Below are 72,089 nucleotides of genomic sequence, written 5' to 3'. Positions count from 1 at the left end.
ACTAGTTGGTTTTGCTAGAGTCGATTCTCCTTTAACCTTAGGTTTCTTCTCGAGACCCTGTAGGTTAACGACTGAAAGACTTCATTGGCATTGTGAAGCCTGACGAAACTACTTCTCTTGTGGTTGAGTGATCTGATCTTGCCATTTTCTATCGTACGAGTTCAATTGAATAATTGATTGGAGATTATATCTCCGATAGGGAAAGATTCAAAGAAATCACAAACATCTTCGTCTCATCGTTTGTGATTCCAAAATATCTAGTTTCACTACCATACGATTTAGATTATTGTGAGGTGATTGATAATACTAGGTTGTTCTTCGGGAATATAAGTCCAGGTTATCAATTAGTTCTTGTTCACCTTGATTTATCAAAAGACGGAACTAAACTCATAGGTTTATCTGTGAGAGGCAGATTTATCTATTATCATAGACTTTTCTGTGTGATACAGATTTGTTTATTAAAGTCTTCGACTTTGGGTCATAGCAACTCTTAGTTGTGGGTGAGATCAGCTAAGGGAATCAAGTGCGTAGTATCCTGCTGGGATCAGAGACGTAAGGAGCGCAACTTTACCTTGAATCAGTGTGAGATTGATTAGGGTTCAACTACAGTCCAGTCCGAAGTTAATTGGTAGTAGACTAGTGTCTGTAGCGGCTTAATACAGTGTGGTGTTCAATCTGGACTAGGTCCCGGGGTTTTCTGCATTTGTGGTTTCCTTGTTAACAAAACTTCTGGTGTCTGTGTTATTTATATTCCGCATTATGTTTTGTTATATAATTGAAATATCACAGGTTGTGCGTTAAGATCAGTCAATTAGAATATCCAACCTTTGGTTGTTGATTTAAATTGATTGGCACTTGGATATTGGTCTTTGGTACCATCCAAGTTTATCTCTCTAGTATTTGATAAAGACTCGCATATTTCAATTTGCTTGAGTATAGATCAAATAGAGATATTGAGATATTAACTCCTTGATATACTTTTTATTAAGATTGAGTCTGACTGTCTAGTTGATTCTCTTAAAAGTATATTAGAGTTAGTCCATACAGACTGCTAATCGAAATATTAGGTGAGGTTGTTGTACCCCCACATTTTCAAACTTAATTAAATTAACCACAAAAGATCCCAAAATTAATTTAATCGGAAATGCTCAACATAAGAAAACTTACGGAACCATACAATACTTCCACATAGAAGTGGATCAAGAAAAGATCAATACTGCGGAATATTCAAAGATTCTATTTTTCATCAATATTTGCAGAATGACACAATAGACTTAATCTTTGATATCAAAAGTTCATTCTATTTTTCATCAATATTTGCATAATGACATAATAGACTTTAACTTTTGACATATATGGGATAATCATAGTTCACGGAAGCAAACACACATATCCCACAACAATTTTTGCAATGTATAAAAATAATAAAGATTAATAATGCAAAATAATCTTCCAAATAAACTTTAGAATTTAAACAAATAAATCTAAAAACATTGCAAGATGAAAATCGTTGGCAATATGAATGTGTAATCACAATATAGGCTATTCCAAACCCTACTTATCCTTCTTAAAACACAAGAATAAATTCTCATAAGAAGTTTCCTAGACATTGTAGAGCTTTCTCAGGGCATCTACTAAGAATTCCTTCTCATTATTGAAGAACTCATTGGTTAAGGGATCATTTAATTTTTCCAGATCTTCAGAAATATCAGTTAACCCACTAAGTTCTCTTTTCAGTTCACACAAGGTGTTCTTTGTCAGAGATACATTTTTTCATAATGAGTTATCCTTTCCACAGTGAACATGATTTGAGATTTTAAATCATTTCTTTTTCTGATGAAATCCTTCACCATAGCCCTAAAGTTATTATCATCTAGACAAATAGACAAAAAACAGTTAGAGGAAGAACATTTTTCATCATTTGTAGATTTATCATTTTTCTTCCTTGAGGGTAGGATTCCTTCACAAAGATACACATTAACTGCTTTGACTGCATCCCTTTTTGTGGTTCCTCTATTTGCAGGAGCCATCAAACTGTATTTTTCAAAGAGAAAGGAGTGAAGGGAATTTTGATCACAAATGAATACAAATAGCAAGCCGGATAAGTAAACCCTAAACAAAAACTTCGAAAAAGTCTTCATGGTTCACGATCCATTATCTATTTTTGATAAGAAAATATTCAATTGCAAATATTAACTTTAATAATCTTAAACTTCCAGGGATAAGAAATTAACAACTATACAAGACTTGAACAACCTTGATGCAATCCTCATATTCTCAAGTTAATAATGAGGATGCAAACATCACTGTAGTTAAATAGTGATGGGAGCATAATGCTCACATCTTGTGTCACCTGGTGACTTATCAAGGTTTGTTGCATAAATAACTTTCTTACGTTGTCTGACTTTGGTTCTCTTAGACTTCTTCTTGTCTTCAGGAGTTCCCTGTTGATTACCCAAAGCCAGACTCATCCGTTGCATGTTATTCTGAAGTTTGGAAATTCGTTTGTTGTTCCTCTTGAATTTCCAACTCTTACTTTGAACATGCTTTGCATTTCCACAAAACATACACTTCAGAGATGAATTTTCGTTTTGCAGATTTGACTCATGTTTATCAAAACTTTTAATATCCATAGTTCCAGAACCGCCAGAACGAAGGAATTATTTGTGCTCACAGGCTTGCTTTTGAACCCTAAACCATTTTTGTTTCCAAAAGACTTCTGACCGAATAACATTGTTGAAATCTTGTCAGAACTTCCAGATAACCTTTTCTGGTCATACTTAAGAGTATTAATCTCTTTTTATTTTAAAGATAGGGTTCCGGTGAATTCATCATTAAGACAGTCAATCTCAAGATTTTTCACCTGAAGTGATGATTCAAGTTTCTTCAATCTCATTTTTAGTTGAAGATTTTATTGGTGAATTTCTTCATTTTTATCCAAGAGTTCAAAAATCTTAGTGTCAGACTCGCATTCTGAATCAGAATTTGAGTTAGAAGAAGTTTCTGCTGTGAAAGCTGAAATTTATGTGCAAACTTTGGAAGTATGCGGATTGACCGAGTGAATTGATTTTATTTGTATTGAATCATCTGAAGCATTAGAGAGAGAAAGGTGTTCCTAAGATCTTTTGCTTCTTCTCACAATATCCTTGATCTTTTTTAAAATCAATTACCTGTCAGGATCAATATGATTTGAACAACATTCATCAGCCCAAGACAAGCAAGAAGAACTTCCTGAGTTGGTCACAGCATTGAACGCGGATGTTCTGACTGTGTTCTGACCATGATCAAGAACTCTTAACTTTCCAATGAGTGAGTTCCTGGAAAGTGTTTCAAGGTTATTTCCTTCAACGATGGCATGCTTCTTAGAATCGTATTTGGCTGGTAACGATCTGAGAATTTTCATCACAATGTCCTTTTCAGGAATAGTTTTACCCAATGCAAAAGATGCATTAACAATTTCAGACACTTTGTGATTAAACTCATCAAGTGAATCTTCATCAGCCATATGAAGGTTTTCCCAATCATAATTTAGGTTTTGAAGCCTAGCTTCTTTCTAGAGGAATTTCCTTCGAATACAGTTTCTAAAATATCCCAGGCTTCTTTAGACGTAGTGCACGTAGACACATAGTGCTGAAGAACTGGGGTAATGGCATGGATGATATAATTTAATCCATCGGAATTTTTCTTTACAGCAAGAATCTCGGCAGGATCATAAGCACCAATATCCTTCGGAACAGTTATATCGCCTTCTGCAACAACCAGAGGATCATAGCCATTAACTACACGAACCCATGATTGAAAATCACGCGCTTGAAGAAAGGCACACATAGCAATTTTACACCATATATAATTCGAGCCATCGAAGACTGGTGGTATGTTTATAGAGATAGCGTTTTTGTCCATAGAGTCAGATTGCTACAAACACAGACTTATGAGGTCTCAAATGTGGTTGCATGCTCTGATACCAATTGAAAAAGCGGGGGTTTAACAACCACACCTAATATTTCGCTTAGGCAATCTGTATAGACTAACTCCAATATATTTCCAAGAGAATCAACTAGACAGTCAGACTCAATCAAAGAAAATACATCCAAGAGTTATATCTCTGTTTCTCAATGTAATCAGCAAATCAGACAAATAGAAATCCGCGAGCCTGATTATTATGAGAAACAACTTGAATGGTACCAAGACCAATGTTCAAGTGTCAATCAATTTATATCAACAACCAAAGGTTGGATTGTCTAATTGATTGAACTACGCACAACCTGTGATATTTCAATTATATAGAAAATATAATGCGGAAAAGAAATAACACAGACGCCGGAAATTCTGTTAACGAGGAAACCACAAATGCAGAAAAACCCCAGGACCTAGTCCAGATTTTAACACCACACTGTATTAAGACGCTATAGACTCTAGCCTATTACAGGTTAACTTTGGACTGGAATGTAGTTGAGCCCTAACCAATCTCACACCGATTAAGGTACAATCGTGTTCCTTACGCCTCTGAATCCCAGCAGGACTCTACGCACTTGATTCCCTTAGCTGATCTCACCCACAACTAAGAGTTGATATGACCCAAAGTCGAAGACTTGATAAACAAATATGTCTCACACAGAAAAGTCTATTGAATAGATAAATTTGTCTCCCACAGAAATACCTACGAGATTTTGTTCCGTCTTTTGATAAATCAAGGTGAACAGGAACCAATTGATACACCAGACTTATATTCCCGATGAGCAGCCTAGTAATATCAATCACCTCACAATGATCTTAACCGTATGGAAGCGAAACAAGATATTTTGGAATCACAAACGATGAGATTAAGATGTTTGTGACTACTTTTTATCTTACCTATCGGAGATTGAATCTCGAGCAAATCTTAGAGAAGATAGTACTCAATACGATAGAACAAAGAAAGATCAGAACACACAACTACAGAGAAAATAGTTGTCTATGGCTAAAGAATCCCAATAAAGTCTTTAAGTCGTTAACCTATAATGGTTTAGGAAAAACGTAGGTTAAAGGATAATCGACTCTAATCGCAACTAGTATCACACAAGAGGTGTGGGGATTAAGGTTCCCAGTTGCTAGTGTTCTCCTTATATAGTCTTCAAATCTGGGTTTGCAATCAATGTTACCTTAACAAAGCATTCAATATTCACCGTTAAATGAAAACCTGATTAGATTGAAGCTAATATCTTTCAACCGTTAGATTAAACTTAGCTTGTTAAACACAAATGAAATGTACCTATATTTATATATGGGTAACTGTACCTAAAAGTGTACACTTAGTTGGATCAACAATAGTTAACTGAAGTTAGCCATATGAACACTTTCATATCAACCTTGTTCATCTTAATCATAACTAGTTCAAATGACTCAAACGAAACTATTAATAGAGTTGTTCAATTGTTTATATTCTCATAGAAGTATACAAGACACAATTGAAGAAAAATCGATTTTGATCTCTCAAATCAATTCATGAACACTATAGCCACGGTTTGCAAAGATTGCATTCCTTATTATATAATTGTATTTGTTCACGAATAAACCGATTTTAGAACTTAACCTACTCAAGTATACAAACGGGTACGCATACTTAGAGTTCAGGACTTGGTCTGTCAGCCAGTATGCGAATGGGTACGCATATTGTCGTTCACGACCGAACTCAGTTGAATTAGTATGCAAACGGGTACGCATACTAAATTCCCGGACTTGAACTGTTAAGCCAGTACGCATACGAGTATGCATTCTAAGTTCCCGGACTTCAACTGTTAAACCAGCACGCATACGGGTATGCATACTATGGTTCCCGAACTTGGAGTAACTTGCATCAGTTAGCATACAAGTACGCATACTGTGCTATATCCAATCAATTGTTAATCGTTCTAAACCCCATTTTAATCATTGAAACATTCTTAGAAGACGGGAATAGCTATCTCACACAAACTATTAGCTTCAAAGCAATTTTCAAGTGATCAATAGATCAATACGAAACATTCCGAGTGTACATCAAATGACTGTCTCACACAAATCATGTAAGATGTTACCAGACGATTTTCACATGATCATCTTTTGACTTTCATCAAGAATAAAGATGAACTTGGTTAAAGCGAAAGCTTACCAGCACATATTTCGAGAAATATGTAAGCGAGTTAAACTCAGCTCGAAATATCAAATGTATATAAAATAAAATCTATATAACTATACGACTTTTGTCTCAATAGGAGATAGAATAAAAATATACTTCTGAGTGATAGATGAGTTCAAGTCTCCACATACCTTTTATCTCAACTACACATTCTATCCTAATCCGAGATATAGCTATAAGTAGACTAGAAATGAAGACTTGTAGTTTTGACAAATAAACTTGACAAACAAGCTTGAGATAGCAATGCTTGCGAGTTTGACTGAGCAGTGCTCTAACAAATATAACGGTAATAAGGATCGCTCCGACAGAGAGCTGTGTAATTAATATGTTATTTGAATCAGCAAAATAAAGTAAAAGATAAATGGGGATCGAATTATGGATTAAAGTAAATAAAAAGAAATAAAAAAGAAAAGAAAGAGATGATTAATGAGTCATTCGCCATTACTAAGCGTTAACTCTCAAGCATACTTGTCTATCTATCTTCAGAATAATTCATCATCAACCATAAAATAGAAGCTAGCTCAGTGCTATGCCCGAAACACCTTTTACTACGGATATGAAAGCTTTCCAATATCATATTCGGTTCAACTGAACCACCAGATAGTAGCTCACTCAAGGTGTAATCCAACCGAACATTTTAGGCTTTTTGAATTAGGTTGATCCCATTAGTTGAATTCTTAGATCAAGGTCCACTTGCTGGTGTTATCTTCACTCGCAATTTCTCCACGGAATCACTCTGCAAAGTCTCGCGACTTCTTCTTGTGTACGAATTATTCGACAATTACTTATCTCCTAACTCAATACTAGCAATAGAACAATCAATAGATCAATCTAGTCTGCATCCCCAAATAAATATAAGAATCATTCATAAATAATATATATGGTAAAGACAAACGATGGTGATTAAAACTTTCAACAAAATTGTATAACTAATAAAGATGACGTTTAAAACATTGAATTCATCCTTAATTAATTAAGGTTTAACTACTCATAATTATAAGAAAAATGGGTTCCCCCTAGAAGGTAAACCCTAGGTTTTGACGTAAGATATGTAATATGAGAGATAGAGATGTGTTTCCTCGGTGTTGTGTTGTCACTTAATATCTTGAAGTTGATTTTATATAATACTCATGATATCTAGGGTTTAGAATCCTTTGGGGACCAAGTTTTATACATTTTAGAAATCCAAATTCGCAACCTTTATGTTTGTTTACAGTTGGGTTTCCCCAATGTAAGTTCTACTGAGTTTACCTACGATTGGGTTTCCCAATCGTAAGTGTCCCTGAGTCTATTTTCCTTCCACCACTATTTTGGTCATAACTTCTTCATCGGACGTCCGGTTAAGCTCATTCTTTTTCCATTGACTTCGTATCGTCGTCCTCTATAAGATAATGTCAAATCCTTTATATTTCTTTATGTGAATTTACGGTTGGATTTAGAGGTGCTTTCCAAATCGTAAGTGACCTAGATTTGTATACGTTGTGGTTTATAATAGTTTTGAACTGTAATTATGACTCTGACACTTCTCGCGAACATCGCTCGTCTAAGGTTGGGTTGAGATGATTTCCCAACCGTATCTCTAATAGAATTAATTTTATCTTTCCAGTTATACGGTTGGGTTTGTTGCATTTCCCAACTGTAGGTACTTTTGGATCTCCAGTCCAAAAGTGTCCTCTTAAGCTCTAACTCTTCTTTCTCATGCTGGAATGAATTCTTTTCTCTTCTTAGCTCTTTTAACCACGATTCCATTGACTTTCAATGATTCACCTAAAGGAACAAATAAAATAGAAAACAAGAGTAATACAAGAATAATATGCAAGAAATCTAACTAAAACAAGTATAAAATTGACATTCAAAACATATGAATTATGCACTTATTAATAATCACTAGTTTGTTTATTCTGTGATCCTTATGATATAAGTATATCGACAAAGTTCGGATTTGTTTTTAGATCAGAAGATAGGCTTGTGATCATGCATTGTCAATAAACTTCATTTCGTGCATGATTGATCATAGAAGGATCAAGTTATTTATGAAGATACGTTGAAGGCTGAAGATTTAAAAACAAGAATATTTTTGATCTTTATGATATACTTTGTGCACACTTGATCGACAGGGATCGAAAAAGTTGGTTTATCTTTGATAGACTTCCATAACTTATTGTGTAGATTTTGTGGTTCTCTTCGGGATCCGAATTTGATATGTTGTGAAGTAAGTTTTGATTATCTCAATAATCCGAATATTGGTTGATCTGAATCGATATAAAGGAATTTATATAAGTTTAAACGAAAAATACTTTGTATAACTCAATGTATATCTCTGATTTAGTTCTTGAGACTGATAGAGCTGTTAGCGAATACAAATTATTCATTTACTATTTTGGAATACGATCCAAAAAAGTTGAGTGGTAGAAGTCTTCAATGCAGTTTAAGTTGTTAGAGCATAGCTCGGTCAACCTCGCATGCGTTGCTATCTCAAGCATGTTTGTCAATGCTAGTGATCAAAACTATAAGTCTTGATTTCTATCCTACATAGCTAAGTCTCGGACTAGGATAAAAAAGTGTAGTTGAGCTCCAGGACTTCATGGTGATTCATCATACAACGACGAAGATCTATACAAGGAACCGTGGAACTTCATCAACAAAAAGGTATGTGGAGACTTGAACTCATCTATCACTCAAAAGTATATCACTTCTATCTCCAACTTCTTATGAGACAAAATTCGTATGATATATAGACTAGATCATACACATTTGACATTTCGAGCCGAGCACTCATTGCTTATCTTTTATCTCGAAATCGTGTGTTGGAAAAGCGTTTCACTTTGATCAAGTTTATCTTCACCTAGTGACGAAAGTCATGAAAAGTTTCAATCACTTTGAGAATTGCTATGACGTGAATCGGTCCGTGAATAAAGGCTACATAGCGTCCTCTGAGAATGTCTCAATGATTGAAATGAGAGTTTATATTACATAACCATGCATTCATTGAACCGAAGTTTTCGAACTTTGTTGATCAAGAGAAATCGGGAGGATTGTGGAATTGGCTTGCCAAGTCCGCGAACTGTCGGAAGTTCTCGGCCGAGAATTTCTGCTGGATTTACCAAAACTCGTTTGTGTGCTAATTCCGCGAACTGGCGGAAGTTCTCTTTCCGAGAGTCTCTGCTGAGTTTGGAAAACTCAACCGATTAACTTAAGTCCGCGAACTTGTTTGTGAACTTAAGAGGTTATGACCTAAAGATGTGCTATGAACATGAAACATTAAATTACTAAGGAATTCTTTATTGAAACCGTGGATATAATGTTCATGAGCCGATTCAATCGAATCGAATCATCTTTGTTTCAATTGTGTCTTGTGTAGTTACATAAGATCTCATAGAAATTGAATAACTCTTTAGCTAGTTCATTTGAGTCAATTGAACTAGTTATGGTGAAGAAGAACAAGGTTAATATGAAATGCTCATATGGTTAACCTTTTGGGTTACTATGTTGAACCAACATACACGTACACGTTTGGCATGGTTTTCACGAAGCCAGTAAACGTCTACCCAAGTATGTGTCACAAGCTAAGTTTTAGATCTAACGGTTGAGAACTATTAGCTTGAATCTAAATCATGTTTTCATCTAACGGTGAACAAGGATTGCTTTGTAACTAACGCAAAACCCTGATTTGAAGGCTATATAAAGGAGACATCTAGCATTTTGCAAAACTAATCCCCACACGTCTGTGTGCTACTAGTGCGCCCGCTAAGTCGATCTTCATTAACCTTTGATTTTCTTCTCTAAAATCAGGTTAACGACTTAAAGACTTCATTGGGATTGTGAAGCCAGACCGATACTACTTTATCATAGTTGTGTGATCTAATCTTGCATCTTCTATCGTACGAGTACAATCGATTGATTGGCTTGAGATCATGAGAGTTCTCCGATAGGCAAGATAAAGAAGTCACAAACATCTTCGTCTTACTGTTTATGATTCCTCGACAATCCGCTTCTGTAGTCAGGAAGGATTGTAGATAGGTGATTGATTAATCTAGGTTGTTCTTCGGGAATATAAAACCGGATTATCAATTGGTTCATGTTCACCTTGATTTCATATCAAAAGACGGAACAAAACCTAGGGTTTATCTGTGGGAGACAGATTTATCCTTTGATAGACTTTTCTGTGTGAGACAGATTTGTTTATTATCAAGTCTGCGATTTTGGGTAGCAGCAACTCTTGGTGGTGGGTGAGATCCACTAAGGGAATCAAGTGCGTAGTATCCTGCGGGGATCAGAGGCGTAGGAGTACAACTGTACCTTGGATCGGTGGGAAACTGATTGGGGTTCAACTATAGTCCAGTCCGAAGTTAGTTTGCAGTAGGCTAGTGTCAGTAGCGGCTTAATACAGTGTGCATTCAATCTGAACTAGGTCCCGGGGTTTTTCTGCATTTGCGATTTCCTCATTAACAAATTTTCTGGTGTCTGTGTTATTTCTTTTCCGCATTATATTTTATATAATTGAAATAATACAGGTTGTGCGTTCGTGATCATCAATTGGAATTCCAACCTTTGGTTGTTGATTGATATTGATTGATCCTTGGACATTGGTCTTTGGTACCGTCCAAGTATTCCTTGTATTTGATAAAGACTCGCTATTGGTTTTAGCTTGAGTAAAATCAAATCAAGAGAGAGATATTAACTCCTTGAGATACTTTTATCTAGATTGAGTCTGACTGTCTAGTTGATTCTCTAGCAAAGTATTTCGGAGTTAGTACATACAGATTACTAAGCGAAATATTGGGTGGTTTTGTTAGATCCCCGCTTTTTCAATTGGTATCAGAGCAGGCAAACACGTTTAAGACCTAACAAGTCCGTGTTTGTAGCGATCTGACTCTATGGACAGAGGTGTTATATCTATTAACGTACCACCAGTCTTTGATGGCTCCAATTACTTATGGTGGAAAATTGTTATGCGAGATTTTCTTCAATCGCGTGATTTTCAATCATGGGTATATGTGGTGAATGGTTATGATGCGCCCGTTGTTGCAGCTGGAGACAAAACTGTTCCCAAAAATATTGGTGAACATAATGCTGCCGAGATTCTTGCTGCAAAGCAGAATTCTGAAGGGTTGAATGCTATCGTACATGCCATTTCCCTAAGTCTTTAACACCATGTATCTAATTGCACTAGGTCTAAAAATGCTTGGGATATCTTAGAAACCGTATTTGAAGGAAACTCCAGTGAAAAGGAAGCTAGGCTTCAAAACCTTAATTCCGATTGGGAGAACCTTCGTATGGCAGATGAAGAAACATTTGATTAGTTTAATCACAAAGTGTCTGAAATTGTTAATGCATCTTTTGCATTGGGTAAGACTATTCCTGAAAAGGACATTATGATGAAAATTCTCAGATCGCTGCCATCTAGATACGAGTCTAAGAAGCATGCCATCGTTGAGGGGAATAACCTCAATAATCTTTCCAGAAACATCTTGGTTGGGAAGCTAAAGATATTTGACCATGATCATACATCCAAAGTCGGTAAAGATGTTGCCTTTAAAGCACAGAAGAGCACTAAATTACTTGCCAAAAGTAAAAATGTTCATGTCTCTGAGGATGATCAGTCTGAGAATGATTTTTCAGATGAAGACCTTGACAAGTCGGTCTCCTTGACCACAAGACAGTTTAGGGATCTTCTGTTGAAGAGAAGTAAATAGTTTTCAAGAGACAAACCTAGGTCATCAGACAAACCTCACGTTCGCGTACCTCCTAAAAACAGGGATGCTGACGAGGCTGATGACGAGGACATGCCTCAGTGCTTTAAGTGTAAGGGTTTTGACCATTTTGCTAACGAATGCCCAAATCGTAGAAAATACACTAGGAACAAAGGTCTAACTGTAACACTTGATGAAATGTCTGAAACCTATGATTCCGATGAAGATAGGAAATCAAGTGTAGGGCTCCTTGGTGAAAACATCGATTTTGATACTTGTAGCAATACATATATCAACCTCAATGGGTTCGGAGAAGAAGGAAACCCAATCAAGCTGGAAGATTCTCTAACTGGAAACCATGTCAGTAATGTTTCAGGATCTACTGTATGTCTAGCTGCTTGCACATCTTAGATGCCTGAATACTATCCAAGTTTGACATGCTCGTTTTGTTCGATGAAGGGATAAGAACTATCAAGGTGTTACAAGTACAAGCACCAAATAAGGCACGCCAGCAAACTTCAACGAAGAGCAGATCGATTAGCAATGAAGCTGAAACTTGCTCAGAAGACCGCCGAGGTATGTAGGATCTTATCTTCATCTAAGAAGTTGGTTTCCAGGGATAAAGTAAGACCATTTAAAAAGAAAGTATGGTCGAATCGTTTTGATAGACAGAAGTCTGAAGATTCCTCCCTTGAGGAAAAAGATGGACAAATCGGTGTTCATCGCAACACAACTTGATTGTGTTGTTGGGAAAATATTGTCTCATGTGCCTGATTGAAAAGAGACAAGATTGAGTGCTGATTCAGGCTTCAATAAAGTTTTTCCTTCTTTTCTTAGATTTGTTACTTTCTGTCTATCAAATAAAATAAAGGGCTATTATCGACAATTCTACTCTTTATAGGGTTTTAGAGTTGGGCGTATACGAACCTGTCAATAGGTTTCGAACCCTACATTCCTTTTTCCTTTTTGACATCCTATATAAGATTGCTTGTTGAGTTATGTGATTCAATCACACAAATCCAGTTGTTTATAACTGTTCTCAAAGCACCATGTCAGATGGAAAAGATGTCAAGATGATTGTTAAATCTTCAATCAAGGAAAAAGAAAAATCTCCTGTTTCTAAGTCCCTGAAAAGAAAAAGAAGGAATACAAGAAATCCCAGGGATGTGCTTTCTAACTCTCAGAATTTTTCCGATGTTCTTGATGAGTTGAAGGAAGTAAGAAAGGAGATTCGTGAAATAAAGGCTTTTGTGTCAAAGTCCTTAGAAATTCAGAGAGCCTTGGTACGACATAATCAGCCAAGACAGTTCGTTGATATAAACTCCTATCTTCGTGAACCGTATGTTTCAATGGTTGTTGACAACAAGGAGTTTGGGAATGATGCTGGATTTCTCAAAGGCATTGTCGCCTAGGATGTCTTCTTTTTGGATTAGTTGGAAGAATAACTAGTGTGTTGAATAGTGATGATTGTGACTATACATATCTATTTTTGTTTTCATCTTCTTATGTTATTTTTTAGGTTTATTGGTTATTAAATTCTAAAAATATTTGGAGGATGATGTTTATTGCAGTATTTTAATAGTTTGTGATATTGCAATATTTTTATGGGATATGTATTGTTTACGTCCGTGAACTTGAAGGTCCCATATTGCGGTCAAAAGTAAAGTCGTTTATGAATCGGTATTCGTATTGATGAAAGGACGAATGGACTTTTGACATATACAAAAGTTATTCCTATGCAGTCATGTATTTGATGGAAAATAGGATAAAATCTTTTGTTCAACAAGGATAAAGTCTATTATGTTGCTATGATGGAAAATAAAATAGATCCTTGTATTTTATCCACGGTATTGATCTTCATTGATCCATTTTATTATGTTTTACCGTGAAGTCTCCATTGTGTGTCTTATGTTGAGCACCTTACAACTAAGTCGATTTACCTTGGCTTTGTTGGTTGTTTCATAAGATACTATATATCGAGCATTAAAAACTAAATTAATCAATTAGTTTGGTTATTTAGTTAGTACTCCATAAGCCTTCTTTCTTATGTTGAGTACATGTACGGTTAAGGTTGTCATACTCTATGATGAACTTAGTCTGGGTTCCATAAGTTCTCTTATGTTGAGCCCAAAATATTTAAATTGATTACTTCGGTGATTAGTTTGGTTGTTTGTATTCCAATTAGATTAATTATAGGTTCTCTTGTAATTAATCTAGTTGAGTTTTCATATATTCCACAAGTTCTTGTGTTGAGTATATGAAAGACTACACTATCATGTTCTTTGGTTAATGTAGTCATATATTTCGTAAGGTTTTCCTTATATTGAGTATTTGAACGGTTAAGTTAGTCATCTCCGTGTGATTGACTTAGTCGTAGCTCCGTGAGTTTACTTATGTTGAGCACTTTCAATTAAATTGATCACTTTTGTGGTTTGATTTAGTTGCGTATTCCAATTGAATTAATCATGAGTTTACTTGTGGTTAATTTGGTTGAGCTTTGGATATAGAAAATCATTTTTATGGTTTTTGGTGTCCAATAAAAAATCCTTCTTTTCTTTCGAAATTAAGGTCGCTCTTGTTGTTCTCTTGGGAATTACATCAAATGGGGGAGAGTTCTTTTGAACTTGTGCTTAATGGTAATATCTTGTGGGGAGTGCGGCTGTGGAATTTTATAGGGGTTATCTTGTATCTTAAAACTCCTTGATGAATGATGTTAGCTTCGGCTATTATATTGCATCTAAATTAAGTTGGTATGTATTTTTATTTTGGTCATGAAATGTCTCTTGTGGAAATTTCATTATGATCCCGTTCTTGTACCTTTGCCAATTTTATTGACAAAAAGGGGGAGAAATATTGTAGTTCACACTACAAATACATATGGTTTTCGGATCATTGTGTCAGAGGGAGTGGTTTCCATGATCGAGATGGAGTATTGACTAAGGGGGAGTGATACATATCACCGTAGTATTATTGTTAAAGTCGTGATACAATTAGACTTTGATGTTATATAATAATACTATGACACTGTATAATAATGATCGAGAATCTCGATTTCTCTCATTGTTATAGCTACGGATCTACAACAACGATTGTGCTAAACTTACAACCTTTGGGATCATTGGAGTACTTGGAAGGACGAAGATTTCAAGGAATGTTGAATATTAGACTATGGAATAGGAGCCGCTAAAGTTTATCTTTTTTGTATTCCATATGTATTAATAGTTTTGTCACTAAAATTGACAAATGGGGAGATTATTAGAGCATAGCTCGGTAAACCTCGCATGCGTTGCTAACTCAAGCATGTTTGTCAATGTTAGTGATCAAAACTATAAGTCTTGATTTCTAGCTTACATAGCTAAGTCTCGGACTAGGATAGAAAAGTGTAGTTGAGCTCAAGGACTTCATGGCGATTCATCATACAACGACGAAGATCTATACAAGGAACCGTGGAACTTCATCAACAAAAAGGTATGTGGAGACTTGAACTTATCTATCACTCAAAAGTCTATCTCTTCTATCTCCTACTTCTTATGAGACAAAATTCGTATGCTATATAGACTAGATCATACACATTTGAAATTTCGAGCTGAGTATTCATTACTTATCTTTTATCTCGAAATCGTGTGTTGGTAAAGCGTTTCGCTTTGATCAAGTTTATCTTCACCTAGTGACGAAAGTCATGAAAAGTCACTTTGAGAATTGCTCTGACGTGAATCGGTCTATGAATAACGGCTACATAGCGTCCTCTGAGAATGTCTCAATGATTGAAATGAGAGTTTAGATTACATAACCATGCATTCCTTGAACCGAAGTTTTCGAACTTTGTTGATCAAGAGAAATAGGGAGGATTGTGGAATTGGCTTGCCAAGTCCGCGAACTGGCGGAAGTTCTCGACCGAGAATTTCTGCTGAATTTTCCAAAACTCGTTTGTGTACTAAGTCCGCGAACTGAGTTCGCTGGCGGAAGTTCTTTTTCCGAGAATTTCTGCTGAGTTTGGAAAACTCAACCGATTTACTTAAGTTCGCGAACTTGTTTGTGAACTTAAGAGGTTATGATCTAAAGATGTGCTCTGAACATGAAACATTAAATTACTAAAGAATGCTTTATTCAAACCGTGGCTATAATGTTCATGAGCCGATTCAATCGAATCGAATCATCTTTGTTTCAGTTGTGTCTTATGTAGTTACATAAGATCTCATAGCAATTGAACAACTCTTTAACTAGTTCATTTGAGTCAATTGAACTAGTTATGGTGAAGAAGAACAAGGTTAATATGAAATTATCATATGGTTAACCTTTTGAGTTACTATGTTGAACCAACATACACATACACGTTTGGGCATGGTTTTCACGAACCCAGTAAACGTCTACCCAAGTGTGTGTGACAAGCTAAGTTTTCGATCTAACGGTTGAGAACTATTAGCTTGAATCTAAATCAGATTTTCATCTAACGGTGAATAAGGATTGCTTTGTAACTAATGCAAAACCCTGATTTGAAGGCTATATAAAGGACACATCTAGCATTGTGCAAAACTAATCCCCACACGTCTGTGTGCTACTAGTGCGCCCGCTAGAGTCGATCTCCATTAACCTTTGATTTTCTTCTCTAAAATCAGGTTAACGACTTAAAGACTTCATTGGGATTGTGAAGCCAGACCAATACTACTTTATCGTAGTTGTGTGATCTGATCTTGCATCTTCTATCGTACGAGTACAATCGATTGATTGGCTTGAGATCGTGAGAGTTCTCCGATAGGAAAGATAAAGAAGTCACAAACATCTTCGTCTCACTGTTTGTGATTCCTCGACAATCCGCTTGTGTAGTCAGGAAGGATTGTAGAGAGGTGATTGATTAATCTAGGCTATTTTTCGGGAATATAAGACCGGATTATCAATTGGTTCATGTTCACCTTGATTTCATATCAAAAGACAGAACAAAACCTAGGGTTTATCTGGGGGAGACAGATTTATCCTTTTATAGACTTTTCCGTGTGAGACAGATTTGTTTATTATCAAATCTGTGATTTTAGGTTACAACAACTCTTGGTTGTGGATGAGATCAGCTAAGGGAATCAAGTGCGTAGTATCCTGCTGGGATCAGAGGCGTAGGAGTACAACTGTACCCTGGATCGGTGGGAGACTGATTGGGGTTCAAATATAGTCCAGTCCGAAGTTAGTTTGCAGTAGGCTAGTGTCTGTAGCGGCTTAATACAATGTGTATTCAATCTGGACTAGGTCCCGAGGTTTTCTGCATTTGCGGTTTCCTCGTTAACAAAATTTCTGGTGTCTGTGTTATTTCTTTTCCGCATTATATTTTATATAATTGAAATAAGAAAGGTTGTGAGTTCTTGATCATCAATTGGAAATCCAACCTTTGGTTGTTGATTGATCCTTGGACATTGGTCTTTGGTACCGTCCAAGTATTCCTTGTATTTGGTAAAGACTCGCTATTGGTTTTAGCTTGAGTAAAAATCAAATCAAGAGAGAGATATTAAATCCTTGAGATATTTTTATCTAGATTGAGTCTGACTGTCTAGTTGATTCTCTAGCAAAGTATTTTGGAGGTACTCCATACAGATTGCTAAGCGAAATATTGGGTGGTGTTGTTAGACCCCCGCTTTTTCATAAGCAACCTAAGATAATGGACTATATGTTAGAATTCAGATGCATTGTCCAGATTCGTATTAGGCACATGGATACTGAAGGAACTAGGTAAATTTGAGTCAGTTTACTTGGTCTCAACTATACGAAGTTGGTAGTAGTCTTTGTATAGAAGCTTAATTCTGAGACTGGACTAGGTCCCGCGGTTTTTCTGCATTGTAGTTTCCTTGTTAAAAAAATCTTGTTGTGTGATTTTACTTTACTTTGCTATTATAATTATTATTTAGTTATAATAAAGTAATTTCACTTTACGTTAACTGAACACTTCGGTTTTGACCCTACCAATTTGGTTCTGTTTTGGTACCTATTATATATGTTAGAGCATTGCTCGGTCGAACTCGCATGCATTTCTATCTCAAACATGTTTGTCAATGTTAGTGATCATAACTATAAGTCTTTATTTCTAGCCTACTTATAGATGTCTCAGACTAAAACATAGATAGTGTAGTTGAGCTTAGATCTCTCGACGTTCATCTCTTGAAGACGAAGAACTACTAAGGGGAGCTTGTGGAATTTCTTCGACAAAAGGTATCTGGAGACTTGAACTCATCTATCACTTGGAAAGTATATTTCTACTATCTCCTATATTGAGACATAAGTCGTGTTACGATAGTTTTCTCTATACACATTTGAGATTTCGAGTTGAGTATATCTCGCTTACATATTTCTCGAAATATGTGTTGGTAAGCTTTCGCTTCGACCAAGTTCATCTTATATCATGAGAAAATTGCCGAGTAACATCTTACATGGTTTGTGTGATACAATCATTTGATGTAGGCTTGGAATGTTTCGATAATGATTATTTTAATATCTTGAAAATTGCTTTGATGCTAATAGTGTGTGAAAACGGATATTGTCATTATAGAAGAATGTTTCAATGATTGAAATAAAGAGTTGATGATGTAACCATCTTTGGATATAAGCATATATAGTGTGTTCGCACATTAGTGTATAAATGCATAAACCATAAGCCAAGAGTATTGGTGGCTCTCTAAAAGAGTCACGGAAATAACCGCAAGTGCACGGTGTCGGAAAGTAGTGTGGTGCAAATACGGGTCGATCCGCAGGGACAAGGTGGGCAAATTTGCTATTTTTTTCTTAATCTTGCTAGCTAACTGGGCTTTGTTGGGTTTGTAAGTAGCAGTGGTCTTAATGGACATAAAAATAATGAGCTGTGGGATCTTGGACAATGGATGAGATGATTTGTGGGTTATGGACTGAGGTTGTGAAAGTGAACAGTGGGCTGTGAGAGTTGTTTGTGGTGTTTTGAGCACTACTAAACAGTGAGTGAAGGAGCAACATAAGTTAAGGAAACAACAAAATGGAGTGAATTGATCATGAAAACAGTAAAGAAGTAAAGAAGCAAAGATAGTAAACAAAAAAAATACAACAAAAGAAACAATGGACAGTTGTGGATGAGTGACAGAAACTAAGGCTTCAATTCCACCACCTAGATGCATCTAATTCCCTAGTTTGATAAACTTATCCTCTTTTTCATCAAATGGCTATAGAGGTTCTAGCCTCAAACCACTTTGAATGTGTGAAACAATCACTAACCACTGTGATGACTCAATTTCAGCTAACATGTCAATTCCCTAGCATTACTTGTCTGTCTAAAGCACAAGTAATCACAGATTGAGCTATAACAGTTTACACAGAGCTTTGAATTTTGACAAAGAGTTAACCAAACTACCTAGGATGCTTGACATACAAGGTGAAAGCAAATTGGCAAAATTCAGAAATTAAGGCATGCTTATCATTAAACTTTCATTGAGGAGAAGTAAACACACAAGGGAATTTCATTCATCAGGGGTTTCATCTCTGCCTCAGAAACTAAATTAGAACATGATACTAACCTATCACTAAACAGGACAAGTACTAACAGTAGACATTAACATTAAAATTAAGCAGTGAAATTAACCCACTTAGGGGGAACTAGGATAACCCAAGAACACCCTTTTACATCTCATACACATCCCCTTTTATAGTTTTACAAATCCCTAAAATTTCTACAAACCCTAATTTTGAAAACCCTAAATTGATTTTGGGGAAAATCAAATTTGACATACCAATTGGATGGTTTCGACCCAACCCATGCTTTGTACTGGCTTTACGCTGCTCGAAATCCCCTATTCTTCGTCTTCTTTGCACTGCAAACCCTATCTTGGAGCGAAACCCTAAGCCTGCCTCTCTTAATCTTAGCACCTATGTGAGAAGAAGCTATGAGGGAGAGAGATAGACTAGGGGGTTCGATAGGTGTCTTGGTCGGCTGGTTGTGGAGGTGGTGATGGAAGAGATGGTGGTGGCAGGACATGGTGTCTCTGCAAATGTCGGGGGAAGAAGAGAAATTTGGGGGAAATGAGTTTTGGGGAAGAAGAAGGTGGGTGTTTGTTTGGGTCGATGGGTTTGATGGCTAAGGTGTTGAGCGGGATCATCTGAAGTTGATGCGCAGCGAGGATATCCGTCGGATGTGAAGATGGTAGGTGGATCTAACGGTGGTATGAGAGATGAATCACTTCGACCGTTGGATTGTGAAATACAACAAAGTTAACGGCGAAGATCGAGGTTAGGTGCTGTAGTGTTAAGCGGAAGTATCGAGATTTGATGAGCAGGCAAAGAAGCGACCGTAGGATCTAAATGTGATCTAATCTGAAGGCTTAGAATTTAGGTGCTATGGTATGTGATAGGAGCTTCAGATTTTGATGCGCGATGAAGGAGCGACCATCGGATGATGAGATGGATCCAATCCGACGGCTGAAGATGGAGGCGGTTTTGGTTACAGAAAATGGGTTTGGGTAAGGGTTTTGGGCCTTGGGTATGCCAAGACCATATCTTCTTTAAGAACAATTCTTCCTTCTTGTGCCCATTTCTACCCTTTTGGTCTTGTGCACAACATTCTTCGCGGCTTCCTTGTGTAATTCCTCCCGGCTTTTCACTACTTTTCTGCTCTATTCCGCTCCGCAATTCATCCAGACTTTATTTATTACCTAAAAATGCGAAATTAAGTAAGAAAAAATATTTATTCTTGAAAACAATGAAAATACAGAATATGGGATAAAATGTAGAATTAATGCGCAAAAGATGAGTTAAATGCCAACAAAAAGGGATAAATATATACAATATTTGGCACTCATCAAGTATGCATATGTGTGTATACGAAATTGGTGAAGGAGACAGGTTAAGTATGCGTACCCGTACGCATACTGGCGGAAGTTTTAGAACCGAAAATATCAGCTGAGTTTGGGAATTACAAACTCCTAAACTAGTCACCTTAAGTATGCGTACCCGTACACATACTGATGGAAGTTTTCGAACCGAAAATTTCTGCTGAGTTTGGAAACTTAACAAACTCAAAATCCGGTTGCTTAAGTACGCATACCCGTACGCATACCCGTACGCATACTTAAGCTGGTTACTTTGTTAAATCGGTCAGTTCATGGACTTAAACATTTAAATCATAAGGAATGCAATCTTTGCAAACCGTGGCTATAATGTCCATGATTGATTCAAGTGAATAAAACCGATTTGGTTTCAATTATGTTTTCTAAACAAATGAACAACTTTTTAACTAGTTTCATTGGAGTCATTTGAACTAGTTATGGTTAAGATGAATAAGGTTGATATAGGAGTAATCATATGGCTAACCTCGGTTAACTATTTGTGAAACCAACCTGGTGTACACGTTTAGGTACGGTTACATAAACCTTAATGAGGGTACATTTCATTTGTGTGTAACATGCTAAGTTCGATCTAATGGTTGAAATATATTAGCTTGGTTGAATCAGGTTTTTCATCTAACGGTAATTATTGAATGCTTTGTTACCAAGGTAAGTTAGATTGCAAACCCTAATTTTAAAACTATATAAAGGAGAACTCTAGGAACTGGGAAAACTAATCCCCACACCTCATGTGTGTTACTAGTTGCATAACTAGTGTCGATTATCCTTTAACCTTAGGTTTCTTCTCGAGACCCTGTAGGTTAACGACTTGAAGACTTCATTGGGATTGTGAAGCCGGAACCAACTATTATCTTTGTAGTTGCATGATCTGATCTTGCTATTTCTATCGTGTTGAGTGAAATTGAAATAATTGGCTCGAGATTTTATATCTCCGATAAGAAAGATAGAAAAGTAATCACAAACAAACTTCGTCTCGTCGTTTGCGATTCTACAATAACTTGTTTCGCTAGTCGATTAAGTTTATTGTGAGGTGATTGATAATACTCGGATGTTCTTCGGGAATATAAGTCTGGTTTATCAATTGGTTCCTGTTCACCTTGATTTATCAAAAGACGGAACAAAAACTCTTGGGTATTTCTGTGGGAGACAGATTTATTCAATCCTATAGACTTTTCTGTGTGAGACAGATTTGTCTATCAAGTCTTCGACTTTGGGTCGTAACAACTCTTAGGTGTGGGTGAGATCAGCTAAGGGAATCAAGTGTGTACTATCATGCTGGGATCAGAGACGTAAGGAGTGCAACTGTACCTTGAATCAGTGTGAGATTGGTTAGGGTTCAACTACAGTCTAGTCCGAAGTTAATTGGTAGTAGGCTAGTGTCTGTAGCGGCTTAATACAGTGTGGTGATCAATCTGGACTAGTCTCAGGGTTTTTCTGCATTTGCGGTTTCCTCGTTAACAAAATTCTGGTGTTTGTGTTATTTCTTTTCTGCATTATATTTTGTTATATAATTGAAATATCACAGTTTGTGCATTAATATCAATCAATTAGAATATCCAACCTTTTGTTGTTGATTTACATTGATTGACACTTGAACATTGGTCTTTGGTACCGTTCAAGTAACTCCTCTTATATTCAATCAGGCTCGCAGATTTCTATTTGCTAATTGCGGATTGAATTAAGAGTTAGAGATATTAAACTCTTTGATATACTTTATTCTAGATTGAGTCTGACTGTCTAGTTGATTCTCTAGAAAGTGCATTGGTGTAAGTCCTCTCAGATTGCCAAACGAATTGTTGGGTGTGGTTGTTAGACCCCCGCATTTTCAGTATATACTCAGTGTCACCTTGTTGAAAAATAATCTCCTTGATAGTACTTGTTTGAATTAGATTATACAACGCGTGTCTCAAATAGGTTGATATCGAAAAGATTGTGATGTACTCGGTACCCTCGTCATTTCAGAATCGATAAGTTCGTACACTTAATCAGTCCAATCCACCAAAAAATACCTAGAAAATTTCCAGAAGTGCCTCCTGCATGTATCTTCTTCTCTAAAAGTATAATAATGCATATAAGTCCAGTAACCTGCTTTGAGCATTCACTAATTTCTGTGGACAATGTTTCTATTCGTGATCTCCATCTTTATAGTTCTCGCAGCATATGGATGATTGAGCTACAACTCAACAAGAGTATCCGGAGATTGATAAGCAATACCATTCGAACTGAGGACCCTAATGGCATCAATGAAGTGCCCATAACTAATCTTCTTCTGGATTGCATTCAGATTCATCTTATGTTTCTTCTTTGGCTTCTTGGATGCAAACCTGTCAGTTTGAGAAGACAGCTCGAGTAGCCTGTGAATAAAAGTCCCACAACCATTGGTTTCCCTATATACAGTCAGTGCCTGATTAATACTGGCAATCTGCATCTTCTTATGACTGCGAGACCTCTCCCTTGTAGCTGGTGGAATGCCAAGAGTACACATAGAATGGTGTTAATCATCTTCTGCGCTGCCTTAGTGGATTAGGTTTATTTTATTCAAAAGAGCCTAACTCAAAGTTAGTAGGATATGCAGATGCAAGTTATCGTTCTGATCCCCACAAAGGTCGATCGCAAACAAGTTATTTTTTCACATATGGTGATACAACTATTACTTGACGGTCAGTAAAGCAGACACTAGCAACTACCTCTTCAAATCATTTTGAACTTTTGCAATACCATGAAGTAAGTCGTGCGTGTGTTTGACTGCAAAGTATAATTCATTATATCCAGGAATTATTTGCGCTTCCTTCGACTAAAAGCACTCCAACAGTATTATATGAAGACAATACTGCATGTATTGCACAACTCAAATATGGTTATATCAAGGGTGATCGAATAAAACACATTTCTCCTATTTTTTTCTTCAAACATGAACTTGTAAATAATAGAGAAGTTGAAGTAGGTACGATCAAGTGATAATCTTGTCGATTTATTCACTAAAGCATTACCAACCTCCACATTCAAGACGTTGTTTCATAAGATTGGAATGAGGCAACTCAAATACTTGTCAAGTTTAAGGTGTTATAGAATCCGTAAAGACAAAGTTTCCAAACTACACTCTTTTTCCTTCGCTATGGTTTTTCCCACAGGGTTTTCCTAGCAAGGTTTTAACGAGACAACGTTTTTACGTGGTGGACAGCTAGGGGGTGTATTGTTAAATAATTATTTGGAGATGAACCACCACTCCACTAATTCATAGTAATTAAGCACTTAATACCCACTATATGGGTGTTAGTTTTATAACTCTTGTAACCCTCTCATTCTAGGTGGAATTGGTGATTTAATGGTGTAATTATTTCCTTAATGGTAGAAATCCTATATGAGAGGTCTCTTCCTCCTTTGTACTACTATATTGTTCTTACTATCTTGTTTATTCTATAATTTAACATTTATCTAATTAACGATTATATAATTAATTATATTTCGAAATCTTGTTAGGCTGAATTTCACGCATATAAACTTGTGGATCCGGAAGTTTCATATAAATAATTTTCAAGTTTAGTTTAAAGTGAAGTGGATTAAATAGTAATTACTAAAAATAAATTTTGCTAGTTAAATTGTTTTATCGTGTTATACCATTTTATTTTTAATGAATCAAGCCAAAACAACATAAGCTCGATCATTCCTGCACTAATATACATTATCGTTAAGATTGTATAATCGATCCATTTAACAACACTTAGCATTTTAATACCAATTCATTTTAATAAAAACAATATAAATCATTATTATTTGATTGACTCGATTATGAATTCTTACGTGTTATTTGTTTTATCTTGAAAAATAACTTTTTTATCCATTTCTGGTTTCTTCCTAAAAACATACAAAATAAGGAAGGCAAAACATGATCAATAGATAAATTCTTAACAATATTACGAAAAGTTTTTTTTTTTTTCCAACTATACTTGATTGACAAAGCTTGACTGATTTTGTAAAAACATAATAATGTAGATTTTGGCATGTTTATAACCGTAGATGACACAAAGAATACTCTTTAAAAAAATCCGCGTTGAATATATTTTATTATAATAATTAAGAGATCCAATCAATGTTAATTCATAATGTATATTATGAGTTTTTTACGACCCTAATTATGAGAGAACCAAATCAATTTAAATTCATAATAAAAGAGGTTACAACTCTTACATCTGTCGGATGTCTTTGGCTAGGATGAGACCGGGATGGTCAGATATAACATTTATCACTCAAAATGTTATCTGTTTGTACAAAGCTCAAAACCCATGTTGTTTTGTATTATGGAAGAAAATTTGGTCTTGGTTCGATTTGGTAATTTAGATGATTTAATCTTCTCTTACAAATTCCCGATCTTTATGAGAAAAAACAAAGAAAAAGGAAAAGTATGACTAAAATATTATTGGTAACTTCTTATAATATGCTCTAGTATCAGTTTTTTTTTTTTTTTTAAAAAAAGTTTTCTTTATAGCGTTATTAAAACCTTTTAACCCGATTTATTTCCCTATGTAATGGAAATGATTTCGCTTTTGATTCATAATATAGTATTTTGGTAATTAATTGATTCGATCTTCTTTGGAACATAGTTAGGTTTCCAAAAGATACCAAACTTACCGATTCTTAGATGTATTTTATTCTTTATAAAATAACAAAAACAGTAACAAGATGCAAATCTTCTACAATATTGATGTCATGTTAAGGCATTTTTTTTTTGTACAACAAAGATATAGATGGAGAAGAAACTCAACTTGAACAGAGAATAAAATGAAGAAGAATAAAAATCAAGCTTGGTAAATGACTCATGGTAATTTGAGAAGGGTGAAAGGAGATGGGCTTTATAGAAAAGGGAAAAACTTGAAATTTTTGAAAATATAATTGTTGGCTTTCTGAATTAGTCATCCAAAACTAATAAGGATATTACCATGAACGCACTCCATCCAGTACATGTCTAACAACCCTCTAATTGAACTCAACTGTGTGATGTCATATGAGTCACCGATGCACGGCGATAGAGCCGGATCATTTACCATCTATAAACCGTGGCCGGTAAATTTTTGCACTAAGTTTGTGGTAGGCACCTAGGATGGTTGCCGCAAGCCGTGCAATCACACTGGAGCAGAAAAATGTATTGGAGAAGAGAAGGTGGTGGTAGTGGAGCCCAAAAGATAGTCCCAAATATCCCCAAAGTTGCTAGATTCTGATTAGGCATAAAAACATGTGCAAAACCCATCACTAAGAATAACAGAACCGGCGACAACTTAGTTTCAACAAATTCATTATATTAATTATCCATATTTCCTTGTTTTTTGCTGTGGTGATTTCCAATTTAACCAAACTTAACATCAATTGAAACAAATCAAACAAAACTGATTTTAAAAATTGACATCAATTGAAATAAATCAACTAAATTCATTTAGCCAAATTAAATTACACTAAAAACATGTTATTCAAACTTAAATAAGTATTTGATCCATTTTAAAACTTGCATCATTAACAAAAAAAAGAAGCTAAACTAGTGAATTGAAAATTAAAATTAAAGTTGGATTATTTCATCGTCATCTGAATCATTAACGTAGGTTATATTCAATCTCTCCATTTTTTTTATAATAGATTCTTTCTTTTGGGTTGAGGTTACTGAGTTCCATGTCAATTACAACGACGTCTTCATCTTCATCTTCATCATCTTCTTCTTCTTGCATTATATATATCATTTGTTGGTTATGTGTCAAAATGTCATAAAACTGAGCTTCTTGATGTGTTCGTTTTGTTTCCTTTTTTAGTTATTTTTGTTGGACATGCATATTCCATTAGTTTGTGACTTTGTGAATCGGTAACACATTCATCCATTGTTCATGAACTACCTCCTTAACGATATTCTTATTTGGATAATCTTCTTCTTTATACTTTTCGACGTTTTACTTCTCACTTAACTGCTTTATTTCCTATGGGCATGGTCCTTCTACTTCCAATGAATTCAGTCATTTGGTAGTATTTTTATCCCAACAGGCTCCAGTTGGTGCATAATTCATTTTGGCTTGGGTTCACGTTATGTTGAACATGACTTCATAATGAAATCCAGGAAGACCGTCTCCCAAAAGTTCAAAACAAACATCAAATTTAACGAGCATCTGAAGTTGCTTTTGATATTGCTCCCGACCTTTACGAGTCTGAAAATTGTGTATTATCCAATTAATTGAATGAAGAATTAACTTATTGAATAACTTACCAAGTCATTATATGAAGCAACACTCTTACTTGGAGATATATAGTGGTAAGAATTCTCACGTACTCCATGTATTCTTTTTTTATTGCACCAAATCTATTTTGTAATGATCTATTGTCTTTGTCATGTTGATTTTCTGTTAATTTGGATAAAGATTCCAGGACTTCATTCATGAAAAACTATCATTGGTTTCCCAAAAGCATCAACTCTGTCAAAAACTATACAGATGTAAGCTTTTGTGCGATCAATATGTTAATAAGTAGTAAAATTCCTCACCATATTGAACTAAAATGAGTGACAATTTGAATTTGAGAAAGAATAAAATCAAATAAAACTCATTTGATTGAGGTAAATTTCATTGAGAAAATTTGATTTTTTTTTAACGTGAAAATTCACAATGGCTAGATTTCTTATAAAAATACGTGTTGAGATTGAACAACTTGGGAAATAAATTCGTTAATGGTGAATAAAAGGCCGATATCGACCTTGGGAGGAGTGAACAGAAAAAAGGAAAAACATGTATTGAAAAGGAAGAAACCCAGTCTCCTTTACTTCATGGCTTACCAGAACTACACATCTGTAATTCTGGTAAACCATGGACTAGTTAACTACAATCTCGCAAATTTTGCTACCACTCATTGCTAGCTTATAGAGATGGACTAGTAAACTACAATCTCACAAATTTTGCTACCATTCATTGCTAGCTTATAGAGAAATTTTGCTAAGAGCAAGGATATGGAGTGAGAGTTCTCATTCAAAACTAAGAAGTTAAATCAAATTCGATCAAATTGGGTGTTACCATCGTAGTGGAGAGGTTTTCTTTCATCCAAACTACTTCACAAACTCATTTAAATAAAAGAGTGTCCAACGGTCGAGATTAGGAGGAAGATGTTAAACCAAGTGGAAAAAAGTGACTGATGTTCAGCCTTTTATTTTTTTTTTTAGTTTTTTTATCCATTTAAAGCTGTTTAATGGGTCCTGCACTAATTTTATTATAAAAAAAAAATCCTAAATATATGTCTTGGCAGATAAAGATCAGCTGCCCAAGTGAATTTTTAAGCGGCTGATGTTCAGCCTCTTAGTTTATTTTCTATACCATTCTATAGTGAAAAAGAACACCCTATCACTCATTCTCTCGTTGGATTTTGTATTTATCCTATAAGCCTCTTCAGTTGGTGATTTTCATTTTTGCTTGAGTTCACGTTTTGTTGAACATGACTTCATAATAAAATCCAGGAAGACCGTCTCCTGAAAGTTCATAACAAACATCAAATTTAAAGAGCATTTGGAGTCTCCTTTGATTGCTCGAGTCTAGAAATGTGTGTCATCCGATAAGTTAAATCATCACAAATAAGTTGATTGAATGAAAAAAATTAACTCATTGAATAACATTCCAAGTTATCATATGAAGCACCGTTCTTGGTTTGGAGATATATAATGGTAAGAACTCCCACGCACTCCCTCTCTTCTTTTTTAATTGCACCAAATCTATTTTGTAATGGGATGGTGTGTCTGTCATGTTAATGTATGTTAATTTAGATAAAGATTCCATGAATTCGTTAACGAAAAACTTTCACTGCTTTGCCAGAACCAACAACTCCTTTAAAAACTATGTAGATGTAAGCTTTTGTGAGCTCAATATCTTAATCAGTAGCAAAATTCTTGATCATACGGAACTAAAATGAGCGATAACTCGAATTTGAGGAAGCAAAAAAAAAAATCAACAAAAACTCGACTGACTAAGGTAAATTTTATTTGAGAAAATTGATTTTTTTTTTGTCACAGGGAAAAATCGCAATGGATGGATTTTTCATAAAAATATCCGTTGAGATTGAACGGTTCGGGAAATAGATTCGTTAATGTCAAATAAAAGGCCAATTTAGAGCATGAGAAGAGTGTAACAGAAAAAAGGAAAAACAAGTATTGAAATTATAGGTAGAAACCCAATATTCGTTACGTCATGGCATACAAGAACTACATATCTGTAATTCTGGTAAGCCATGGGCTAGTCAACTGCAATCTCGCAAATTTTACTACCATATTGGTTGCTCATAGCTAGGTTGTAGAGAAACTTTGCTAAGAACAAGGGCTATGAAATAAGAGTTATTCAAAATTAAGGAGTTAAATCAAATTCAATCGAGTTAGGTGTTACAATTAATATTGGAAAGGTCCACTTTCTTCCAAACTACTTCACAGACTCATTCAAATAAAAGGGGCGTTCTTCTATATACCCCTAGAATTACTAGCGATACCCCTTTATCTACACACCCTAACATTTATCTATCTACCCCATCATATTCATAAAATTTCATACCCCCAACCAACAAATCAGAAATAGAAACAATAGTATCTCTTCATTGTCGCAACAAATAGATGAAAATATAGAGTTCTTGTTCTTCCTCCCCATCTGTTTCTGCATTGAAACACAAACCCATTATCTTGTTTATGTATTAGTGATGATGGATCAAGAGAAATAGAACTCCTTATTTGAAACACTTACAATTTTGTACCATGCACCTTCTCTGTTTGTTAAAACGCCTTGAAGATTTTTGTTGAAATTGATTGTAGTTAAGATTTTAAAGTAATCTTTCTGGTTTTGTACTCCAGATCTTTAAAACAGAACAGTACAAAGAGATGATCCGTACCAAGAGCTTCAGTCTTAACTGAAGAAGCCATTTCAAGTTTCAACCTATTGTTTGTACATAAGTACATTTGAACTAACATCCTAAATCACCGTTTGTGCATAGTCACTCCATTTGCTGAGCTTGAAAACATGATTCTACGTTTATTTATTTATCAAATCACTTTCATCACTCATAGAAATGATTCCAAAACTGCTCAAATCAAATCATTGTTAAACAGCTGAAATCAAATCCTATACCAAATTAGTTCTCAGCAAAACCTTCAAAAATGATTAGTAGTTCCCTAATTGTAGGTTATTATATACATTGAGTTTATCATCATATGATTCAATCCCCAAACCTTCTAACGATTCTTTACCTAGGAATTTTCCGTGTTGTTCCATAGTAGTTTACTCTTTCCATTAATCGCACAATTAAAATTATGTTATATATTTGGAAATACGATTATTCTTTTACACGTTATATATGGTTATACAACAAATTTTTGAATGGGGTATCAGTATCAAAATTTTGAAACAATTTCATGATTTTCATGTTAATCAGATTATAACTAACAAAACTAACAAAAGGGGTACCGCTAGTATTTTCTGGGGTATAAACAAGAACGCCCAATAAAAGAGCGTCCAACGGTCGAGAGACTCGATACTAGGAGGCAGATGTTCAGCTGTTTGGGAAAAAAGCGGCTTCCGGAGCTACCCAAATGAATTTTTCTCTTAAACGGCTGATGTTGAGCCTTTTAGTCCGTTTTCTTCACTGTTCCACAGTGAAAAAACACTCTTTGGCCATTCTCTCGTTGGAATGGGTGCAAAAACACTAATTCCATAGCCTTGCACCAACCCACGCAGGATTATTCCGGGCACATGTTTCCCCACTCCACCAATTATTACGGCAAATACCCAAAAACTATAAATACAAATCAATCTAAATCAAACTCATAGATCACTAAAATTCCCTCCCTCTCTTTCTCCCTGGTCTAGGGTTTTGTTTTGTGTTTATCAGGGTTCAGCCATGGTTCCTTTTTCTTCATCGATTTCTCTTCCCAAAGCATACTTATTTCCACTGATTCTACTTTCTCTAGCTATTTTATTTCAACTTTTTATCATCCCTTCTTCTTTTCCTACTTCACATTATGATGGTAAGTTTTTATTTGAGATTTTCATCAATCGAAATCATAGTAGTTGCAGTTCAGATTGTTACTGTAAAACAAGTCTGATTCGATTATTTTTGTTTTTATGTGTTTTGTTAGTTCTTGGAATCAAACATTACAGCTCAATTGAAGAAGTTACCGAGGCTTATGAGAAGTTTTCTTCGAGATGGTAGTGATTCGTTTCACTTGATTTTACTGAATTAAATTGTAGTTTAAGATTATTAATGCTTTTGGATATGTAGATTGGTTGATTTTGCTTTCTGAGTTTGGATAATTGAAACATTTCAGGAGCTCAGGAGAGGAAGAGCCCGCGGTAAAGGATTTCATTAAGGTTAGTAGGATTCTTAATTCAACATTTTTGGAAGATTACATTGCAAATTAGGTTACACTGATAAGTGCAATTTTGAACTTGAATGTTATTTTAGCAACAATTTGTAGGATGTCTGGCAATTAGGTTAACTTGGTCGAGTTTTGTTGAATGCAGTGTTTGAACTTTATGTTTTTTATATTCCACGCAATTTCTATTAGAAAATTACATTTTTAAGCAGTGTTGGGTATTTTACTCTGTAGCTTTACTCTTTTGCTGTCTCGTGATGTTGGATCCTTTGCAGATACGTTATGCCTATGAGCTGCTGACGGATACATTGTGGAAGAGAGACTATGATGCATTTGGCGTTGATGAGCATCTTGTAAGTTCTTATATATCACATGAAAGAGATTAAGTTTTTGTTTTAGTTTACATCATTGGCCTTAGTCTTACTTTATTTTTGAATGTTTGACCTCACGTTGTTTCTATGAATAACTTTAGCATACTTTGGAAGAGGTGAAAGCAAAATATGCCGAGGAAACATTCTCGAAAGTTGTGCTACCTCTACTAAATGCTTCTTCCTCTGGTGGGTAAACTTGTCTATCTTAGGTGATTTCCTTCGGTTGATAAATTTGACATTATTATATGGAAAGTGCAACTAGTCAGGACTAATTTATCTTTATTCTTGTTATTATTTAACCTTGCAGTCCATGGTTTCAATGTACTTACTACTGAAGACTTCAAATATGCAATTGGGAGCTCAAAGGGGTTGCTAGTTCAGGTTTACTCATCGGGGAGCAGCCGCTCTGACAAGTTTTTGTATAACTGGAAAAGAATCAGTATGTTTCTCATGTACTATGTGCTTATTACTCCATTGGAAATAAATTTTGCCAAAGTTCTATATTCTGTTCATTTTCACCTTTTTTTTGTAGACGATTGATTGCTTATTTGAATAACTCTTCATAGGCATCAGATTAGGTGCTCGTAATCTCAGTTTCGGTCTAATGCATTGTCTCTATACCGTTGCTGTATCTATTTTTGAGTTCTTATAGAAGATTATGCATGTTTCATTAAATTCCATTTGATTTTCAATCTATTCTGTAGTCCTGCCTGCCAGTAATAATGCATGTAAATGGATGTCTTTTCCAGCTAATTTATTGGACGGGATTGCTAATACTGGTATGGTAGAACTTGGCGAAAGTGAGCTTGCTACTTACCTTGCCGAGCGGACATCCGCAGGACAACCCTTCTTCAGAAACGGTAGGAGTTCTTTATCAATTTAACTACACTGCTTGCTTGTAAATAACGTTTGAGTCATAATAGAAGCCAGTGGCTCTGCTTTTGTATGCAAAATGATTAGTGACAGTTGTATGTTACTAATTGTGTTTTTTGGCGGTGGCTGATTAAGGTTCACTCTGTGCGCATGCCAATTCATTTTCTTAAGCACCACTTTTATTCAGATTCTAGTCAGCAACTTCTTATTATGTGATAATGCTTACAGGTCTCCCTTCTCTTGTTGCATTCCCCCCTGGTTGTAGAAATTCAGATTGTCTAGTGAGGTGAGTCCCCGAATGACTGGATTAAGCGGATTATACTTGTTTACGATGTTTCGTTGCCTATTGTGGCCTCTGGAACCTTTCCTGCTAATATTTCAGTTACAAGGAATGTCACTTTACTGCATGTATGACAGATTACTTCTATAATAACGATTTCCCTGCAGGAAAGACAACGTTACCTCTTACAGTATCTTTCTTGGTTGTAGGTATCAAGGGGATCTCTCATTGGATGCAGTTACTGATTGGTTTGCGACAAGAATACTTGGGTTACCTCGCATAAATTACTATTCAAAGGAGACTCTGGTAAATTCATGGTTCCTTCGAAGTTTCATGTCCTAGTTTTCAAGAATTTGTTTTCTATTCTTTTAAGCAAGAGATGATCTGTTAAGACACTCTTTTCATGATAGTTGCACACCACTTATAATTAGGATAGCACATTAACCAACCTAACAGAGTCTTCAAACTTAAATATTTTTTGTTATTACATCTCGAGTGAACTACTCATTTCGTTATCCCAAATAATGTTAATGATATGGAGTTAATATTTCAATTTCAGGGTCAGAATTTTATTGCAAAAAGTGGACATCACAAGGTAAAAGTTTGTTACCATAGCTATAGCTTGCTGCAGATTTTCTTTTTCTATATACTATTGCTCCAGAAAATTAATCGTGTTAACTCTGGGGAAAAGTGGATATGGTGAACAAGTATAGGATGAATATATTCAGTAGGATGAATATATTCAGCCAATGTGTTCCTTTTGATAGCTCAAGTTTTATCTTACATCCTAACAATGTTCTCTTTGCGGAAGACGGCTATCACTTAATTGGTTAATATATACAGTATTCAGTTCAGTTCATTCAGTATCCTGATACTAAATGTTCAAATGTATGTATGGACTACAGGTAAAAGTTCTTTACTTCTCAAAAACTGGGGAGCGCGCTGCTCCATTCGTGCGTCAAGCTGCAAGAGATTATTGGGCACATGCCTCGTTTGCTTCTATTCTATGGAGGGAGGAGGAATCTTCCATTTGGTGGAACAAGTATGTTACATTTTCATGACTGAAGTGTGCTCTTGATATACATTCAATACGTCTATGTTAGTTAATACAAATTAATGGTGACAACTTTGCAGGACTTTATTCCAAAATATTCCTTCTTCCTTCCACTTTTGATAATGCTTCCAATCTTGCCCTTGTTAAAAATGTTATCTTTTAAAATCTCTTAGATTTCTCTTCTAATTTATGCTGGATAACAGTTTTGAGGTGGAGTCTGCCCCAGCTTTTGTGTTCTTGAAGGATCCGGGTGTAAAGCCTGTTGTATTTCATGGTATGTTACTCCGTTTCTGGATGTGCTGACTTTTCGTTTTCAAGTTCTGTGTCTGTGTTTTTAAATGACACAGTAAATTCTCTTGTTCATCTCCGCAGGAGCCATGAGCAGTACATCATTTTCAGAAATCATGGAGCAAAATAAACAACAAGGTAATTCAACAAATATTGATTTCTCTGTGTCTTTAGATTTTACCAGTCAGCACCGTGGTAACTTTTACCTGACTTTTGCCGTGCTCGACGTTTGTTACACATGTTCTAAGGACCTTCTAAATGTCACTTATTGATTAGTTTGGAGGGTTGCATCAATAACGCCTTGTAGAATGGTATAATCATCAAAAGATTGCTATCAGGTTTCTCAACAATGAAGACTTCCAGTGTTAAGAAACTAACTTACGTATGCTGTTCTTTCTGTCTCCTTTTGTCTTCTTTTGGTTAGTTCTTCCCCAACTAAGGAGCATAACATCCATGGACTTGGGATGTGATGCACGAGGCTACTCTCGTGCAGGATATGAGGCAACGACATGGTACTGCGTGATTCTTGCAGGAAGGCCCAGTGTGGAACTTAACAAAATGCGAGAAGTAAGTTCTCTTTTCCATTACCTTGTTGGATAATGAAGCGGTGTTTTGTAATTATGTTTCTAAAACCACTTTGGATTGGTAGTCACTGGACTTTCGACTTACTATTAGAAAATATTAATTATTGATAACCACTTGGAATACAATTTCGTAGACCATGGTCAGGGTACAAGATACATTATCAAATAAGGGTGATTCAGGTGCTGATGACGAAAATAGCACTTTAGCTCCTCAAGCAGCTGCTGCCTTAAAAGAGAAGCGGTTGACATTTACTTGGCTTGATGGAGAAGCTCAGCAGTTGAGTTATTTAAGCACCAGGATTGGAAGGTCTTCATTGTGGCCGAATTTAATTTGGAAGTTAACTATAAATAGAATATTGGAACTAATGTTGGTATTTTTAATTGCTGAAATAAGCATGTTGTTTTGAAATTAAAAAATATTTTCCAGTCATCTACAGTTCTGTGTATGTGCTAATACTGGTTTGAATCCAGAAATACTGTTTCTTCTACGTCCATACGGAGACCAGTTTTGAAACTTGTGGACCAAGAAGAGATATGACAGATGTACCCCAAATAATCATCGTACGGTACAAAAGAAATTCTACTAAGCAGGATGAACCTAAGGTTGCCAAGAGACAACCTAAAACCATTTGGGATACATTTGAGGAGGATAACGAGGATCTTGCATCACAGCTTGTGGCTAAGTATGATGGGACAATGGAGACTCAAGAGGTAGGGATTTTGATTTAATACATAATGGGTGCATTTCATCAAATATTTATATTTCAGCTTGTGGCTGCGTATGACTTTGGTGTTTGGGATAAATTTTCTCCCAGATAATTCAGTGGGTCTCTAAAATTATCAAGGATGGCGACTCAACAGACCTCCCTTTCTTCGTAAGTGAACTCCATTCAGAATCTCATTATAAGGTTTCTAAGACTTTGACACCAAGTTTATCAAATCTGCTCCGGCCATTAATTCTGGATCTTCATACAGAGGACAACGACTCCAGATCTTACTCCCGAGGAGTCGGATGCAATCTGGTCGAGAGGCAGTCAAACAGTTTTGTCTACAGGCCAAGGACTGAAGCAGAGAGTTCAAGGAATTATAACCAATATACATGACCATACGGGAGATCCAAGGTTGGGTCCAATCTTGCTTTTAGCAGCAGTTCTCTCTTTTGGTTCCATTTATCTGCGTAGGAGTCAATCAGGTCAAGCAAATCAGTCAAACGGGACTAGCCAATCAACTGAGCCTAACCAGTCAAGTCAGCCTACTATGGAGGTATCTTAAATTTGGTGTTTATTTAGTTGCATATGAAATGAAGTTTGGACATAAAATGAACCCATGTATTTCTGCGACCAAATATCCTATGAATGCATCCATGTTAGGCATTGATAGGAAAACAATTATCACGTAGTAGGAGAATTTTTTTGTGCAAGATACACATCATTTGAAGGAAAGCAAATGTTTCCTTGGCCTTGATTTTTTTTTTCCCATCACAGAACTGAAACTTCTCAAGTTTTGGTATTCGTCCAGTTCATTTAAAGCCTCTGGCTCTGCACTAACTCTACGTTGATCATGACAATCTTGTATTTCTTCTTAAATTCATGTGACATTATGACTATATTCTTAATCTTTCCGTGGTTACATTTTTTCAGGAGAAGCCCAGTCGCGAAAAGAGGACTCGCAGAAGAGCAGTATCAAACAAGGATAAACCCACTTCCATCGCTGACGATGTACCGAAGGATGCTTACAACCTGTTACCTTCAGATCCAGATTCTGACTAAAAGTTTCAGTTCAAGAGCAGTTTCACCCGCTCAACAGCGACTAGAAGCAAAGCTTGGGTGCCTAATTTACAGTCTCATACTAGATTTTATATGCAGTTTAACACACGTTGTCAGAGGATCCTACGACTGGACCGCTGCGAGGATAACATGGTTTTGTAGATCATCTTATAAAAAATAACCTATAGTTGAAATATTTTAACCATTTGAATTTTTCAACTTATGAATCAGTCATTGTAGATTTGTAAACAAATAATCGGTTAAAATTATCAACTTTGTGTAAATGAAGGTTTAGAATGCGCCAGCCATGTGCAACTTTGATTCATATACATTTTATGGATTTTACTGGGTTCAGGTCTTTGAACAATAATGTCAAGGGTCCAAGCAAAGTTATTTACCTACTCCTTCGATAAATTTCTCAAGAAAATAAAAATAAATTTTAAGATTAGTAGAAAGAATATATTAACTACATTATCTTGTTGGCTGTGCCCCTCCATAAAGGAGATCGCCCGGGTGTTTATAAAAGCATTCAAGGGCCCTCTGTGCTCCCCAATGTTCCATTCTCCATTAGATCTATAAAAGTGCCCAAAACCCTTTAGCTTAATTAATGTGTCTGGATACATTTCAGGAAGTAACTTTTGCGATTTAATAAAGTGAAAAATCTTGAAGTTAGTTTTGGAACAAAATTTTAGAATGACTTTTAAACATAAAAATGTCATTCTATTAATACTATTTATTTCCGACTTCTGAAGAAGCGAAAGTATAACAAAAACACTTCTATTCTTGATACCCAAACACCCAAACATACTGTTTGGATAACACATGAAAAATTACTTTTTGATTTCTAAAAATCGAAAAGGCAGAAGTCAGTTTGGGTATCAAATTTCAAAAATACTTCTAAAAATCGAAAAGTTAATTGTTTATGAAGCAAAATAGTTTTGCTTCCGACTTCTGCTCCTGACTTCTACTTCTGGAGCACAAGAAACACTTCTGCTTCTGGTATTCAAACTTGCTATAAAAGTACTTCTCCAAAAGCATAAACCAATTCAAGAAACCAGAAACGAAATTTTTTTCACAAAAAGTAAACTTTTTGCTTTTAAAGGGTATTCCCAGACTAGCTTCTGGCTTTTTTACGTATCGAGGAAAGCATGCTGTGAAGCCCTTATCAGTTCAACCAGTGAATAGACATAACTCACCCGTCTCCAATCTGGCTCCACTTCTATGAACCACTTTTCTTAACAAGCTTATTATAGGGGCGGCATAATTTATTAGAGGGGCGGCATTGTGATAGTAATGTCCCTTTAGTTGGTTAGGGGATGTCCTAAAGGGGATGTAAATTGACTAGATTACCCTTTTCACCTTAAATCAACCAAAATCAAATCAATTTTTTAAACCTAATGAATCAAAAAAAATCAAATCAGTTTTTTTTCATCATCTTCTTCATCTTCTCTTCTCCTCCATCAACCGTAACCTCCATTAAAACTGAAAATTTAATCGTCTTCGATTAATCGACGATTCGAAAGATGTTTGGAAAAACCCAGTTAGGGTTTAGTTTATCGTATTGGATTTAAGTTAATTTTGTATCAAAAATTAGGGTTTTGTATGAAAATTGAAATTGAAATTTCTGGTTGCATGTGAGTTACGGTTGGTAATAACTCAAATACGAACCATAACTGTAGATTGGGTTGATGTTACGGTTGGTTTTAACTCAAATACCAACCGTAAGTTCTTAGTTTTGAGAAATATGTTCAGTTACGGTTTGTATTTGCATCATATTTATCAACCGTAATTGAGTTACGGTTTGTTACTCAAACAACCATACCAACCGTAAATAATCCTGTGTCTTAAGAATTTATCAAATAATGATTTACGTTTCAAAAGTTAAGTTGACACACCAACCGTAGGGTAGTTACGGTTGGTCTCGATTCATTAGTTACCAACCGTAATTTAGTTACGGTTGTTGTCCAAATTTAATTACCAACCGTAACTGGTTTTACAATTGGATCTTCCCCAAATTTAACCAGTTACGGTTGGTATTCGATAACTTACGAACCATAACTAATGGGAAACGAGCAAAATTGGATCTTCCCCAAATTTAACCAGTTAACCAGTTACAATTGGATCTTCCCCAAATTTAACCAGTTACAATTGGATCTTCCCTAAATTTAACCAATTTTGCTCGGTTGGTCACGAGCAAAATTGCAACCGTAAGTTCTTCTGAAAATTTAAAAGTTTTGATTTTGTTACGTACTTTAGATAATTTTGAGCGAGAAAAAGCTAATAGGAACTAATTTAGAAGTATACCGGGTCACTGGAATCACTCATTTTGGTTGAGTGAATCAAAATCTAGGGTTTCACAAATATCACAAAAGTTTTTCTTCTTCTTCTCCTCTAAACTTTTTTCTTTTTAACTCTAAAAATCTGATTTTGTTTTGATTTTGAGTTAATATAAGTGAAATTAATCATTAATACTAAATTTAATTATCATTACTAAACTAAGTTATCAATAATGAGGGTTAATTTGTCATTTCCAATTTTTTTTTGATAAGGGACACCTTGAATGATCATGTAATGATCCTTTTTGTCTTATTAGAATGTCGCCACTCTCATAAAACATGCCGCCCCTGTAATAAGATTGTTTCTTAAACCCTAAAAAACCAAAGTAGATCGAAGTAACTCCCAGTGTTCCATTTTCTTAAGAACCAAAAGAAAAAAAAATGACAAAAATTCCATCAAAAACCCTAATAACAAATCTCATCTCCTCCCGTATCAGAATTCTCCATCATCGATCTCTCAGTACAGCAACAGCATCTTCAACAGCAACAGAAACTCAAACACAAAAGCTAGAAAGAATCGCAGATCAACTAATCGACTTAACAAAGTTCGAGAAACACGATTATGGGATTTTGTTCAGATACAAATTGGGTTTACATAAATATGGTCCAGCAATTTCAGGTCTCAATGCATCAGGCGGTGGAACTGCTGGAGGAAGTGGATCAACAGCGGCAGCAGCAGCAGATGCTGTTGAGAAAGTGGCATTTGATTTGAAACTTGAAAAGTTTGATGCAGCTTCAAAGATTAAGATTATTAAAGAAGTGCGAAGTTTTACTGATTTGGGATTGAAAGAAGCTAAAGATTTGGTTGAGAAAGCTCCTGTTGTGTTGAAAAAAGGACTTACTAAAGAAGAAGCTAATCCGATCTTGGAGAAACTTAAAGAATTGGGTGCTACTGTTGTATTGGAATGAAATCATTGATTTTCAATTTTGATTTTGTAGAATAATAATAACTTTTTTTTTTAATTTTTTTTGGAAATTATGAAATGAAGATTTAGGTTATCTCTAATTGGGGATCTATGAATGTGGCTGATTGTTGAATTGTTTGATTATGGCGTATTGATTTAACAATGTCTTTGTGTCTGCATTGCGAAGCCAGTTCCTGTTTGTTGTTGCAGTAGAGAGAGAAGTTGAAGAAAATGATGCACAGTGTCCAGAGAGGAGAGAATTTTTTTGGATCCAAAGAATTCTGATCTTGAACAGGTTTGGTCTCGATTTTACATTGTAAATAAATTTATCTGCCATGAATTTAACCTGGTGGCTGCTAGTTTCTTCTTTTGGTATATTGATGTTTCAATTAACTGAAGAAACTGAAGACATAGATACTTGTCACTTCATAGGAAATATGAACCTGAGACTTGAGAATGTTATATCTTCTGAATTCTTTTGTTTTTATAGGGATTCTTACTTCCATGATCTGTTCCGTCAAGGGAGCATTATAAATTTGCGAAGTGTAGTTCTTTTGCCATCTCAATGACTTCTTTATATCTTTTGGAGTACCTAGCATCTTCATTGTTCAGCAATGGCCACATTGATGCTCCAAATTTTTAGGAGGTTCAACTTAGACCAAAACTGCACTCATAATTTAATTCAAAATATATATTGGAAGTTTAATACATGAAAATAAGCTGTTTGGGTATATTGTTTAAGAACTGGCCATTGTGATGTTCCCAATCCTTAAAACTTGTTATCGTGTCATTTTCGAACTTCAGATCAAATTTGACCTGTTTCACTTCAACTAGTTTTGGTATTTATCTATGTATGTCTGATTTCTACTTCTAGTTTACAAGTTATGCCTGCTAAAAAGGATTGGACAGAATTTCCATTTATAGGAACTTTTTTGGTTACATGATTGCTGAAGGTCTGTCTGTTGATGTTACCTTATAGCCTTACACGTTTTTATATATAATGGCAGGAAATAATTTTTAGTTTTAGTAATATTATATATGTAGTTATAGTTGAGTACAGTACGGTTTCACATGATGGTAATTTGAGGTTTGATCTTTATGTACATGATGAAGAAATCCTGTACTGAAATATGGATGTCCATGTGGGCCAAAGGAGATTAAGAAAGTAAGTTGGGAGTGACTGGAATTTACAAAAAAAAGAAAGAAGGCATTGTGCGAATACAGCTTGTGTGACATACTCATGGCATCAGTGTAATGCTGAAAATGATTCAATAGGAATTTATGTGTTTAGGAATCAGCCGTACTGATCTAGTTGCCTTAAGCAAAAATCATTTTGTACTCGAGCATTATGATCCCTTAATGGTTGAGAACTTGAGAACTTGAGATTAACTGTATTTGGGTGATAAATTACAGCTTACCAGTGACTGAGGACTTGTGAACCAAGCCATGGTGTTTTAGTTTGGAAACTGTCTTTAAGCTGGTAAGGGCTTGTGATATATTAGTTGTAGAGTTCGATTAGGGCAGTTCAAGATTTCAGAACGCTGGAAACCTAATGTTGGGACATTTGACCTTTTAAACCCCTACAATTGATTGGGATTAAAAGTATATCTTGTTTTTTCTTAGTTACCTTTTTAATATTTTTTTCTTTGCTGAATTAATGATTTGATCAATGTAGACGAATTTAGTGTTTACTTTCCTTCATTGCTTTCTTTTTTCAGAGACTGAGCAAGTAGACCGTGGGTTTGAGCAAATTGTTCTGGAGTTTATCCATTGACAGAGGTTGGTGGTCCACCCACTTCGTTAACATTAGTCCATTTAAAAGTATGTTTGCGGAGCATAATTAGTTGGAATGGTACACATTGCATGTGCCATGTGAAATAATCTTGGAACTGAAGATAACTTGTAATTCAATGACATTGCACGACTCTTGAAGCTTTCAGCTTGTGTTTTTGTCATGGTTATGAAATCTAATGTTGCTGTTACAAAAGACTGATTGCATTTGAATTAGATGCTAAATGAGTACTTTATACACTGGCATCGCGAGATATAATGTTGAATCATTGATCCTAGTGTTATCTCCGAGGAAGGCTCATGTGCATGCATTTAGTTGAATATGAATTCCGCTGTGTCAATATATTTCCTAACCAGGTGGCCAGAGGATTAGTTGATTTGTGAGACTCCAACAAATTGGAGTCTCAACTTTGGGCTGCCATTAATTTCCCATGTTGGAGAAACGGAGTGTTAATAGGGCTGGCAATGGCGGGAGGGGATCTGATCTAGTTACTTAAGTGGTTGTCCTTTGATATATTGATGTTTCAATTAACTAAAGAAACTGAAAACACAGATACTTGTCACTTCATAGGAAATATGAACCTTGCGTGAGACTTGACAATGTTATTCATAGTTTAGTGTTGAGAGTATATATTCTGAATTCTTTTGTTTTTATAGGGAGTCTTCCATGATTTGTTCCGTCATGAGAGGATTATAAATGTTGAAAGTGTAGTTCTTTTGCCATCTCAGTGGTTTCTCTGTATCTTTTGGAGTACTTAGCAGGCCATATCGATGCGCCAAATTCTTAGGAGGTTCCAACTTAAACCAAAAACGCACTCATAGTGTTGCTTCTGATTGTGTAACTTTTTTACACCAGAATGTATCTGCATTGTTTCGATGCTTTATGTGCTAAATTCTTTTTGGCCAGACAACATTACACAACAATTTAGGAGCTCATAACCAGGTTGCATACTCTGTCCAAGAGCAATTGTGGATCAGGGTTTCTTATTTGTTGACATAATATCTTGAGATTTTGAATCTGCAGTGCCTCGGGTTCCTAGTCTTTCTTGATTTTTCAGGTATCCTGCAGTTAAGTGCCAAATTTTTTCATTCTGGTGTAATGTGGGATAGAACATGGAGGTTATATCGTCAATAGTTACTCTTGACAAGTTTAACGTAGAAATTGTTCAGTTGCCATGATTTAAGCTGTGTACTTCGAACCTGTTGAATTGTCTATTCTCTTGCTAGTCTTACATTCTGGGTCTATTTTTATTTCACTGTGCTATAAAAATGGCCTTTGCTTTCTGGAGTGTATAAATAGTGTGGGTTATGTTCAATAGTTCAGTGCTTAAGAGACTACCTATTAGGATTTTAGTTACGCTAGATGGCTGTAGTCTTTCTGGTAATAATAATGTGGTGCAGGGTTATGAGCATATACCTGTTGATATTCATATAGCATGGTATTTAATACTTCGCTTGTTGTCGCTAACAAATAACTGGTGTTTGAACAAGAAGCTTTAAGAGTTAAGGCTGCTGATTTTTTTGTGGATCGTAGAATGGGAAGTTTTATGCTTGAATCTATGAGATTGTTATGGTGCAGGGTCATGAGTAGGCATCTTGTTATATACGCCTTGAATGTTGTTTTGCTGCCAGGAGTTTTGTTAAAGTTAAGGAAACAGGAATTTTGGGTTCCTGGATATGAAAGTTTAAGCTTTATCTTATGAGCCTATTGTGTCTAATTATTAGCAATGATTCAAGACACTTTTCCCGCCGGAAAGAATCATTAACCAAAATTATTTGTCGATCATTTTATTCTTACTATTCTCGCATAATTTCTGTAAACAGCACGTAAACAACTTTTTTTTTAAGCAATAAAATTTCTAGTGAAATGAGTTATTCAAAAAATAGAAATAAAATTTCAAATTATACAAATATCAAAACACGAATTGAGCTTGCCAAGAGTACCACGGCACGATACTACATGACCAAGTCTCCGCCACATCACACTCTGTCTCGTCTCCACTGCAATGCGTGCCTCTTGGGCACTACATAGCTATTCCGTCTCCACTGCAATGCGCGCCTAATGGGCACACCAAAGTGACTCTGAGTATCATAATCTATTTGAATGGTGTCAACTCAGATCTACAAAAAGAGTGTCTGTTTTCAAAATGTGTATTTCTGAAATGAGACTCCTTGTTCAGTCCCATACCACACCAGAAGGAAATAAACCAAAAAAAGCCTAGGAACCCAGGGAACTGCAGATTCAAAATCTCAAAATATTATGTCAACAGTAAGAGACCCTGATCCACAATTGTTCTTGGACAGAATATGCAACGTCGTTATGAGCTCTCGAATTATGCAATTCAAAAGATAAAAAAATCGAGTGCACAGATAATACATTGGTTCCAACTCTTTGGAGTACTGATACATATGACGGTGATTGATCTTTTTTCCAACTAAAATCACAATTAGCAATTTTCTAAGATAAACTCATAAGCCTACTAATGAAACTACAGGTGATATGAATATGGGCATTCCAGGTAGCAAAATAAGTGCGATATCACAAGACAATTTTCTAATATAAATATGTAATCTACTGCAAGAAAGAAGAAAATGGGCAGAAGGCAGACCGAAGTGCGACATCACAAGACACTTTCAGGTTCTGCAATTATACACAATTATTATAAGGATTCTTCAACTTGGGGATATTGAGAAGGAGAAGCTTCAAGAAGAGCAGCTCCAATCCCAGAGCCATCGTTTGCATGCTCAATAACAACGGTGTGTGCAACTTCATCTCCGAGTAACTCACTGAGGGTACTCTCTAAGCAGGATCTGAATTCGGCGTAGTGCTCAAATAATCCTCCATCCACGGCTATAACAGTCCTCTGCTTCTCTCCTTCCTTGACCGTGTCTTTTCCCATCTTTTTCAAAATGCCCAATATCCCTGCGGCTGAAAGACGGGCACCACGTGTGGAAACAATATTGCAGAGCTCTACTACAACTCTTCTTGTTTCAAGGGAAGTATCAGATATCCCAAAGATGTCATTCAATTTGCTTCCAACCACTCTCAAATCTAGGGATGTGTCATGATGAATGGCTGACATTTCAGGAGTCCTTAAAATGAATCGAGTCTTAAGTTTTGGCGGAACGATATCACCAAAGAATCCAGCCTCTTCGGCCATTTTGCAGAGGACTCTACGTACAATACATCCCAGAAATAATCTTCTCAAAAATCTGCTCACCAGCGTTGAGACTGTCCTGGTCCAAAGCCTGATCATATTCAGTAACAGGAAGGTGTGATGACCGGAAGTTACCCCACTCCGTGTTGATTACCATTTCTCCTGATTTAAGAATGGCGTGTGCGCGCTCTACATATGCTGCGTTTGTTCCAGTTCCCAAAATAACTGCAGCTACAACATCATTATTCAAGTATTTGCCTCCAGCTAATGTACCAATTGTATCATTCACCAGAGCGGCAACACGCATGTCTATGCCCTGTCTGTCCAAGGCTTTAGTTAGTTCCACCACCACATCTTTATCAACGGCATCGTCGATGGAGAAACCCTTTGTCCACCTGATAAGAGTTCCAGACGCGATTGATAACTGCTTTACAGGGAATGAAAAAGTAAAACCCAGTTCCCTCTGACTACCACGAGGGAGGAAGAAACCTTCTCCTTCTGTAGCTATAAATCTTGCGAGTTCTTTAGCGATGAAATCAAATAGTTGGCTTGAAGTGGCAGACGTCATCAATTCAGGAGGAATTGAGACTTCAGTAAATTCTTGTTTAACTACACGTCCTTCTCTTCCACCCAACTGTACACGCAACACACGGAAGTTTGTGCCGCCGAGATCCAATGCATAAAATAATCCACGTTCATCACCAGTAGGGAGATTATCAACATAGCTGTTAAGCATCTTAAGCTTACTACCACCACCTTCAGAAGCTGCAAGACCAGAATGCATCTCAGCAGTCATAGCATCAGCAACTTGTCTAAGTTTCCCAATTGGCGTCGCACACTTCTCTTCAAATTCTTTGAATATAGACATAGCTTTAGTCCATCTATCTAAACTTCTCATCCTATGTGCTTCAATTAATGTAGCTGCTGCAATACATACTGCTGCTGCACGAATATATCTTTGAGTATCACAAACACGCTTCATCCTTTGATCTTTTTCTCTGAAGAATTTAAGAAAAGTGTCTCTCACTTTATTAGCAGGCTCGATTCCTCCTCCTGGCATCTTTTTGGACAAGACAAGAAAAGAGGACGTACTGATCTTGAAAGAAAGAAGAACGTAATTATATGTAATATGAAAGGTGTGGTTGTGTATTTATAGATGTTCAGAGACTAGCTAGCCTCTCGGATTCCCAGATGGGCTCTAAAATGGATCCCAAGCTTAGGATGTTCTGTTTTATATGGGATTTTGGTATACCCCGAATCAAATTAATAATATGATTTGAGAAATTAATAATATGATTTGAGGTGATTTTCCTCTGCTGTAGTTAAAAGTTGAATCAAGCTCTCTTCCTCGAGCTTCTAGCCCCACCAAAAAAAATATAGATCAATAGAAACCTCCGGTTTTTTCGCACTCTTTCGGGAACGCCATATTTACCATATTTTGTACGAATATCAAACCTAAACATAAAATAGACTTCGTCTCAATCATCAGAGATAATTTTCTCTCCGCAACTAAACCCTAATCACTAATAAGGAGCAATGGTGGCAAGAGGAAGAAGGGATATCACAGGTGTAACGGCTACACCATGTTGTACCAGATGAAAATGTAGAGATGGCAGAGTATTAGCACATCAGATAGACAAAAAGCCCAATCTTTTGCCAATCTTAAGTATTTTGAAGTTGACAACTCGCATAGTTTACAGTACGTTACTATTTAGTATTGGCATCAGGAATGCTACATAATTCACCACCTCTTTCTCATTAAGTGTTCAAATAGTGAAACAACTACTGAGAAACAGTTACTTGATATTCATTTTGTGACTACATGGATAATTTCCTCACCTTCTATATCAATTAATGTTTACACGGTTGCTTCTTAGTACATGAGCTTGGCAGCAAAGTGTATACAGATCCTTTCAGTACACACTGCAAACTGTTTCCATTGTTGTTGATGTCTTTCCGACCCAGAGCCTCCATCTTTGTTGACGTCCCCACTGTCACCATAACCACCTCCACCACCATCGCCGCTGAAATAATCAAAAGAAAAAAAAAAGTTAGTTATTCCAATTCGGTTAGTGGCATTTCAAAACAACATGAGCAAAGAATTCTTAAATGTTTTTGTCCCGATGTGTTTTACTTTGTAATTTCACCTGATATATCTAATGAAGAAAGACGCATTGGGAACCCTTGGTGCCACAACACCGTGGGGGAATCATACAAATAGTAATATCTAGATGAATTATAATTTTTAATTTGTTATGAAAAATCAAGCATGCCATATTTTTAGTCCATAATGCAGTATAGTACTCCAGAAATGATTGAGAAGCATACATTTACCTGACATAAGGCCTATCCCTACAACAACACAAAAAAAAAAAAAAAAAAAACTCTCTCAGCTCATTAACAGCCAAATTTGGACCACCAGTGTGACTGTGGAAAAACTGCATCGATTCCAAAGTTATTATTCTCATCACTATGAGTACGATATGATGATCATGATTAATAGGTCAAGATGGATACCGCTTTTGGGTTGTATTAATCTCCTTGCTTGCATGGTTCCCTAACCTAAAGATAAATGCAAATGTAGACGACAACTTAAAGATAAATATATATATAACGAAATCCCGGCCATAGTCATTTTTCGTGTAAGCGGTAGTACTAACTATACTTTGTCAGAGATACCATCCTCTATAAGAAAGGAAACATAAAGTGCTGAAAGAATCTACTTTCCGGTAATTCAACCGCTTCTCTCTAATGTGAAGTCTCTCCTCGAGGCAATAACAGGAAGCCCTGTGCAGTTTGAGTTACAGAAGTGTGAAACCAAAGTTAATAGTAAAATCAAAATTGGTTTTGAATTTACCAATGGATGACAACAATTAGGGGGTATTTTCTGCTGTCAAGGGACGTTCGACATCATAGATAGAAAATTTATATTCAGGTTTGGGAATGTTAGTAAGATAGGAAAAGCAATTAGCTGATAATTCAGCTGGCTTACCACCGCACTTGTAATTAATCCAATGTATATCAAAACTAATTAAGGGAAGGAAATTTATGAACTTACCATAAAAGATGATTAATATCTGACCATAATACTTCTTTAGTCCTCCACCATGATACTCTATTTGATTAACAAAGTGTTGATTTTATCATGATCTGAACTCCATATTGTTAAACAATTAGAAGAAAAATACATTGTTAAATTGATTTGATGCATATAGAAGAGGACACTTACATTATTCACGGATCAAAACACTTATCAGTAACTCGTTGTAGCCATAGTGATAATTGAGAGCATTCGACGCCATTTAATCCGCATCAATACATTCTTGTAGTTCTGGCATCTTTTCCACTATTAGTCCAACATTAGCAGCACGACAACATCCTTGAGCCAAGATATCTTCCGAAAGAAGTTGCACCATAGAAAAAAAAGATGAATACAACAAAACTCAGTATACAAAAAGTAAAAGTTTCATTAATCTTCTTAACAGAATTTTTTGGTCATGAATTATCCTATTTGTCATAATACTGAATTCCAGTAACTTGGAAATGAATTTTACTTGTCAGAACTCAAAAGAATTAGTTACCAACTGTAAATAAACATTAGTTTCTAAAATAATGGTACCAACAAATCTATCTGAATTAATATATAAGTTTCGCTGTTCGTGAATACCAACATGGAACCTAAGCTCTCAATATTAAACGAATCTATCTAATCCCATTCTGGGGATGGGATAATTTAGAAATTAACAAATCAAACGGATAGCTAACTCACATGGAAATGATAAAACTTCGACTCAATATTAAATATAACTTCAATTTTTTCAAAAAAATTAAGTAATATTTTGATTCTGTTAACAGAATCCAAAGAAACAATATTAGGATAAGAGAAAAAGTGTACCTAATTTTATAGAGGATTTTCGCAAGATATCTGTGAGTCCCTCAAAATCAACTCAGCAAATATTTTTCCATTTCATCTGCATCTAATTCTGCTACGCAAACTGAGATGGTGATGTCTTCTGAAATCAATCCCGCCTCCACTTTAAAACACCATATTATCACAAACTAACTTATATTGACAGAACTGGATGTTGAAATTCCGACTCACCCATGCTTTTTGGATGTACACCTTTCATCATCCACCACGTGTACAGAAAGAGACACGTGGAAGGAATGCAAAACATGATAGCAAACATCTCACCAGAAGACGCCAAAGGTCAGCAGATCTGACGGTCAGGGACAGAGGATCAGAGAGGTATGATGGCTCAGAGGAGCACCAGATAATACCCCTTGGGTGTTATCACACCCAATCCCGAGGAAGATCCCAGATCAACGGCCGAGAGGAAGTGTGGCTGACACAGATGTGACCAGACAAAGAGACACTTGTCTGACACGAGCAGACATCCATCTACCCGCATTAAATACCAAAGAGATACACACGTGTCAATCAGTTCGTGAAAGAGGCGAGGATAATCCTTCGTATTCAAGCTCAGGCCGCAGCATATGCCGAAGACCTCTGCGTAATAGGCACAACGCACAAGAAGATAAGATTACAACGGCGCCTCAGAAATGGGACCCACGTTCCAACCCTATAAATACCCCTCTCCACTAAGAGAGAAAGGGTCGACCGATTGAGAGCAATTATAGGAGAAGATAGGAGAGAGAGAAATAGGAAGAGTAAGAAATCCCCCTACTTCCGCAGACCTATGTATACTCTAAAGTCATTCAACTATCTTTGTAACCATTCAATACATAGTGAAACACCAGCCCCGTGGATGTAGGCCTTAGTGCCGAGCCACGTAAATCTGTCTTATTTACATTTCAGCACCTTACATTCAGCGTTAAACTTCATATGCTTTACATTTATACTTGATTCTTGGTTTATTCCTTTATACGAACATTATTTATGATAATATTCGACTAGACAATGACAAGCCCGAAGGCTTCGAGTCGATGAATCGATATAATCACCCCCTTTACGCATACAACGTACAATTCTAGAATTAGGATGTATGCGAATATTGTTTGTGAACACGTGGATGGCTTCGTGATTTATGTGTTCACAATCTGGCGCTAGAAACAGGGACTTTGTCCCGGTAAAAGATTTATCTTATCCTGTGATTTCACCTTAAACGCGCATTGTGGTTGTGCCCTATTCTGGGTTCAGCGTGCTTTCAAAACCTTTTTTATTCTGGGTTCATGGTCTTCATTTTCACAAACACCATTTCAAAGCAGACAAATCCACGACTATCTATCACAGATTTGCACGTGAGGCGTTTTTCTTTTAAAACTAAGACTTAATAATCCAAATTCATGAGTTTTCGCGACGGATCTGCCTTTTCAAGAGTTTTCTTTTTCAAAAGTAGTCTGAAAACAAGGTCCATGATTGTTTATTAGAGGATTTGTATTGCAAAAACTAGACCGATGGAGTCTTTACGTTTCTCTTTTATTAAGGCCCTTGGGCAGCTCATTTCCTTCTATTCCAATAATCTTGCGGATACAGATGGCACTAACCCGATCCTCGTGGATATCTTTGGTTCTCTTTATTTATTCCCCTATGCAGAAAAAGATTAAAAATGGAAAAGATACTAGAGGCAAGAAAAACCAAAGCCTCATCAAAGGATACACCGAGAATTACCCCGGTCATGACCCGAAGCAAGCAGAAAGGAGACAAAGCTAAAACAGCTACTCAGAGGCAGGATGCTGCGGAAATCACCTCACCTATGAACACTAACTCCATTGCAGCCGCGACTCTCAAAGCAGCATCCACAAAGAACAACGCAACTGTTGCAGCCCTCCAGACTACAGAAGCTAACAAGACTTTGGTTTCAAACCAAATCCATCAACAAAAAGAAGGGGTGGCAGAATCTATGACACATCATCCCGCACATCCACCAGTCTTCGGAATGCCATCAACCAACGGTCAAAATCAAACCATACCAATGGTTTTAGTACCGAGGGTGGAAGCTCAACCGAGGGGACCAAACTTGGAGATACCAACAATTGAAGATGATCCTCGGCCACCCTTAATACACACAGTAGACGAAGGGGGAACTATGGCCGTAGGGGTACAAGCCAGAACTCCCAATCAAGGATCAAACCAGTCCCACCGACTGATGGTAGAGCTCGAAGAATTGAAAAAGAGCCAGCAGGTCTACGCAGATACCGTAGCTCTTCTGGCCAGGGAGAACCAAGACTTGAAAGATAGGATTGCCCAAAGCACGAAGACTAGCCAACAACTGGACGAAGCAAATTATAAAGCACCAGAGCCTAATCGAGACCGACGAATCATCCTAGCAAACGCCGCCAGGGGAAGCAGTGCATCCGATCCGGAATATGCCGCCGAAGACTTAGACTATTATGACAGTGAAGTTCGAAGAAAGAAACGCTCAACTGAGCATGAGAACGTGGAATATTACCGCGCAATGGAAGAGCTGCGTGATGAGATGATGGCTGAGATCAGGCAGTTAAAAGCCAGACAAGGCGGAGGAAGGCTTGAAGAGGTGATGAAAGAAGCTAACTCCACGCCCCTAACTCATCGCCTGGCAAATACCCCCATTCCGTTAAAGTGCCCTGTCCCAACTTTTGAATGCTATGACGGATCCAGTGATCCCGCGACACATATCCGGTATTATAATCGTATCTTAGCCCGATGGAGTCAAAACGACGCCGTCCTCTGTAGATATTTTCCATCAAGTCTGAAGGGATCGGCTTTGTCTTGGTTTGACAACCTGATTCCATCAACTCCTACGATCAACTCGCAGAGAAATTCTTGAGAACCTACATGTACAACAAAGCTGTCAACACCGGAATGGATAAACTTTTTTCTCTGGAAATTGGTTACAAGGAAAACACGGAGGAATACACCAACAGATGGCACAAGATCTGCCAATCCATAGGGAGTGTGGATCCCGTAGTAAGTATCAACTGCTACAAGTGGGGATTAGACCGAATGAGTCCACTATTTGTTGATATCCACGGAAGCGTACCTAAGACAGAAGGATATCTTCGAATAATTATTGAGAAGTACGCTCGTCTTGAAGAAATCCAGCGTGAGAACCCGAGGGCACAAACGCAGAGGTCTCACCGTACCAATTCCGCAGAACAAACCAGCGGGGCCAAAATAAATAGCTCAGTGGAACGACCTCAAGAAGATAGGAAGGAACGAAGAGATGAACGACGAAAAGACGATCGAAAATTCGAAGATCAAGTTTACACGGAGCTCAATGCTATCTACGCTCGGATCTTGCGAGAGACCAAAGGAAGGGAAAATTTGGAGTCGCCGTGGTCTAAGGGAAAACAACCCCCAAGAACCGAGAAGTCTAAATATTACTGTGAGTATCATTGCTTCAATGGACACCAGACCGAGAAATGCAAAAACCTCAAAATAATGATCCAAAAACTGATTGATGCTGGCAAACTCAAACTATACATACGAAAGGAGGTCACTGAGGACAGATCCAAATGAACCAAGCAGGTCCAACTTCCAGAGGGAAACCGCACAATCAACACCATCTCGTGTTCCGAAGCCGCAGGGCCCTCACTTACAGCGCAGATAGGAAAGACTCTACAGAAGCAATTCGAAGACCACTGCGAATTATATAAGATTGATGGCGTAGAGGTGGACGAGCACGAAGAGTGGATGGACGCACCTATCATCTTCGATACTGAAGATATCGAAGAAGATATGGAAGATCATAACGATCCCTTGGTCCTCACACTACCAGTGGCCCGATGTAACCTCAAAAAGATACTCATCGACGGGGGAAGCTCAGTGAACATTCTATTCTACGACGCCTTCAAACGGATGAAGCTCCATGATGAACAACTAATGACCTCTTATTACACCATCTACGGGATCAACGGAGCGCGCACAAATCCATTGGGAGACATCGTATTGCAGGTGAACACCGGGCCCATGAAAGTAGAAACACGATTCAGCGTGGTTGACGCCCCATCCCCCTATAACGCCATTATTGGACGAAAGTGGGTACATAAACTCAAGGGAGTGGCAGCAACTTACTACCAATATCTCAGGTTCCCTACACCCGAGGGAGTGATGGAAATCAAGGGAGATCGGGTCTCTGCAAAAGAGTGCCAGACCACTCAGGATCGTATCAACAACGAACAGGAAGAGCAGCGAAAAACCCAAAGGATCAAAAATAAAGAAGCGGCGAAAGAAAAGGCCATAGACCAGTTCCTCAAGGAAACCACAAGGAAGGGCTTGACGAAGGATGATAATGTCCTTAACACAGAGGAAAGTACTCCAGCAGCCAACGAAGGACAGAAACATACCAAATAGCATTTAAAAAACGTCCCAGTCCTTGGGGACCCGAAGCCGGTGTTCACACCAGTGGAGCCCGTAAAAGAAATCAACATAGGAACAGAAGAAAACCCGAATATGATCAAAGTAGGGACCATAATGGACGAAAAAAGAGAAGATTCCTTAACCAAATTACTTAAAGAATGCGCGGATGTATTCGCCTGGAAGTTAGGAGACATGCCGGGGATTGATCCGAAAATAATCCAACACAAGCTGCGCATCAAACCAGGCACGCCACCTTTCAGGCAGAAAATAAGAAAGGTTGCACCAGAGTATCATAAGGCAGTAGAAAAAGAACTTCGGAAACTACTAGAAGCAGGCTTCATCAAGGAAGTCAAATACCCTACATGGATCTCCAACATGGTCGTCGTTCCTAAGAAAAATGGAGGGGTTAGGATATGCATCGACTTTACTAACCTCAACAAGGCATGTCCAAAGGACAACTATCCCCTGCCGAGCATAGATCAACTGGTTGAAGCAGTGGAAGGATACGAAGAGCTGTCATTTATGGACGGATATTCTGGTTACAACCAAGTAGCCCTGGCAGAAGAAAATCAACTACACACAACATTCTACACCCCGCATGGCCTTTATTGCTACACTAGAATGCCCTTTGGACTTCGAAACGCAGGGGAAACGTATCAAAGAATGGTCGATGCTATCTTCAGGCCATGGATTGGTAGTACCCTAGAAGTCTACGTTGATGACATGCTCGTCAAAAGTAGGCTGCGCAAAGATCACCACCAGGATCTGAGAGATATTTTCGAAGCAATGAGGAAACATCACATGAAAGTAAATCCAGAAAAATGCACTTTCGGTGTCACCTCAGGGAAATTCCTCGGATATATGGTAACAAAAAGGGGTATTGAGGTAGACCCCGCGAAGATTCATGCCATAGTGGAAATGCCATCTCCGAAGAATTTAAAAGAAGTGCAAAAACTCAATGGGTCCTAGCAGCCTTGGGCAGATTTATTGCCCGATCCTCGGACAAATGCAAACATTTTTTCAATATTCTCAAAAAAGGGAGTAAGTTTGAATGGACCGCAGAATGCGAAGAAGCCTTCCAAAGAATCGAGGAACACCTGGCTTCAATTCCAATTCCTAAGCCTGATCCTGATGAGGTTTTGACATTATACATAGCAGCAACAGAAGACGCAGTTAGTGCAGTGTTGGTCAAAACCAATACGAAGATAGAACAACCTATCTATTATGTCAGTAAGACCCTCAATTCTGCGGAAAGGAATTACACGAAGATCGAACAACTCATCCTGGCATTGGTATGGGCTACTCAAAAGCTGAGAACCTATTTCCTAACTCACTTCATCCGCATCCCTTGCAAAGCACCACTGGAAGCAGTCCTCAAAAGCGCGGGAAAAGTAGGTAGAATATCCAAGTGGAACACCCACCTGGACCAATTCAACATCATTCATGAAATTCAACATTCCCAAAAATCCCAAGTTTTGGCGGATTTCTTAGCAGACCTCCCCCTGGACAACGATGAAGAGATTAGGGGAATACCAGAAGCCGACGAGGAAAGCAAGGATCCAGTTGATGTCCTCGAACCCGCGAGTCAAAGACAATGGGAAGTCTTCGTTGATGGTTCCAAAAATAAGGAATGGGCAGGAATAGGCATTGTCATCACCACCCCAACTGGAGAAAGGATCGTACAAGCACTCAGGTTAGAATTCAAAGAGCATACTAACAATATCGTCGAATACGAGGCAGTCGTACATACCCTCCATTTAATAATAGAGATGGGGGTAACTGATGTAAGACTGACAAGTGATTCACAGCTTGTCATACGGCAAATAGGGCTCGAATACAATGTGTACGACGACACCCTCTCAGCTTACATGGCCTTGGTCCAGACATTGGCATCACAAATTCCGAACATCAAGTTCCGACACTTATGCAGAAGGGATCTCAGGCACGCGAATGCCCTAGCATATATATCATCCATGCTGAAGGAAAAGAGTATCGAAGCTATCAAAATAACAAGGGTATACAAGCCTTCGATTGCGTCACAATTTTCCTTTGCTACAAATCAAGATACAGTGGAAGAAAATATCGAAGATCAGGTGGGAGAAGACATCCGTGACGATTTTGACGAAGAAGATATCCTGTCAAGAGCAAATCAAGACAAAGATTTCAACAACGAAGATGATTGGAGAATGATGATCCATGCGTTTCTCAAGGATGGAACCTTACCCGTGGATCACAAAAAAACCAGGAAAATACTCTCCAAAGTAGGAAGATATGATCTTCGGGATGGGATCCTGTACAAGAAATCTTTCCTCGGACCGTTACTACGTTGATTATCCAGGAAAGAGGGGCATCGAATTCTAAACGACATCCATTATGGTGACGCAGGGAATCATAGCGGCATGAGATCACTAGCCGAAAAAGCAAAAACGCAAGGATATTACTGGCCCACAATGATACAAGATGCTGCAAGAATGTCCTGACGATGTGAACAATGTCAGCGTTTCGCCAAAAAGATACACGCACCAGCAACAACGTTGAATTCTGTGGATAACCCATGGCCATTTGCAAAATGGGGCATAGATATCGTTGGGCCTTTCATCGAAGGATTAGGGAAAAGACGATTTTTGATAGTAGCCACGGACTATTTCAGTAAATGGGTGGAAGCCAAAACCTTAGCCAGGATCAGAGACGTGGACGTGTTTACTTTCATCTTCCAAAACATTATTTGCAGGTTCGACATACCAGCGGAAATCGTGTCCGATAATGGTAAACAATTACAGGGGAAAAACATAGACATGCTCTTCGACACTTTCAAAATAAGGAAAAACAAGTCCACCCCCGTATACCCTTAAAGAAACGGACAAGCGGAAGCTACTAACAAGACCCTCGCCCTTATCCTCAAAAAGCAATTAGACGAACACAAGGGGCGATGGTTTGAACAACTACACAATGTATTATGGGCATACAAGACAACACGAAGATCTGCCACTGGGGAGTCCCCATTTCTCCTCACTTATGGAGCTGAAGCAGTCATCCCAATAGAGATCCTCATGCCAACCACAAAGACCGAAGCATGGGAGAAAAATCTCACAACAGACATGATGTTAGAGAGACTGGACGACCTGGAAGAAAGGAGGGAAACAACATTGCAAAAGATGAAAAATTATCAACGGAGACTAGCGAGAGAGTACAACAAAAAGGTTAAGCTTCGAAATTTTGTATAAGGGCAGTATGTGCTAAGAACAATCCCGCAGTATCAACGAGAGAAGAAATGGGGAAAGTTAGCACCTACATGGGGAGGACCTTTTATAATACACGACATTGCGGGAAACGGTTCCTACTATCTTCGCAATCTGAAAGGAGAAGTCCTCCGACACCCTTGGAATGCTAAATGGCTCAAACCGTACTACCCATAGGAACAACGCAGCTTTGCATCTGCGTGAAGAATACCAGAAGAAGAAGGCAGCGTAACCGCTTTACATGTTTCTATCTCTGTACGAGGAGTAGCAGGACTCAACCTATCAATCAAACAAACTTTTTGGGAAATCTTCAAGCAAACGAAATGGCCAAAAGGCCCGCTGGGTGAACACATGTACATTACATAATAAATTAACAATATTGGGGAAAGTAGTTAATCTACAATCTCTCAGGGCTCCCCTATCAATGTCTATGAGTGTAAGACCAGGGGGAAGGCACCCAGCAGAAAGAGATACCCAACCAATTTTAAGGCAGCAGGTCGACGGAATGGGTGCATGTAAATATCTTAAATAAGCTTTCCATATCCTAGAACGCTGCCTCGGCCCCCACCGTTTGGGAATCCTGTGGCCCAGGATTCGCCAGCGGGGTGACAGGTCTCAAGACGATCACGAAGGTATTTACCTTCGGTATCGCACCCAAACATTCTCAACTATTATCTCTTTCCTAGGAAAGACGCAGCATACTATCCCTAACCCCGGGGCCTAAGAAAGAACGAGCATGTTGTAACTCTCCTTCCAAAAAGCGCACTCTAGCCTCTAAGTCCGAAGCATGTTCTCGAGCATAACGCAGGTTGTCACGCGTCCATAGCAGCGTACCATTAAACAGACAACGGTCATGATTGCACTTATTTTGCATATCAACCATAAGAGTTCGCTTTTCACGCCACTCAGCTGTTAAGGTGTTGTGCTCATCAGCACGAGCATTCCACTTTACGGATTCGCTGTTCAACTTACCCACCAACTCTGCAATACCGTATTTCTGTCGTTCCCTTTCTTTCCGAAGCCATATCAGCTCGGGGACTCCATCCACTGAAGATAGGATGGGGAGACTCAGACAGAACACCAAAATACAGATAGGGAATCACGAGGAGTGAAAGATCCGTAAAATACGAACCTGTAAAGGACGAGACATTTCTACGAGTCTGCTCCAATTCGTTGCGGACTATAGCATGTTCTGAACGAAGACTCTCCTCAGCATTACCCAGATGTTCTTTTTCCTTCAGACGGCCCCTCAGTTCATTTATTTCCACTTCAGCCGCAAACAGTTCCTCTTCTCTATGACGAAGCTTGGCCTCCAACTTTAAAGACTTTGCTTTGAAGAATTGGTATAGAACATGGTTACAATGTTCGCTCCTCATCATCTATGTCACAAACAACAAACATTATTATACCAAAGGTATCAGATATCACGAAGACTTTGAAGTACAAGAATTTACCTCTAAGACACGCTGCTGGGGAAAACCGTATTGGTACCCATCAGCTATGGCCATCATATCAGCAACAGATGAGGGAGGGTCAATCACTAGGTTAGCTTCCGAAGCTCTCATATTCTTCTCCCACATCTCAGCAACGCGGGATTCAGAAGACAATTGCATCATCCGACGAGTATAAGCGTCGGAATTCTTCTCACCAGTGACCACTGGGGAAGGGTTAGGGACGAACATCAGGTTCTTCTTCTTAAGCCAAGCCAAAATGGCATCTTCACCTTCAGGCATTAGCGAGTAAGGGAAATCCTCTGAAGGAGACTCAACCGCAGACTTCCCCTTGGCGGTTATCTCCTCACCCGCGCAAGTCTCGACATTACCACCCTCAGCATGATCACCTGCGTTCTCAGCTTGCTGATCAGTGGTACCTTCTTTGCCAAGATTCCCAAGAACATCCCAATCATCATTTGGGGAAAGAAATGAGAAGTCTTCGGCAAGACCCATGGCAGCATTCACATCAAAGGATTCCCCCGCGGAATATATCCTACCGAAAGAAAATTCAGGGGAAATAACGGGAAGAGTACCCACACCAACAATATTATCGCCAACAGGGGCAGATCCACCCCCGCCAGTACCACCAACGGTAATATTTCCCTCAGACTCACCATCACCACCCGCGACAACTTCTTCTTCACCATTACCACCTTCGTCATCAGGGTGAGAAGTGTCGGTACGCTCTTCCCCATCGGACATTTCTTCATCCTCAGCATATCCTTCGTTTACGGGACTCGTAACCTCCTCATAAACCTTAGCCTCACCGGTAACCACAATAGAAGATTGTTTGGGTCCAAGTTTCTTCTTCTTCGACACCTACAAACCAGTATACATCCCACAAAGGCTCATTTTTTCCCTCACTTCAAAAATGAAAATTATTTCAAGCAAGGAAAAAGGGGCAAATAGAATAGAGAATATAAGAAGAAACTATACCTTGGCAGCAACATCACTCTTCGTTGGATGGGTAGCACCAGAACCCTCCTACTCATCTCCATCAACGACATCAAGAGCATAAGGAAAATTCATGCCCGCGAAATTCGGACGCCAAGGACAGAAATCTCCATAACGAGCAGGAAGAGTTTCACGAGGCTTGCTATTTTCAGAAGGACGCCAACCGCGTGGACCCGAAATCCATCCATAAACCCAAGGAACAACTACCTCAATAAAAGTAGAATGCCATTCATAATCATGGTCACGCTTAATCCTTTCACGAGCAGGAAAGAGTTTCCGTTTAGCAGATCCCTCAGTACCAGGAACATACTTCAGCTTGGCATCACTCACCTCGCTCAAAAGACGAATTTCACCACGGGGAGCAGCAATATTACGAAGACTAACACTCCACGAATTACGGTTTCTGCTGTTGACATAATCCCCAAAAGAACTGTTAAAATTCTGAGGAGTGTACCACTCTCTCTCAGCAGGATTTGGAACATAGCAGGTCATCATAGTCTCTCCCTTGCTTCGCATGTAACATTCCTTCAGTGAACGGAGATAATTCCAAGATAGTTGTGACACGGAACGATTATGAGTGTTCGTGGAAGAGCCTTCACGACTATCCAACACGTCATAATAAAAGGAGTCACCCGACTTATATAGGGGCAACATGAGACCCGCCTCGAAGGCTCCTACCGTAGTCAAAAGAGGAAACTCGTCAAACTGATACTTAGCAAGGAGCTCGTAAGTGATATCATCGTCAGGGGCATAGAAGCGAACCTCAAAAGCTTGAAGTTCATGTTTTTCCTTGAACATCTCAAGATCAATATGCTTGAAAGTGACCTTCTTCTTACCAACTGAAATGTTGTGTATCACGGGGACAGTTTCTTCTTCGTCTGCGGAATCAGAAGTAGGACTCAATTCTGAAGCTTTCCTTTTAGAAGGAATATTTTTAGACGGATCAGCTCTCGACATAGTACCCTTGGAGTACTTCCCTTTGAAAGAAACCGCGGGAGGAGGCGGCAAAGATTTCTGCGGAGGCACTGAAGGAGGAGCCATTGAACGAAGGGGAGGAACATCCACTATTTCAGTACGAGGAGGAGGAGCCCGCGTACTCCTAGAGTCATCACGAGGAGGAGCCTGCGTACTCCTAGAATCTTCACGAGGACGAGAAGGGGCACGGTTAACAGCATACCTAGATCCAGAAGGACCCTTCGGCACATCCCCTTTCTTAGTAGGCACAACCTTCGCACCGGAGGAAGATGAAACCCTATGACCCCGAGGATACGATTGTGAAGACTTGTAAGGACCTTCCCGAAGCGGAGATCTGTCAAAATCTCGACGCGGAGGGGATCTTGGCGCACTAGACGGCGGGGTTTGGTAAGGAGCCTGCGGACGATCAGACATATCTACAAGGAAACACAAAAACAGTTTAGAGAAGAATACGAGGAGATCACTAAAGATCAAAAAACCCATAATTGATGGTTCATCCGGATAAACATGAAAAACCCTAAGAACTAAAAAATACTCCATCCAACTCCAGGGATAATACTTAGATACAGACTCACAGACGTTGTAACAAAGAACATGGGCAAGCATATATGCTTCGACATGTATGATCTTCATCACAAAACCAAGAATACAACAGCAGGATACAAATGGGTAGATATATAGATAAATCAATGATGAATAGCTAATGAAAAACCCCATACCTGTATAGAAGAGGACGACAAGCACCAACCACAGTCGAAGAAAGGAGGATCGTAGATATCAAAAGATACAGGGGTAGTAACAATCGAGAGCGAAAGAAACAGAAAATTGAATGTTGTTATCTTCCTCACAAGAATGATGATAATAAATGACTAAAGAACAAGAATAGAAAACAAGAAGAGGATGAACACTGACAAGAAGAGGATAATTTTTTTTTTCACATTCTCTTTCCTATTTATGAAGCTAGAGGAGCAGTTACGGGGAAATTTAATGCAAAGTGGGAAACGTGTAGGACGACCTTTCTTCTTCAAAATTGCAAAATACGCCCAAGTCAGAAGAAGAGGGGCAAATTGTATGTACACCTTTCATCATCCACCACGTGTACAGAAAGAGACACGTGGAAGGCATGCAAAACAAGATATCAAAACATGATAGCAAGCATCTCACCAGAAGATGCCACAGGTCAGCAGATCTGACGGTCAGGGACAGAGGATCACAGAGGTATGATGGCTCAGAGGAGCACCAGATAATACCCCTTGGGTGTTATCACACCCAATCCCGAGGAAGATCCCAGATCAACGGCCGAGAGGAAGTGTGGCTGACACAGATGTGACCAGACAAAGAGACACTTGTCTGACACGAGCAGACATCCATCTACCCGCATTAAATACCAAAGAGATACACACGTGTCAATCAGCTCGTGGAAGAGGCAAGGATAATCCTTCGTATTCAAGCTCAGGCCGCAACATATGCCGAAGACCTCTGCGTAATAGGCACAAAGCACAAGAAGATAAGATTACAACGGCGCCTCAGAAATGGGACCCACGTTCCAACCCTATAAATACCCCTCTCCACTAAGAGAGAAAGGGTCGACCGATTGAGAGCAATTATAGGAGAAGATAGGAGAGAGAGAAATAGGAAGAGTAAGTAATCCCCCTACTTCCGAAGACCTATGTATACTCTAAAGTCATTCGACTATCTTTGTAACCATTCAATACATAGTGAAACACCAGCCCCGTGGATGTAGGCCTTAGTGCCGAACCACGTAAATCTGTCTTATTTACATTTCAGCACCTTACATTCAGCGTTAAACTTCATATGCTTTACATTTATACTTGATTCTTGGTTTATTCCTTTATACGAACATTATTTATGATAATATTCGACTAGACAATGACAAGCCCGAAGACTTCGAGTCGATGAATCGATATAATCATCCCCTTTACGCATACGACGTACAATTCTAGAATTAGGATGTATGCGAATATTGTTTGTGAACACGTGGATGGCTTCGTGATTTATGTGTTCACACTTCTTTCTCATGAAGTATTTGTCATTTTATCTTTCTCAAATAATTAAATAGGGGGAAGAAAATTGGGAGAGGAGAGGAATGACGAAGTATTCAGGGTTTAACATAGCATATGGAATAACGAAAAAGATGATTAGGATGTTATATGAGACATAAGGTATCTCCCACCTGGCGTGAGTGCTGAAAAGCATTAAAAGTCATTTCAAACCCTCGATTTCCTATTCCTGCAGAGGAAAAAGTACCTTAATAGTTGTTTCAGCGCCACCAAAGAACTGTTTCACGTATTTGCAAAGAGAAGATAAGATAAGTATTAACAAACAAAGCAACAAATCATAAGTTATATGTAACATGTAAAAGATAGTATATCTAGTTCTCAGGGGTGTTGGGTACCTGGTTAACAAAGCATAATTCTAGTTAACTCTGAGAAAAGAGTCCATCTCACACAGATAATATAGCTGGTACTATTAAAAAGTCTCACCTGATTCGAACTGGTAGAGCTTCATCTCCAAAAGACAACCATTTAATCATTAGAAAAGGAGCAAATCCAATTTCTATTCATGAATATATTTCACTGTTTAGTTTATAAGAACACGATCTTAAGGTCACGAAGATTACTTTGAAAATCAACCAAAACAGACAAAAATAATTCAAAAGAGTAAGGTTGGAAAACTGGAACCTCTGTGATGCAGATGCACTTTCGATTCTCCATCACCTGCGGGATTAAAAGGAGAACAAAAGAATGATATAGCAAAAAGAACATAGAGCGAGGAAGAGGATGTAGAGGGTGCGGTGGAAGTGAAACTCATATTTTAGGGTTTGAAAAGAAGGGTGTGAAAAAAAAAACACCGAAAATATTTCAAATCCCTCGATTTCTATTAGTAGGGGACCAGGAGCTCTAGAATTCAAGCTTTTGGCCTAACTTTCATTCTGAAACCAGTATTTCGGCCACAAATTATATATACAATTTTTTCGTTCATAACTGACTCCAGAATATAAGAAGCTCCGAAGCAAAACCCATCTAACTGATTAGATTAAGTTTGTAGCAGGAGTCTGTATCGTCTGAGTTTGGACGATACTTTTTGCAAGTTCAATGTGGAAATTGTTCAGTTGGTATGGTTTAAGCTGTACTTTGAGCCTGTTGAATTGTCTATTCTCTAGCTGGTCTGACATTCCGTGCCTATTCTTATTCTACTGTGCTATATTGGCTTTTGGTTTCCAGAGTATGTAAATAGCTTGCGCATTTAAGATATTGTGTGACCAAAATTCACACTTTTATTCAATATCCCACAAAACACAAAGTCAATTCAGACGCTGCCGACTGAACCATGAGAAAAGAAAAATAGAATTCTTTTTAAGAGACAAACAGGTAATTTAAACACAAATCACATTATATAGCTGGTAAGAATAAGGTTTGCTTAATGACCACTTATATTGGTGGCCAAGTAGAACGTTCCCGGCCGGCTGCAAGAATAAGGTTCACACTTTTATTCTAAAGAGTAGTCTACAGTACTCTTCACTGCCTCATTCAATAAAATGCGACCCCTGATACCCCTGACGGCTGCAAATAAACATATGCAACAACATGTGACGAAGGAGAAAAAATAAAATCACCACAGCGTTAAGAGAAAAAGGAAAAAAAAAAAACTAGCTAGAAGGTGAAGATAACTTACATGATAAAACGACCATCATAATGAGAACGAAGAGGAAGGCAGTAGACAGAAGTCTCATGAAAGTTCTAGCCATGATTTTTTTTCTTCTTTTTTTTATTTCTCGCTTCAATTTAATTTAGTTTGCATTTGATTGTTCCAAAAATATGCGCAGCGTGTATTTATAAAGAGAAGAAACACCGGAGAGTGGAGATTTGCCTTTGATTTGCAACTTAATTCTTTTATCATACTACTTCTATAAACAAAAGGCAGCCACGTCTTGCACGATTACATTTACATATTGAAGAAGCATAAAAATCATTTTTTTTTTAAAGTTTACTATACTTTTTATTCAAAATAATTCTTTTAGATACATCTTAAAAAAGTTCCAAGGAACTCTAATTTATGTTTTCAAATAGTGGAGCTCATGTTATTTCTGCAAATAAAAGAGAAACATAATTGTAGAAACCATCAAATAAAACTTTGATAAATTAATGGGATCGAAAAAAATTGTTATTTTAACAAAGTTATTAATTTAAAATTTAGCTTATATAAGTCTAGTTGGGTCCAAATCTTTTTATTATTTTGATAAAGTAATTAATTTAACGAGAATTAATTTAACGAGATTCTACCTTGGTCTTATTATTAGAATAATTGTGTCTATTTGGTCAGGGAGATTTGCAGTTTCCCTCTCTAATTATAGAGAGAAGAACAAACATCGGAGATTTGCCTTTAATTTGCTGAGATTTATTTTTGATTTGCCACTTATTATTAATACTACTTTAAACACAAGGCAGCCATGTCTTGCACGATTACAAGTACTGGAAGCATAAAATCTCATATTTTTCTTTCAAAATGGTATTTTAAGATATCTTCTAAGTTCAAAGGAACTTAAATTTATGTTCTCAGAGAGTGGAGCTCATGTTTATTTCTGCAGATAAAAGAGAAAAATGCAATACCAAAAATGTGTTTGAGTCCTTAACCTTCTCTCATTTTCAAAGTTCGTGTGCTAAAAAAAAGTAGAATTTGCTAAATGGGGATATTTTATACTAATATTAGAACTTGGCCCGTGCCGTAACGGCACGGTCACGAAAATCAGTGAAAACAATTATTTTGACCGGTGTTATTCATTTGTTGTTATTATTTAAAGTGACAATTGTTCTTCATACATTTTGATTATTATTTTTTCTTTTGTATTTGACCGAGCTTATTTTAACACCTAAAAAATCAAGCACAACTTGTAAAATATAATGTTATCTATGTCGTAACGACATCGAATAAACATTGCACAATTACTATATTGACTAATTGTGATACCACCACCAGGACCACCCATTACAACTACCTTTTTCATCAGCAGCATTGCCGCCACGGGCTCCATGCACCGGCACTCACAAATGTCACGATGATTACCCATAATATCTATTGATGTAATTATTAACATAGTTGTTTTCTATTGAGTGTGAGTATATATTCATTTAGATAATTAATAAGACATTTATCACGAGAGGTTAATAAAATATTTATTATGAGAAATTAATGAGATAATAATGATGTGCACAAATTAAGACCGTTAGATATGAATTTATAACTTTCAATCATAGACGTCACTTATAAACACTTACTTAAACAATCACTGATTTATCTTCTCCCTAAACAAATCTTGAGGATGATACTAAAAATAATTGATAAATTAAGGCACTAAAGATTTCGAGGATGATACCAAATCATCAAGGAAATAAGGTTGAGCGAAATCATGTTCTTGGATTTAATTTCTTTTGTCTCTTTAGTCTATCTCTAATTCCCAAATTTATTTCTGATTTAGGTTTGCACAAAAGTGGGGAACTAAAGTTTTTAAGTCCACTCCTCCTTCTGGATGTGAGTGAGAAAATCAATTGTTTAGTTTTGTGGGAATGTAGGTTTGTTATTTTTAGTCTATCAAATTTCTCTACTTTGCTTTTGATTTTTGGGATGGGAAAAAGAGAATATGTAATGCATTATTTCCCAATTAAAGCGTGTATTCATGGGATCGACCACAAAGGTGGATTTATCAATCGGGAGGGCAAATCAAGATCTCTCTTTATGTTAACTAACTTAGTTAAACTTTGTTTTATAATACAGAACAAAGAAACATGAAAAAAATATCACCTAGCTATGATATAACTCGTGTCATAACCGTGCGACTTAATAATAAGTTAATTTATTGTGTATTGATTTTGATTCGTACCGTTCGTTTGCAGTTATTACTTTAATTGTCATGTATTTTTACCGAGTTTCTGTTATCATTAAGACGATCAATGAGGTTAACCAATTTGTGGCGAAATATTATTAACAAAATATATTACTTTCACCAACACCCACCACATCCAAAATGTCACTTGATACCACTTCTTTCCCCCACATCACCGTTGCTTCCACCCCCAACCACTGAACGTGTTTTTTAATTTTTAATCACAGACGCCATGAGAAAAATTTATATTGAACAAACTTAAGTCGTCAATTAATTTATTCCACTATTTTTTTTTTATTCCATTGGTTTGTTTTTATTAAATTCTCTTTTATATTGTAATCAATTTTATTTAACACTAAAAGTCATGATTTGTCTGATCGGGTATTATTTGGGTGATCCAACGTTATATGATGATATTGCCTTATAAGATCTGATATCATCCACGAAATATTTGGTTTTTTCCTTACCAATCATGCGAAAAAATAGCTAATTGTATGTTTCACAATCTAATGTTGTGCGTTTGTAAAGACACAAAAGTATTATTGTTCACTATTATTCACCAACACCCACCACCATTAAAAAACAACCATCGACATTATTTCTTCCACCCACTACACCAAATTTGGGTTTTTGTAACAATAGGATTCTTGACAAAATCTTTTTTGGTAACTCTAATAATCTATTATAGATCTAGCAACTCATATAAAAAGTTAGCACATTAAGAAATAGTTACCATAATTTGGAACTAATTCATAAAAACTAAATAACTATTGAAAGTGTGAGATCATTAGTTATACATCCCTAACACATTTTACACTAAATTACTATTACTAATATTCCTACCCAAAATCCATGTATACCAAAATCCACCCCATTTTTATAATTCTTTGTCATTTTTAGTAGTAACACAATTTTACATAGCTAACACATTGATTTATTTTAAAATTTAGAAAATGTAAAATAAAATTATAGGATTTTATAAATCTTTTGTTTGGAACCAATTTCAGTTCTAGAATCTGAGAACAACTTATATCCTGGAACCAAAATGATATGGGAACCGTAACCTAACTTGGCTATTTTCCCAAATATTCCAAGGACCGAAACCACACCAGACACGACTCTTTCAACCATTACACACCTGAAGAACTCAATCATCTTTCTTCCTTTATATCAGTTGAACTCAAATCCGTTTAATTTTTGTCTCCCAAATACCGATCTATCTAGGTTGAAGGAATTATAAGATTGAATCTCAGTAAATCAAGGAATTAGGCGTTTAATTTTGATCTCCCAAATCGTCTAATTTTGCTGAACTTGATCAATTACAAGTTGGTTTTCTTTCTTTTTTTGTTGCTTTAAGATTGTCTAAAGTCTCTCAGATTTCATGCTATGTGAATTGGGTGTTGTCTGGATTATTATAACATATGGTTTAGAAATTGGATTTACATTAACTAACCTAAATGCATGATATTTCCCAAAATATGTTTGCTTTCTTTAACGGATTGATTGAACATATGGTAAATTTGTGGAATGCTCAACGTCTGCAAAGGTAGAGTTAACTTCAGTGAGAATTCCTAGACTTAGAGTGTTTAGCTTAAGCTACAGGACAGAGTTCAGTTGTGATTTCTTCCGAGGTTTTGGTAGGATTTTGATGTGAAACTTGAAAACAAAGATGAGATAAATTAAGAATGACCAATTAGTGGTTAAATTGAAGTACTAGCTTATTGGTCTCTCAGTGAGGAAATACCAGAAATCAACACCTTGTCTTATGTAGTTATGTGTTGAAGCTCAATTTCTATATACATCCACAACCCCACTCATCTTTCATTGTGCCCTGCGCTAATCATTTTGGTGTTCATTATCTCTCAGGCTCCATTTTGTTGTTGATGCAGGGGCATAATCATTTTGGTATCCATTATGTTTAATTGCATTATTCTATCACTTTACTTCTAAGAAACACATCATTGTGTTATTCATTTTTCATTGTTTACCTCTTTTTTCTTAGTGTGGATAGGTCATTATGTGTTTGGTTATGGTTTTCTTAGTTCTGATATACTAGGCTGCCTCACAACATTTACTTGTATCATTGGAAACCATTAGAACTGACTAATGTGCTTAAACATAATAGTTATAGGGATGCCTGATCTTTTTTGTAATTCCATCTTTTTTAGGTCTGGGTAGTTTTCGGTGTTTTTCTAGTGGCAGCAATCTCTAAATTGTATGAAATTTGGAGAAAAATTCAAGCTGAGTCCTAGGTTCATGGAGGGCCTTCCAGTGATGCACTGTAAGGTCAAACCAAGTTGCGATTTCCTATGTCGTCAGCAAAAGGTGGATTACAAGGTTTAAGACTCCAGCTTACGCTTCTTGGTCACAATTTTGATGAACTAGGTATATGGCACTTGGAGTGCATATCTGGTAATGTACTAGGTTATGTTTCAGGAAGATTTAATATGTATGACAATGCATGAAGTTACTATTCTACATATGACTAAAGGCCTAAAGGATTGTACTAGGTTATGCGAGCATCTTTCGTAACATCTTGACATACATGTTTATCACAATTCTTTGACGAAACTATATCCGACCAATCTATCAATTCATCCATACTCATACTACAATCAATAACAAACATGAAAAAAAATATCAATCATACAAACTAAATTATCATACAAATTATCAAAAATAATTCATTATCATTCATTTTCATCATACAAATAAATAAAAAATAATCAAATTATCATACAAATTCACCTACAAATTTTACCTACAAACTAATCATACAAATTATCATTCATTTTCATCAAAAAAAAATCAAAATTTTATTTTTTGTTCATCACACATAATCAAATTAAATCCCCCCCAAAATTTTTTTACCATAAATAATCAAACTAAATCATACACATATCATCTACATCATCTAAATACGAAAGATCAATCATCAATTTGAATGAAATCGCAGCAAAAATAAAAAATCATAAAACTTTTAAACCTAAAACTTAAATTTCTTACCTCGAATGATTTCGTGGATGGAATCGCACCAAACCACCTTCAATCAATCACAAATTCGATGTAAAACAAACCCACAGAAGGAATTTGAGAAAAATTTTCTAGAACTCTTGAATTGGGACATGCATTTTGGGGAGAAATGGGGGAAAAATGAGTGAGAAGTGAAAATGGGGAAGAAGGTCGAGCTTCTGTGGAGATATCAAATTTTTTGGGCGCTGCTCGGTACGGCGTTGTCAACTCAGTTGACTGAGTCGAGCGTTGTTCTGTGCAGTGTTTATCCAGTCGCTGAACTATTCAGCGTCCAACGTTGTTCTATTCGGCGTTTAGCTACTAGATTAGTAATGTCATATGACTTAGGAGATCGCCCTAGCTGACGTGGATTGCTAATCTAGCTGCTAGATTAGCACCCATAGGATTTAGCCTTAAAGGTGCCGCTTATCTAGCTATATTCTACTATCCCATTACATCTTTTTGTTATAGCAAAATCTATAACCATGCAACAAAATAGAGAATGTTTCCATAATTAATATTCTTGAAGGTGTACTGTAGCGTATCTAGCTATATTCTACTATCATATTATGTTCTTTTGTTATAGAAAAATCTATTGCAGAGGAAGAAGGATATCGAGAGGGAGAACAAAACGATAGTTTCCAACTGAGAGAAAAATAATGAGTTTGAGTAAATGAATAGCTAAATCTTTTAAAAAATTTCAATTGTCATGAAGATTTACAGTTTGATTTGGTATTAAGAATATTTTTGGGATTTTTATGAAAGATTTAAATGAGCTAAATCTTTTATGGGGTTTTTTAGGTTATAATCTTCTGTTATTGTAAGATTTAAACTTCTATGAAGATTGACGCTGTCAATTTATATCGAAGTAAAGGATTCTTGTTATTTTTTCTAGCGATTTTCAGACTTTTGAGAAATTTTAGATTTATAAACCTAAACTGAAGATTTTATATGTTGTTTCTTATACCGATTTTTTTTCTTTCTTTTTTCGACTTTAAGTAGTTTAAAAATCTAAGGGGTTTTGTTTGAATCTGTACTAAGATTATTAGTACTAGTTTATCATCCTCTTAAAATCACATCTTTGGATCATTTTGAATGAATTTCTTCAAAGCGAATAAGGTTGACAAAAAATGAACAGTTCCTATGGTGGCGACTTCAATTCCTAGAAGCCAAGGTATTTTTTTCTTTTAGTTGTTCCATTTTAGATGTTTTTGGTAAAAAAGTTCTTTCACGGTTCTGAATATTGTCATAGCCATAAGTTTCCACGAAAAATTTAATGTCCCTTTTAGTTGTATGTATATTTCCACCCTCTTTGTATGACTTGAATTTTCTGATGTTATCTTGTTGAAATTTTGCAATTTTATTGGTCAATAAGCAATATGTTATTGCAATGGGATGTCGTAACTATTTTGAATTTTGCTTTCTTCCACAATACAAAGAGCGTTGGTGAATAAGCAATATCGGGTTTATTATTATGGTAATACATTTAATCAAGATCATGAAGACCATATGGGAAAGTTAAAATCCAGAGTTGTTATTTATGTTTTTGTACAATACAAGAATCACATAGGTAGTGTAAAACCAGTTTCATATACTTAATTCATAAGCAGATGAATACAACATTAGGATGTGGTTGTAGATGACAAAATATAACATCTACTATCAACTGATATATAGAGCGTCCTGGAGCTCAGAGCTAAGAAGAAGCTCACGTCGAGATCGAGTAATTAGTCCTCACATCGAGCACGACCTGAAGATAAAGACTTAACAAAGGATGAAACACGACATATAATATCACGACACATGGAAGACGCGAGTTCTGGAGAGAGAGGTGAAGACAAGACCAAGGCTTCCGGGATCGCGACCTGAAGATCAAGATACTCTGAAGATCACATGTCGATAAATTAACTGACTAACCAAGTAAAGTTTGAGGGGATCATGACGTCACCTCCAGCTAGGCATAAGTGGATTATTATCCTTTCATCTTTTAGCTTAATATGCATCTAATCCATTTAGATCGATTATTATCTTTATCAGCTAAGTTCATGTCATAAATGAATCTGAAAAACAATATAAACACAGTTCCATATAGATCTATGATTATATCATGTTCGTAGCTAAAATCGAAGCATTATTTGCTATTTTTAATCATCTTTCTTGCTAATACCGTCAATCTTTAAATCTTGAATGCATATTATCTCAACTGCTAGTAATGTCATCATAAAATTCTTACTTGTCTTACTTTATTAGTTAAAATTAAAATACAACTCTAATTAAAAATGTACGACTGAATTAGAGCAGTTCTTATGAAATAAACAAACTTGGAGTTTGTTCATTTTGCTCCCACTATGGAATGAACAAACATGAAAAGTGGATGTTCAACTCAATATATTTGTTGATTTGAATGTCGATATGGACAATCCAACGCGCGTTGGATGGAAGGTCGGGCGACCGTGGCATAATCGCCGCGTTTGAGCCAGAAACGTGAGGTCAACAATCACACGTTGGCGTTCTTTCAACAAACGCTCACTGCTAATTAGGTACTACTTTTCCACTTTAAGCAATTGAATATCTTTTTATATTCCATAAATAAACATATTCTATTATTATTGTATAGAATATGATAGTGGTGGTGGGGACGAATTCAGTGGTGGGGGACGAATTCAGGCTGATGTGATAGTGGTGGGGACGAATTCAGTTGCGGGACCACTAAACTCAAACTTGTTCCTTTTGAGGGCATTTTCCATAGCGGAAAACTGTGTTTAACCATCCACGTGGATGATCAAAATTCTCATTTTTCACATTGCCATAGGAACTACCCTTAAGAATGGAATATAAGTTTAACTAGTTAAAATACGAGTCGAATTTTCAAAATCATTAAATTTTGAATTAATCACTAATAATCATTTTGCATGATATAAAACTAGATTATAATAATTTAAAATATAGACTTTAAAAATAAAAATTTGTGACAATGTTCTTCATCTTGTTTATCTTCTTCATTTCGCACAACTTCCAATCAATGCGCTCATGAACGGAGTTTTCTTTGTTTATCTTCTTCTTTGGCTTCAATTTGCTTTACCTTGAACTCTTCTTTGTCTTTTCTTAGTTGCACGTTTGAGTTGGTTAATATCCAAAACTTGAAGACTTCTTTGCTTATTGCATAATTCTTTATAACTATCACATATTTCTTAACAGCACCTTCAAGCACTATTCCAGAAAAATCAAGTTGAGTTTGAAATTCTGCCATTTGAGAAATTTTGAAATAATTTAGATAGAGAAAAATAGAGAAAATTTTGGTGTAAAAATTTAGTTTGAAAATTACCTATTTATAAGCGAAAAAGAACTAACCGTTGTCGCTAGTCACTAGAGCGAGCGATATTAACATTATATCCAGCCTTTATCACCGGCGCTGCTAACAATATCGCTTGCTATGAATATCATCCCTTAGCTCTTTTAGCATAGTAGCACAAATTGCCATGTCGTCTGGTATGTGAAGTAGAATCTATAATACAAAAGAGGTATGGTATGTGAAGTAGAATCTATAATACAAAAGAGGTCATGACTAAGTTAGCCTATACAACTAGCGGCTGAGATTCAACCTCTCAGTATAATCCAATGATCTCACTTTTAGACTTGGAGCATGCGCTCTTAAAAATCCACACGTGTGGCCTTCAATAGTCCGAGGGGTGATAACACCGTCAAAGACGAAGGCGAATTACACGAATATGTCTGTGAATTTTGAGATCCTTCTAT

The 72,089-nt window shown here is 36.9% G+C and overlaps 2 protein-coding genes, 1 long non-coding RNA gene and 1 pseudogene across 5 annotated transcripts; 2 read left to right on the top strand and 2 right to left on the bottom strand.

Annotated features, from left to right (window-relative positions):
* Nucleotides 1-30,348: 30,348 nt before the first annotated feature.
* Nucleotides 30,349-36,591, top strand: LOC113300411. Of its 3 annotated transcripts, XM_026549635.1 has the most exons (19): nucleotides 30,349-30,702; nucleotides 30,814-30,883; nucleotides 31,003-31,045; nucleotides 31,326-31,403; nucleotides 31,523-31,607; nucleotides 31,729-31,860; nucleotides 32,171-32,281; nucleotides 32,523-32,580; nucleotides 32,784-32,880; nucleotides 33,134-33,169; nucleotides 33,480-33,616; nucleotides 33,832-33,902; nucleotides 34,001-34,054; nucleotides 34,341-34,483; nucleotides 34,635-34,778; nucleotides 34,972-35,211; nucleotides 35,316-35,375; nucleotides 35,476-35,763; nucleotides 36,141-36,591. In XM_026549635.1, exons 1-19 carry the CDS (start codon nucleotides 30,576-30,578, stop codon nucleotides 36,267-36,269), a joined length of 2,103 nt encoding a protein of 700 aa, XP_026405420.1. In that variant the 5' UTR covers nucleotides 30,349-30,575; the 3' UTR covers nucleotides 36,270-36,591. The 3 variants fall into 3 exon arrangements, with proteins under 3 accessions (XP_026405420.1, XP_026405421.1, XP_026405422.1); XM_026549636.1 differs by lacking the exon at nucleotides 34,635-34,778; XM_026549637.1 differs by lacking the exons at nucleotides 35,316-35,375; nucleotides 35,476-35,763; nucleotides 36,141-36,591 and having other exon boundaries at nucleotides 34,635-34,807; nucleotides 34,972-35,166.
* Nucleotides 36,592-38,906: 2,315 nt separating this feature from the next.
* Nucleotides 38,907-39,615, top strand: LOC113293803 (50S ribosomal protein L7/L12-like). Its single transcript, XM_026542303.1, has one exon. The coding sequence runs from the start codon at nucleotides 38,984-38,986 to the stop codon at nucleotides 39,509-39,511; it is 528 nt and encodes a 175-aa protein (XP_026398088.1). The 5' UTR covers nucleotides 38,907-38,983; the 3' UTR covers nucleotides 39,512-39,615.
* Nucleotides 39,616-43,958: 4,343 nt separating this feature from the next.
* Nucleotides 43,959-45,396, bottom strand: LOC113296598 (annotated as a pseudogene).
* A 721-nt stretch (nucleotides 45,397-46,117) lies between these two features.
* On the bottom strand, nucleotides 46,118-48,489 carry LOC113293802. Its single transcript, XR_003332581.1, has 4 exons — nucleotides 48,352-48,489; nucleotides 47,686-47,850; nucleotides 47,515-47,571; nucleotides 46,118-46,480 (listed from the first exon to the last, which is right to left on the bottom strand). It is a non-coding gene; the product is annotated as an uncharacterized LOC113293802 (long non-coding RNA).
* Between the last annotated feature and the right edge of the window lie 23,600 nt (nucleotides 48,490-72,089).

Source organism: Papaver somniferum, chromosome 7 (assembly GCF_003573695.1).
Source record: "Papaver somniferum cultivar HN1 chromosome 7, ASM357369v1, whole genome shotgun sequence".
Lineage (NCBI taxonomy): Eukaryota > Viridiplantae > Streptophyta > Magnoliopsida > Ranunculales > Papaveraceae > Papaver > Papaver somniferum.
The sequence above is the reverse complement of the archived record's forward strand: the minus strand, read 5'-3'. Positions and strand labels throughout refer to the sequence as shown.

Excerpts from the sequence above, each read along its gene's own strand:
- LOC113300411 (XM_026549635.1), top strand. The coding sequence starts at position 30,576 with ATGGTTCCTTTTTCTTCATCGATTTCTCTTCCCAAAGCATACTTATTT. Across the intron at positions 30,884-31,002 it reads GAGAAGTTTTCTTCGAGATG|GAGCTCAGGAGAGGAAGAGC; the intron begins GTAGTGATTCGT and ends GAAACATTTCAG. Across the intron at positions 33,903-34,000 it reads AAAGCCTGTTGTATTTCATG|GAGCCATGAGCAGTACATCA; the intron begins GTATGTTACTCC and ends TCATCTCCGCAG.
- LOC113293803 (XM_026542303.1), top strand. The coding sequence starts at position 38,984 with ATGACAAAAATTCCATCAAAAACCCTAATAACAAATCTCATCTCCTCC.